General features: G+C 42.3%; 1 protein-coding gene across 1 annotated transcript; it reads left to right on the top strand.

The window, feature by feature from the left end:
- Positions 1-24,995: 24,995 nt before the first annotated feature.
- Positions 24,996-50,468, top strand: LOC307009507 (b(0,+)-type amino acid transporter 1; the record flags this gene model as incomplete). The annotated part of the gene is made up of 3 exons (XM_079633299.1): positions 24,996-25,709; positions 49,896-50,029; positions 50,202-50,468. 3 exons carry the CDS (start codon positions 24,996-24,998, stop codon positions 50,389-50,391), a joined length of 1,038 nt encoding a protein of 345 aa, XP_079489425.1. The 3' UTR covers positions 50,392-50,468.
- Positions 50,469-72,089: the final 21,621 nt, after the last annotated feature.

Below are 72,089 nucleotides of genomic sequence, written 5' to 3'. Positions count from 1 at the left end.
AAATAACGAGGCATTTTAATTGTTTATTAATAAACTATTGTTTTCTAAATCAGTGTCGGCTAAAAAACATATCTCCATCTCCGCTGTTAAGCGGATGCGCCTTTAGAGAGAAATGCACCTTTCATACAGATTACATAATCAGAAGGTATTAGCTTTCGATTCGAATTTGTTCGTTTTAAAGTGGACATTTCAAGCTTTAGCCTACATAGGCTATATTTAGTTTCAGTTCTCGCACTCCAGTTCATGGAGATCATGAAAGCGCGCCTGATTGTTTTATTTTGTTTTACAAAAGCACAACGTTTTCTTGCTATTGTGAATTTACACAAATAAAAGTAGTTGTGAATAATGTATTATTATTTTCTGTATGACCAGAAATGATAGAGTATTCTAAGTTGTTTCCACTGTTGATAGGAAAATGCAAGTGTTCTCGCCCGCGCCTCCGTGTCCGTGCCATGCAGTGCGCGCTCCTCAGTCCCCAGAAACACTTGGATATGCGTCAAAATCGTGTTTATTTGTGATAATCTTAGCCCTGTATTATTATTGTCTAACCCATATTATGAATGACATTCGACAAATTGCTTTTTTCCTTTTTTGGATAAAAGCGTCTTCTAAATATGTCGCCTAATAAATGTTATAATAATGATGATAATAATTATTATTATTTGCGTAGGCTACACGGACAAAAGAAGATTAAAGAAAATAGTCCAACGCCGTGGTACAACGAGCACACCCGGGCCCTTAAGAGAGCAGCCCGAAAAATGGAGCGCAACTGGAAGAAAACAAAACTAGAGGTATTTCGCGTTTCATGGAAGGAGAGCTTGATTGCTTACAGAGAGGCTTTAAAAGCTGCTAGATCTGCTTATTTTTCAACCCTATTAGAAGAAAATAAACATAATCCTAGGTATTTATTTGAAACAGTGGCTAAACTAACGAAAAAGAAAGCTTCAAACCCAGAAGTTTCCAAGCAACACAGCAGTAATGACTTTATGAACTTCTTCACATATAAGATCGATAATATCAGGGACAAAATTATAACTATGCAACCGTCTACTACAGTATCAAATCAGGGAGGGCATTGTAGTCTCCCTGAGGAAAAATTTGATTAATTTATTGCTATAGGAGAGGAAGAATTTTGTAAACTCGTTAATTCATCTAAATCAACATGTATGTTAGACCCTATGTTAGACTAGGCTGCAGAAAGAGATGATTCCAGATGTCATAGATCCTCTTCTTAATATCATGAATTCGTCTTTGTCTCTAGGATACGTACCAAAAACCTTTAAGCTGGCTATGATTAAACCGCTTGTTAAAAAAACGCAACTTGATCATACAAAATTTGTCAGTTACAGGCCGATCTCGAATCTGCCTTTTTTGTCAAAGAAAAAGCAGTATCCTCACAACTGTGTTCCTTTCTAGAAAGAAATTATATCTGTGAGGATTTTCAGTCCGGATTTAGACCGTACCATAGTACTGAGACAGCTCTCATTAGAGTCACAAATGATTTGCTCTTATCATCCGATCGTGGTAGTAGCTCTCTATTAGTGTTTCTCGATCTTAGTGCTGCATTGTCAACACTGCATTGGCTCCCTATTAAACATCGTATAAATTTTAAAATATTGCTGAGTACTTACAAAGCACTAAATAGTTTAGCTCTGCAGTACTTGAACGAGCTTTTAACGCATTATAGTCCTTCAATATAGCGGCCTCTAATTTAATAACTAATGATCCTTGCGATGGAAGTGAATCAATCAAAACTAACTTTAGCTGGAAAATACCTTTATTCAAGAACCGCTATAAAGCCAAAACAATCTCTGTTACCTTAAATTATCCGTTTAATGTAAAGCCGCTTTGAAACAATCTACATTGTTAAAAACGCTATATAAAGGAAGATGACTTGACTTGACTTGACGATGTAAGTAAGATATTTATTGTGCATTGTTAGCAGCTTCATTGATTATGATGGAACTTTGTAAGATCGCGATGAACTGACAAAGCGACAGTGTTTTAGTTTTTGTAAAGGGAGCGGTCTTGGCTTGCTTTCCAGGCTACAGCCTCAAATCCATTGAATCCATTAAATAAATCGGTTGTTTTTCATGCTGTTAAGAGCACTGACGGCCAATTGCACGTTGCAAAGTTTCCGAAGTGACATTTACATACAGTGGGGAGAAACAAGTATTTTGGCGCTTTTCCATTACCAGTACCGACTCGACTCGGCTCGCTTTTTACTCCGTTTTCCATTGCAGATAGTACCTCCACAATAGTACCTGGTCGTCGAAGCAACGCACACCTGCTACCCACACACACAGGACAATGGAGGAAATCGAGTGTATGCTGTTTTACATAATATTAGTAATGGGTATATCACGCAATCTCTGGCCAAACTATTTAAAAATGGTGGGGTTATTCAGGATACTCCGTCTGGCGCGTGCAATGATGACGCAGTGAATAGTGACGATTCTCTCTGACCAATCAGCAGTCTGCCGTGTTTTCACGTCACACTTTAGTATCGCCCCAGCTCGTTAATTAATTTAGAACCTCGCCAGAGGTGATACGAAGGTACAGGTACAACTTTTACACAGTGGAAAACCAAACAAAGGCGAGTCGAGGCGAGCTGGTACTGTGTAGTGGAAAAGCGCCTTTAGATACATTGCCAATTTAGCAGGTTTTCCTAGGTCTGTCATTTTTATCATAGGTACACTTCAACTGTGAGAGATGGAATCTAAAAACAAAAATCCAGAAAATCACATTGTATGATTTTTAAATAATTAATTTGCATTTTATTGCATGACATAAGTATTTGATCACCTACCAACCAGTAAGAATTCCGGCTCTCACAGACCTGTTAGTTTTTCTTTAAGAAGCCCTCCTGTTCTCCACTCATGACCTGTATTAACTGCACATGTTTGAACTCGTTACCTGTATAAAAGACACCTGTCCACACACTCAATCAAACAGACTCCAACCTCTCCACATTGACCAAGACCAGAGAGCTGTGTAAGGACATCAGGGATAAAATTGTAGACCTGCACAAGGCTGGGATGGGCTACAGGACAATAGACATCAGCTTGGTGAGAAGGCAACAACTGTTGGCGCAATTATTAGAAAATGGAAGAAGTTCAAGATGACAGTCAATCTCCCTCGGTCTGGGGCACCATGCAAGATCTCACCTCGTGGGGCATCAATGATCATGAGGAAGGTGAGGGATCAGCCCAGAACTACACGGCAGGACCTGGTCAATGACCTGAAGAGAGCTGGGACCACAGTCTCAAAGAAAACCATTAGTAACACACTACGCCGTCATGGATTAAAATCCTGCAGCGCACGCAAGGTCCCCCTGCTCAAGCCAGCGCATGTCCAGGCCCGTCTGAAGTTTGCCGATGACCATCTGGATGATCCAGAGGAGGAATGGGAGAAGGTCAGGGGCGGACTGGCCATCGGGAGCACCGGGACATTTCCCGGTGGCCTGACGGTCGTTCTGGCCTGCCGGCTGCCCAAAAAAAAAAAAAAAAGGTGCAGACGATTAGCCTGGCATGTGATAGGCTGGTGTGCAACTACGAATTAATTGACGGATCTCTCAATCGACGAATCATAATGGCGGAGTGAAAATGACGATCCCACCCAACGTCACGAAGCACTGCCTAATATCTGACTAAATAGTTCAAAAAATGGAGCGTAAATGCAAAGGAGGAGCAGAGAGGGAGCATTTAAAAAGGAAAAAAGCCCTGGCGACAGACGCAGCAAGCTGCTGCAAAATCTCAGCCATGTTCGCCAGTAAGGGAACAGGTCGGTCAAGATTACATTTACATTATATTTGTAATAATTTGGCAGACGAACGCTTTCATCCAAATAGTGTTAATTTCGTCAGACGAGACGAGACTAAAAATGTTCGTCAACGACCTTTTTTTCCATGACTAAGACGAGACGATGACGAGACTGCACCAATGTCCAAAAACGCTGACTAAGACTAAATTAACATGCATTATTGTTGACGAAAAAAGACGAGAATGTTTTGCATAAAATAAAAACTAAGATAAAATCTCTCTTCATTTTCGTCTCCAATCGTCTCTACTTGCCATCATCAGGAGATAGAATAGTCATCTGTTATGAACAGGTTAATGTTAAAAACTAGTTGCATTAAAAAAATCTATTACATTTTTTTCAGGTAATTATGACATTTAACCAATATTTGAGATGTGTGAAACACTATTTGACTGAAATGGTTATCAGAAATAATCTCAGAAATAATTTATTTAAAAAAAGACTAAAATGTTTTAACTAAAACTTAGAAATATTGAGTTTCTTTTGACTAAAATTAGACGACTAATTAAAATTTGACTAAAATAACGAGACTTTTTTTTAGTTGACTAAAACTTGACTAAGATACCTTGAGTTTCTTTTGACTAAAACTAGACTAAAATGACGAGACTTTTAGTTGACTAAAACTAAGACTAACTAAGACATTTGGCATTCGTTTATTTCACAGGGACGCCCGCAGTGAAATTTCCTTTCATGTATTGTTATAAGCCGAACACGCAAACATGTTTTACACCCCAGGAGGTCAAGCAGGTCACACACGTATCTCGCCCGTCCCACACACACACGCACGGTGGGGGCGAACAGCAGACACACACACGCACAGAATTCTAATAGTGAGAAAAACGTTGTTTTGTGAGAATGCAACATTCTGTTTGAAACGGCGATTAACAAGCATGCAGAATCTGACGTAGAATGCGCGTTTGCCGGATTAAAACAACCAATAGAAACGCATAATACCTAAAAATCATTATAGTTCCCTTTTACATTATCTAAACTCTAGCATATTTGGTATGGTCGCAAATCAGGAAATTAGACGAATTCGAATCTGTTTTGAGAAACAAGTTATTATGCATTATGAAACATTTATTGAAGTGTAGAATAATGTCAGAATAAAACTCCGGGCCTCCCCACGCGCTGAATAGGCGTGACGTTCAGACAAAGGAAATCTTGGCGCCACAAAATTCCCACTCGTGATTGGCTCCCAGACTCAGAATGGGCGTGCTCCGGTTTCATTCATATTTTGGAGACGAGCCAAAGTTAGTTAGTTCTTTCTCTAGTTCCTCGTTTTCTGCACCACTATTCTAGTTTACCACTCTAGTCTCTGATTCTAGTCTAACGGCTAGTCTCTCTAACTCTTAGCTTTAACTCAGCTTCAAGAGAGCCTTGCTCTCCGTTTACTTTCCGTTTCTAAGACTAAGTCTTTATTTTTATACAAGTTTAAAGCTACTTCCTTGATCCAGCGTTTTAACGAACGAAAGCTTAGCGTTTCCACCCTGCGTCAAAACGACCACGCACGCAACCCGGAAGCCCGCGAGATTCCAAAGGAACAGCGCACGCACAAGACGACTTTCCAACGACAACACAGTAGGCTAATTCTGAATCTGATCTTGAAACAAAGCTAGTTAAGGTTGTCTGAGAAATCCTCCGGTCCCTTGATTATTGAAAGTATCCCTTAAACTGTGTACTCTCTCTCTCTCTCTCTCTCTCTCTCTCTCTCTCACTTCCGGTGTGATTGTTGGGGGTGAGCGTGTGGATTGCGTGAGTGCGGCTGGATTCTGTGAGTGGATCTTTTCTTTCTTTCTTTCTGGCTTTTTTCTTTGTTCGTTGTTTTTGTGTGTTTTTGGTTTATTTTGTAGTTGTTTTGGGCCGCGTGCCACCTGTTTCACCGGGAGCATGACGGCCCCACGCTCACGATGTTTGGGTTTATTGACTCGGCGTCATGGGGTGAAAGTTGCGGCCGCATTTAGTGTGGAAAAATGTTGCCTGGCAGTAGGAGAGGTGGTTGGGCATGACAGCATATTGTCTGCCTCACGGATGAATAATGCCACTGTTGTATTTCTCAGTACTATTGAGAAGGCTAATGAACTAGTTGAGAAAGGGATAGTTGTTGATGATGTGTTTAACCCTGTACTTCCGCTTTCTACCCCATCAAAGAAAGTCACGCTATCCAATGTACCACCGTTTCTCAGTGATGAGATATTAGCTAAAGCTTTGTCTCGTTATGGCAAACTGGTCTCGCCCATTAAAAAGATCCCCATTGGTAGTGAATCGCCTTTACTAAAACACGTTGTTTCGTTTCGGCGTTTCGTCTATATGATTATGAATGACGATGCTGATTTGGATGTGTCTTTGCACTTTCGGGCTGATGAGTACGATTATATTATTTACGTGACAACTGACAAGATGAAGTGTTTTAGTTGTGGGCAATCTGGTCATTTAATCCGTGCTTGTCCCGCAAAAAATTTGAACAACCGTGACGTAGCTGCTGTCGTCAGAAATGATGTAGTCAATAACGTTGAAGCTGAAGCGGGGCCGTCCGGTGAGACTCCGGGTGTGTCAGGTGTACGAGCCTCAGAGGACAAAGATGATGGGGATTTACCTGTGATCGCGGCAACTGAAGCCGCAGAATTAGCGCTTGAAAACACAGTTTCTGGTGTGGAAGTGCTAAACGTTCAGGCGGGGGTTATTGAGACGGAAAGGCTTTTAAATGATGCTCTCAATGAAAATCTGCAATCTACTGTGTCTGTGGGGAATATAGGTGATGACAGTCCAATGGAAACAGGGCAGGTAGACTTTAAAGTCCCGTTAAAGAGGAAGAAGGCTGGTAAAACTCGGATTGATAGGCACGCAAAGAAATCAGAGATGACTGACGCAAGTGACAGCGAATCATCTGATTCAAGTGTTTGTCTTTCTCAGTGTGATTTTTCTAGATGTCAGTACGAAGTAGATGATATTAAACTGTTCCTTAGAGCTACTAAAAATAAGAGGGGTGTGCGCGTTAATGAATATTTTCCTGACTTAAAACAGTTTATAGAGAATTCTAAGGGTTTTATGATGGAGGGCTCCTTTACAAATAAAGAGGTCTATAGGCTAAAAAAAATAGTGAGGAAACTCAACTCTGAGCTTAATAATGATGACAGTGAGAAAGCCTAATTCCATGACCTTTGGTAGTTTTTTTTTGTGGACAGTTTTGTTTTTCTTTTTTTTCTTTTCCTCAAGTATGTGTCACGCTAATGTTGCTACTCTGAATCTGAATGGTGCTAGAGATATGCACAAAAGAGCTGCATTATTTGAAGTAATTAATCAGAAAAAAATTGATATCATGTTTTTACAAGAGACACATACTGATGCTAATAATGCTGCAGACTGGGCAGTAGAATGGAATGGGATTGCTGTTTTAAGTCATAATACCTCAATTAGTGGCGGAGTTGCTGTTCTCTTTACTAAGAGTTTCAGCCCACACTCTTATCAGGTTGAAGAGGTTATCAAAGGTAGACTTTTGAAAGTAAGAGCCTCTTTTGAAAATGTTGTTTTTGTTTTTATTTGTGTGTATATACCAACTTCAGCTGTTGAAAGAATGCTGTTTTTAAATACTTTATCCTCTGTCTTACAAGATGTTGCTGATGATGAGTATTTAATTTTGGGTGGCGATTTTAATTGCACAGAGTCCAACTTAGATAGAAATCACATGGAGCCTCATTTACCTTCACGTCAACGTCTTGTGCAGCTAAAAAAAACACATGAATTAATTGATATTTGGAGGCAGCTTAATGGAGAACAAAAACAATACACTTGGTCTCATGTCCGTGATAACATGATTTCATTGGCAAGGCTGGATAAGTTTTATGTTTTCAAACATCATGGTAGTATTGTTGAGAAGTGTTCTATTACTCCATCATGTCTTTCAGATCATAGTATGGTGCAGTGCTGTATCTTTTTAAATTCTATCAAGCCAAAGAGTGCTTATTGGCATTTAAATACCACTCTATTGGATGATAAGTCTTTTAAAGAAAGTTTTAAATATTTTTGGGATATTTTTAAAACAACAAAGACTTCCTTTAGAACATGCAGCAATGGTGGGATTTTGGGAAAGTTCAGATAAAACAGCTATGCCAACAACACTCTCAGAATGTCACTAGAGAAGTAACCCTGAGATTGAACACCTTAGAGACTGAGATTCTGAAACTGCAAGATTTGGCTAACTTGCCTGGGAATCAAAGTGATGTGGAGTCTCTCATAAAAAATAAGAAGACTCAGTTATCTGACCTTTTAGGGGTTAAAACGCAGGGTGCGCTGGTCAGGTCACGTTTTCTAAGTATAAATGAGATGGATGCACCGTCAAGGTATTTTTTTAGTTTAGAAAGGAAAAATGGACAGAACAGAGTCATTCATGCTTTACGTTCTGAATCTGGATCCGTATTGACTGACCCCAAAGACATTCGTAAGAGAGCAGCCACTTTTTATGAGTCTCTATATAAGAATGAACTTGGTCCAGATTATAGGGATGACAGTGCTTTTTTTGATAATCTTCCTCAAGTGGCAGAGGAAGTCAACGTAAAGATTTCAGGTGCCGTGACCATGGGGGAACTGTTTAAAGCCGTCCAAGGCATGGCACTTGGAAAAGCACCAGGGATTGATGGTCTGCCTGTTGACTTTTATAAGTCGTTTTGGTCAGAGATTGGAGAGGATTTGCTAGAGGTACTGAATGACAGTTTAGCCGGAGGGCTACTGCCGTTGAGTTGCCGTAGAGCAGTCCTGACTCTCCTACCCAAGAAGGGTGATCTGACGGACATCAAGTGCTGGCGGCCGGTCTCCCTCCTGTGTAGTGACTACAAGTTGCTCTCTAAGGTTTTAGCTAATCGATTGGCGGAGGTTATGGACCAGGTAGTTCATCCTGACCAGACATACTGTGTCCCCGGGAGGTCAATCTTTGATAATGTTTCTCTGATTAGAGATCTTCTTGATGTCTCTAAGAGGTTAAATTTGGATTGTGGCTTCATATCATTAGATCAAGAGAAAGCGTTTGATCGCGTTGAGCACAGTTATTTATGGAGAGTTTTGGAAGCCTTTGGTTTTTGCCAAAAATTTATAGATCAGGTGAAAGTTCTCTATAGTGACGTTCAGAGCATTCTCAAGGTTAACGGTGGTTTGTGTGCGCCTTTTGAAGCTTGTAGAGGTATTAGACAGGGGTGTTCCCTTTCTGGTATGCTCTATTCTCTGGCCATAGAGCCTTTATTGCAGCAATTACGAATTAAACTTCAAGGTATATCTTTGCCAAATTGCAATGGTAATTTTTTATTATCAGCGTATGCTGATGACATTGTAGTCATGATTAGCAAGCAAAGTGATGTACAGGTTTTATCTGAATTGCTTGAAAATTTTAAAGTTTTGTCTTCTGCTAAGATAAATTGGAATAAAAGCGAAGCTTTGCTGATAGGAAGCTGGAAAAGCGGAAAACCAGGGCTCCCTGCTGGTTTACATTGGGGAAAAGAAGGTTTTAAATATTTGGGGGTGTTTTTGGGAGATGAGACAATAATACAGAAAAACTGGGAAGGTTTAATTGAAAAAGTCATAGGACGTTTAGAAAAATGGAAGTTTTTGTCTCCAAAATTGTCATATAGAGGACGCATTTTAATTGTTAATAATTTGGTGGCATCATCCTTATGGCATAAGTTTGCCTGTGTAGATCCTCCTTTGCAACTGCTTTTAAAAATTCAGGCTGTCATGGTTAATTTTTTTTGGGATAGATTGCATTGGGTTTCCCAAAATGTATTGTTTTTGCCTAAGGAGGAGGGTGGTCAAGGACTAATACATCTGCAAAGCAGAATTGCAACCTTTCGTCTGCAGTTTGTGAAAAGGCTGCTGGATGGACCATCAAACTGTAACTGGCGTGCTGTTTCATGCCTCATTTTACGTAGGTTTGTAGGATTGGGGCTGGACAAAACACTTTTCTTGTTGGATCCCCTGAAACTGGACACCTCCACACTGCCAATTTTTTATAAGAATACTTTTAAAGTTTGGAGTCTCTTTGTTGTTCAACGACCAGAAAACTCACCTTCTCTTTTCTGGTTACTGGAGGAGCCTTTAATCTATGGCTCTCGGTTGGATTCAATGGACAGTTCCTTTTTTCCTGGACTTAATAGGGTGCTGATTGGACACAATGTTATTACACTGAGGCAGCTACTGAACATTGTAGGGCCGGATTTTAAGGACGGAGCAGCCCTAGCTCAACACTTGGGAATCAGGTCCATTCGTCTGGTTACCCAGTTGCTCATGAGATGGAAAGATGCCCTTAAGACAGCTGAAATTGATTTGTTAACAGAATATTGTGAAGGTTCTTGTGTTTTGAATCCTGAAGACTCCTTTCCTTGTTTGTTTTTGTCTATAGATGTTGAAGGGATTACTTCCCCTTTTTTTAAAACTGCTGCATCTCTGTGTAAAGACTTTTTTTTAAGTACTGGCAAATCTTTGTACAGGTCTTGTGTTTTAGTGTTTAGTAAAAAAGTGTTAAATGTAAGAGTTGATACCCCCTGGCGTGATGTTTTTAAACTGAATGAAAGCAAAAAACCTGAGTGGCGATCTTTTTATAAACCACCGTTGACCAAGAGAACAGGTGATTTACAATGGAAAATCATTCATGGTGCTGTCGCGGTTAACGCTTTTGTTTCAGTTTTAAACCCCGAGGTTGATTCTGCATGCCCGTTTTGTTCTAACAGAGAAACCATTTTTCATGCCTTCATGAATTGTTGTAGGTTACAACCTTTATTTGAAGTTGTAGGTGATGTTTTTAGGAGTGGTAATGAGACCTTTTCTCTGGAGACGTTCATTTTGGGGTGCAAATATGTGAGAAAAAAAAGATTTGTTTGTCAACTTCTAAATTTTGTTCTAGGCCAAGCAAAACTGGCCATCTATTTAAGTAGGAAAAAGAAAATAGAACAAAATGTAAATCAGAATATAGTAGCCTTGTTTTCTAACCTGGTGAAATCAAGAGTTATGGTTGATTTTTATTATTATAAGTCTATTGATGATCTTCTGTCATTTGAATGTATATGGTGCTGTAATGAGGCTCTGTGCTCTGTTTTTGAGGGTGAATTGTTGTTTATGCATATTTTGTGAGTTTTTTATTTATTTATTTATTATTATTATTTATTTAACGACTGTGGTGTAAAACTTGAAAAACTAATTTATACTGTGGTGTAAGTGTATGGTGAATAGTTGGTTTTTGTAATAAATGTCTTGTTAAATTCAATTCTCTCTCTCTCTCTCTCTCTCTCTCTCTCTCTCTCTCTCTCTCTCTCTCTCTCTCTCTCTCTCTCTCTCTCTCTCTCTCTCTCTCTCTCTCTCTCTCTCTCTCTCCCTCCATCTCTTTGGTTAATATCGTGTAATTATATAGACACGCTACGTAATCGTTTTATACTCATGTTTTGTTTATGCATATTGTTATACTCTTGATCGTGTAACCTACGTACTTTTAAATTGTCTTTTATTAAACTTCATTGTAATCTTCGTCTGAAGTTGTGTTTTATGAATCCATAATCTGAAATCCCTGAAAATCAGATTCTCTATGCTACCTTTTTAAAAAACGCTCTACCACAATTTAAAACATTGCATAGTTTATATATTCCCGATCTGATCTCTTGAAGAGTAAGTTGTATCCATTATGGCCATATGGATGTAATCTTGCTTGCCAAAGAGCCAGACGGATCGAAGTGTTGAGGTAAATATTATATGTATACGCATTAGTGGTTAAAATCGTAATTCCAAGTACGACTGATTAAAATCATTCCCCTTTCCTGTATGAATTAGTATCACGAGTAAATCGGGTGCATATTCATATCGGTTCAAGGCGGTACAAGCCCATATTTAGAACCATTTTAGAGCGTATGCAAATAATATTCATCAAAACCATGATTATTTAATTTCCCATTTGAGTGCTAATTTCCCCAAGTTATACTCAAAGTCAGTATTGCTACAGTCACGAGACCCCGCTCCGCTATACGTCTCGAAGTTCTACTTACCTGGATACTTACCTGTCTGCCCAGCGAAAAATCCTCCTCGATCACGAGACTCTGTCCCGCTCCGCGTCTTGAAGAGGTATACGTATCTGGATACTCATTTGTCTGTCTAAGGAAGGACTCTCCTCAGTCACGAGACCCCGTTACGCTATACGTCTCGAGGTTCTACTTACCTGGATACTTACCTGTCTGCCCAGCAAAAGATCCTCCTCGATCACGAGACCCTGTCCCGCTCCGCGTCTTGAAGAGGTATACGTATCTGGATACTCATCTGTCTGTCCAAGGGAAGACTCTCCTCAATCACGAGACCCCGCTCCGCTATACGTCTCGAAGTTCTACTTACCTGGATACTTACCTGTCTGCCCAGCGAAAGATCCTCCTCGATCACGAGACCCTGTCCCGTTCCACGTCTTGAAGAGGTGTACGTATCTGGATACTCATCTGTCTGTCCAAAGGAAGACTCTCCTCAGTCACGGGACCCCGCTCCGCTGTACGTCTCGAAGTTTTACTTACCTGGATACTTGCCTGTTTGTCGGGCCGGTGGACGACTTCCTCCTCCCCTAGTCGTTACGTTCTGGCTCGAGCTGCCTCGAAGAATTCCACGCCTTCCCTGGGGTCCGAGGTTTGGTCCCCGCACTGGTTGGGGGACACAGAAGCTTCATTAACACTTTTTAATTAATTTTATTCAATAAAACTTGTTAAACTTTTATCCACTTGTCTGCTTGGTCTTTGGCACGCTCCTCGAGGTGGTCCTGGGTTTTAAGGGTGGGTGCAGTCTGGCTGAACATGAGGATGTTTCTGGCTGAAACATCCTCACCATGTCCTCCAGTAAAATATAAAAAATAAAAATGACAATAGCCAATTCTGGCTCCATAGCTGTTTACTCAATTATATCAAATTGCAGATTTGAAAATCCTGCTTCCCCCATAATTGTTGAATCACGGAAGCTACACCAGTTACGTTTGCCAAGAGATTTATTATTTAAACATGCGTCATGTGTCAGACAGAGAGAAACACAGGCATATGTGTTTATATGTGATAAACACATAAACACATACCTATACCGCTACATGAGAGAAGGTCTTCATTCTTCATTCTAGATTTCTCTATTCCCCATTTCTCTATCTTCTCACCCCATCATGCTAGATGTAAATGGTTTCTGGGTTTCTCTTTCCTTACCCCATCATCTCTGTTTCCTCCTTCCTCTCACCCCCTCATGCCTTAATGTTTCTCTGAGGTGGTAAAGTAAGATTGAGCTTGTATACATCACAGAGAGACTTACAACTTCATTGTAAGGTGGAAAAACATATTGCATATGTTTAAAGATGGAATGTACCTAATGCACATGGTACAATCCACTATCCACATTAAGAAACTATTTCTTCAGTGTATACATTAGTGGTATACAAATGGTACATTTGTATCAGTTGAAACATTAATTTTCCTTGCAAAGAGCATGCCAACTGTACGAATTTGAAGTATCATCATCATTGGAACCTCTCTGCTAAGTGAACATTGCATACCTCTAAGCAAAATATAACTCTACCAGCTCTCTGCTCAGCACACATGTACAAACATAGTCTGATTTCACAAAATACATTATGAAATGATAAAGAAAAATAATAAAGAATAATAAATAAATAAAAATAACATTAAACAGTAAATTTTTCAGTCTTCACAAATGAATTATCAGGATGGCAGCATATACTCTCACACCATTGCTTGGCGCCTGGAGCGGTAATCGGGAACATCTGGTTGCGCAATTAGGAAATCCTACGAAGGCTACATGGTGCGTCCTTCAAAGGACGCATAGGCTGCATCATTTGAAGTCCGCGGCCTTCGAAGGATGCAGCCTTCACATTGGGACACAGCTTATGGTTGTGTTGTGCTTCTCTGTTCCTGCCTCCTTGTTTCCCTGTACCATGTTCTCTTGTCTAGTTGAGTCCTTGTTTGTCTGAGTTTTGTCACCTGTTCCTCTTGTTCTCAGCTCCCTTTATATGTGGTGTCTTGCCCTCATGTTTTGCCAGTTCGTTGTCATTGAGTGTGTGGTGCTATCTGTTACTTATTGCTCATGGTTCCAGTTGTGGATAGTGCCCTGTCTTGTGTTTGTTGCGTTGTTTGTTCCAGCCCTGCAAGCTGGCTGATTCCTCTCTCTACCACGCAGCGAGACCGGTGCAGTGACTGATCGTGCCCTGTGAGTACATCTACGTGTGCTGTATTATCCTGTCTGGTTCTTGCTGCATCCATTGGCCTCGTGCTGCACATCTACCTCAGAACACCAGTATGATTAAGTATGATTATGACAATGAGTGGGTCCTGACATGTGTTGTCTAACTCCAATAGAGTTCAGAATGTCTCTAAATGCCAATCCAAATGCGTTTTTTTCAGTATCTATATGTATATTAAAGTCACCAACAATTAGGCCTTTATCTGCAGCCAGTACTAACTCCGATAAAAAATCAGCAAATTCTTTGATAAAGTCTGTATGGTGCCCTGGTGGCCTGTATACAGTAGTTAGCACAAATGTCAAGCGCGATTTATCATTTACACTAGATAGTGTTACATTAAGCACCAACACTTCAAAAGAATTATATTTGAAACTAGACTCAGTAATTCTGAAGATATTACTATAGATTACAGCAACACTCTGGCAAACAGGAAGGGGGCTAGAGCAAATTATAGTGCCTGACATCATACTTGCGAGTTCAGACACCTCTTTAACGTTAATTTTAGTGATCTCCGACTGACGAAGTCGAACATCATTAGTGTCCACGTGAATAATAATTTACGATTAGCATTAGCCAGCACTTTTTAATTTGCTTTGATGTCACGTACTCTGCCTCCCGGCAAACATGTGACTATGGTGTTCCGTGTAATAGAATTGCCAATAACTAGCACATTCAGAAGGATTCACAGTACAAGGCATATATTGAATCTAGCACTAGACATCAATTTCGACCAATCAGTTGAAAAAATCTGGGACGATATCTCCTCCAGCATTCGTGATGCTGCCACCGTTGCCCATGGCTCGACGAAGCCAGGACGGCGATTTATGGACAAGCAAGGCTGGTGGTGGAGTGAGGACGTCCAAGAGGCAATCAAGGCCAAGAAACTGCCGTTAGTGACCTGGCATCGCACATGGCTGGACGGTGATTTCCAACACTATCGGACACTCAAATCAGCCGCAAAACGGGCAGTGGCCAAGGCGAAAGCCGTGCACTACGACAAACTATACGAGCGGCTAGGCACACCTGAGGGAGAAAAGATGATCTACCGCATTGCCAACTCCCGCCATCAAGCGACCCAAGCCATTGGTCAACGTAGGAGTCCATCAAGGATCAGCCCTTTCGCCCTTGCTTTTCATCACATGCATGGACACAGTGACACGGGACCTCCAGACGCCACATCCTTGGTCCTTACTCTATGCCGATGATGTGTGCCTTGCCGACAGGGAGCGCCAAGACCAAGGGCAGCAGTGGAAAGATCGCCTGGATGAAAATGGCTTGCGACTCAACCTTGCAAAGACGGAGTACCTGGAGTGTGGCCCCCAGACTGATGGTACTATTGCCATCGACGGAACGGATCTAAAGAAAGTTCAACACTTTATGTACCTTGGATCAATACTCTCATCGAACGGTGACACCCTCCCGGAAGTCCGCACACGTGTGAGTGCCACCTGGTCAAAGTGGCGCCAAGTCACGGGAGTGCTATGCGATCGCCGAATGCCCATCCGCCTAAAGTCCAAAATTTATAAGATCATTGTACGCCCTCGCCCTGTCGCCCTGTATGGAGCCGAATGTTGGCCAGCTTCTACATGCCGTGGAAATGCGTATGCTCCGCTGGTCACTCGGGCTGACAAGGCTAGACCACGTAATGAACATCGACATCAGGAAGCGGATGGGAACAGCGCCGATTACGGAGAAGATGCTTGAGGCTCGTCTCCGCTGGTACGGCCATGTAACACGCAGCCATGAGAACTCAGTGGCGAAGACAGCTATGCGCCTTGACCCACCCGGTAACCGCCCAAAGATGAGATGGATGGACCGGATCAAGCAAGATATGAAGGACGTGCAAGTCGCCCCGGATGACACTACGGACTGGAATAAATGGAGAGCGGCCTGACAAAAAGCGGACCCTGCACCTGCGCGGGACAAACGCTAGGACAAAGAAGTAGGCATATACGTGCAGGGCTGAATAAAATAATAATAACAATAGCATAGCAGGCATTGTTAAAAAGGAACACTTCAGTAACACTACACTAGAGAAAAATATATTGATCATCATATGTTACTTCAAATGTTTACAATCGAGATGACATTATGAAATGAGATTGGAGTAAAAACCATGATAATGTTTGGTGCGTTTTGCTTTTCAAACACACGTCACGCGACTGACTCAAACTCACAGTGCGTGCAGGGAACATTTACTGAAGCATCGAGCAAAAGTTCAATGGCAATGTGAAGTTTATGCAACAATAACACTAACTAATATAATTCAAAATTATTTCTTACCTTAAAATCTTTCTTGTCTTCAAATCGCGTTCTTCTTCTTCTGATGTAAATGCAATAAGTTCACAGCTAGCGTGTCTTCCAAACTCGACGAACACCAGAGGACTGATGAAGTTTGGCGGTAATGAGTTTTTGAGGTAATGAGCGTGTTCGCGTGGCGCGTGGACGATTTGCATGTCAATATCTTTTGCGCGTGTGGGTGTGTGGTCACATTAAAACTAATGAGCAAGTGTTAGAGAAACTGGATATCTTGTTACTACACACTTTAAATGTTTATAAAGATATAGAGCTCATAAATGTGTGACAAGTATTCGCTGAGTTTTGTTTATGTTTAGAGACGTGCTCAAGAAAAAAAAGTTCACGAGACAGAGAGGCAGAAAGCACACCCTGTATAATTTCTTTATTTTTTACAAAAGCACAACGTTTTGTTTTGATTGTAAATGGACACATACAAAAGTAGACATCGCGCAGATTCTTTTTTCATATTTATTAAGTCTGTATGACCATAAATGACGGAGTATTTTAAGTCTATTCAGCTGCTATGTGAAAAAAAGCGCGCAAATCACGCCGGTGTATTTGCCGACCCCAGAGGGTTAATATGCAGGTGATTAAGAAAGCTAATCACATTATTTTTAATTTCAGACCTTCCCTTCAGGATCTCTGTAAAGGGTCCCTTTTTCTAAGTCAAATAGATTTTGATAGAATAGAAGACAACAGTGGCAAGGAACCCAAACTCCCATCAGGTGACAGAATGGTGGAAAAAAACCTTGGGAGAAACCAGGCTCAGTCTCAGGGCCAGTTCTAGCCAATAAATAAACCGGGTGTGATTATGATTTAGGCTCCATCACAAGTCAGAATTCAGATCGGCATCGGTAGCATTAAAATATTTATCTTGTTCCTTTTGCTTGAAGATTAGTTCATAACGCAGGTACCTGTCTTAGACCGTCGTGAGACAGGTTAATTTTACCCTACTGATGTCTGTATCATTGCAATAGTAATCCTGCTCAGTACGAGAGGAACCGCAGGTTCAGACATTTGGTGTGTGTGCTTGGCTGAGGAGCCACTGGTGAGAAGCTACCATCTGCGGTATGCGCCTCTAAGTCAGAATCCTTCCTAGAAGGAACGATACTGCAGCGCTGCAGGACTTGGTCCCGGATAGCCGGCCCCCGGGCTGGCGAGAAAGACCGTCCGTGACCGGAAACGCGGGTGGCCGAAAGAGCATCGCCCCTCTCCCCCTTATCGCACCAAGTTTGTGGAGAACCCGGTGCTAAATGACTCATAGATGACCTGATTCCCGGTTCTTGTGGTCTTTGCTGAGGATCAACGAGGTCTTCACAGGTAATTGTCTAGTAGACTGGCATTTTCTCTCTGCTGACATTCAGGGCTGCATTTTGGTCGTGTCTAGGTGCATGTCCACCATCAGATCTGGATTTGGACCGGATCCAGCTGACTACCAGGCCTGGTACTAAGCACCCTCAAACGCAAGCCCTCAGTTGATACTGTAATAATGTATTGCCGAAACAGATTTGGCAAACGCTCCAGTGCATTTTTGTTTATGCTCTGGAGAACGTGAAATGTATCTAATGTGTTCATCAGGCATAGTTGTTGATCTCTTAAACGCAATGGCTAATCACTATTCAATTCATACATTAATCTAAGATCTTGTTAAAGAGACCCGAGAAGGAATATGGTTGAAATGTATAAAGTTTATAAATGACAAAACAGAGAGAACAAAAATATTTTTTAACCCGTAATTGCAAAACGAAAACGGTTGTTGTATTTTTAAAACGCAAAGTTGAACACCAAAATGTTAATTTGAGCTGTAGGCTACACCAAATGTTGCGAAAAAAATAAAAAATATATAGACGAATTTTTGTTTATGACTTTTTGCCCCTTTATTAAACATTTAAAATATTCACAAATTAATATGGATTTTTTTGTTGTTGATTTTACAATTTTTCTAAGACAAAATTAGAACCTGGAAATTATATTTTTCCCGCAGTGCTGAATGAGAAGAGCCATATATGTCTCTGGAACCACAGCCTACAGAAATGTGATTTATAGGTGAGTTATAGGCTAATAATAATAAATGTGTCTGAAAAAATAACGAGGCATTTTAATTGTTTATTAATAAACTATTGTTTTCTAAATCAGTGTCGGCTAAAAAACATATCTCCATCTCCGCTGTTAAGCGGATGCGCCTTTAGAGAGAAATGCACCTTTCATACAGATTACATAATCAGAAGGTATTAGCTTTCGATTCGAATTTGTTCGTTTTAAAGTGGACATTTCAAGCTTTAGCCTACATAGGCTATATTTAGTTTCAGTTCTCGCACTCCAGTTCATGGAGATCATGAAAGCGCGCCTGATTGTTTTATTTTGTTTTACAAAAGCACAACGTTTTCTTGCTATTGTGAATTTACACAAATAAAAGTAGTTGTGAATAATGTATTATTATTTTCTGTATGACCAGAAATGATAGAGTATTCTAAGTTGTTTCCACTGTTGATAGGAAAATGCAAGTGTTCTCGCCCGCGCCTCCGTGTCCGTGCCATGCAGTGCGCGCTCCTCAGTCCCCAGAAACACTTGGATATGCGTCAAAATCGTGTTTATTTGTGATAATCTTAGCCCTGTATTATTATTGTCTAACCCATATTATGAATGACATTCGACAAATTGCTTTTTTCCTTTTTTGGATAAAAGCGTCTTCTAAATATGTCGCCTAATAAATGTTATAATAATGATGATAATAATTATTATTATTTGCGTAGGCTACACGGACAAAAGAAGATTAAAGAAAATAGTCCAACGCCGTGGTACAACGAGCACACCCGGGCCCTTAAGAGAGCAGCCCGAAAAATGGAGCGCAACTGGAAGAAAACAAAACTAGAGGTATTTCGCGTTTCATGGAAGGAGAGCTTGATTGCTTACAGAGAGGCTTTAAAAGCTGCTAGATCTGCTTATTTTTCAACCCTATTAGAAGAAAATAAACATAATCCTAGGTATTTATTTGAAACAGTGGCTAAACTAACGAAAAAGAAAGCTTCAAACCCAGAAGTTTCCAAGCAACACAGCAGTAATGACTTTATGAACTTCTTCACATATAAGATCGATAATATCAGGGACAAAATTATAACTATGCAACCGTCTACTACAGTATCAAATCAGGGAGGGCATTGTAGTCTCCCTGAGGAAAAATTTGATTAATTTATTGCTATAGGAGAGGAAGAATTTTGTAAACTCGTTAATTCATCTAAATCAACATGTATGTTAGACCCTATGTTAGACTAGGCTGCAGAAAGAGATGATTCCAGATGTCATAGATCCTCTTCTTAATATCATGAATTCGTCTTTGTCTCTAGGATACGTACCAAAAACCTTTAAGCTGGCTATGATTAAACCGCTTGTTAAAAAAACGCAACTTGATCATACAAAATTTGTCAGTTACAGGCCGATCTCGAATCTGCCTTTTTTGTCAAAGAAAAAGCAGTATCCTCACAACTGTGTTCCTTTCTAGAAAGAAATTATATCTGTGAGGATTTTCAGTCCGGATTTAGACCGTACCATAGTACTGAGACAGCTCTCATTAGAGTCACAAATGATTTGCTCTTATCATCCGATCGTGGTAGTAGCTCTCTATTAGTGTTTCTCGATCTTAGTGCTGCATTGTCAACACTGCATTGGCTCCCTATTAAACATCGTATAAATTTTAAAATATTGCTGAGTACTTACAAAGCACTAAATAGTTTAGCTCTGCAGTACTTGAACGAGCTTTTAACGCATTATAGTCCTTCAATATAGCGGCCTCTAATTTAATAACTAATGATCCTTGCGATGGAAGTGAATCAATCAAAACTAACTTTAGCTGGAAAATACCTTTATTCAAGAACCGCTATAAAGCCAAAACAATCTCTGTTACCTTAAATTATCCGTTTAATGTAAAGCCGCTTTGAAACAATCTACATTGTTAAAAACGCTATATAAAGGAAGATGACTTGACTTGACTTGACGATGTAAGTAAGATATTTATTGTGCATTGTTAGCAGCTTCATTGATTATGATGGAACTTTGTAAGATCGCGATGAACTGACAAAGCGACAGTGTTTTAGTTTTTGTAAAGGGAGCGGTCTTGGCTTGCTTTCCAGGCTACAGCCTCAAATCCATTGAATCCATTAAATAAATCGGTTGTTTTTCATGCTGTTAAGAGCACTGACGGCCAATTGCACGTTGCAAAGTTTCCGAAGTGACATTTACATACAGTGGGGAGAAACAAGTATTTTGGCGCTTTTCCATTACCAGTACCGACTCGACTCGGCTCGCTTTTTACTCCGTTTTCCATTGCAGATAGTACCTCCACAATAGTACCTGGTCGTCGAAGCAACGCACACCTGCTACCCACACACACAGGACAATGGAGGAAATCGAGTGTATGCTGTTTTACATAATATTAGTAATGGGTATATCACGCAATCTCTGGCCAAACTATTTAAAAATGGTGGGGTTATTCAGGATACTCCGTCTGGCGCGTGCAATGATGACGCAGTGAATAGTGACGATTCTCTCTGACCAATCAGCAGTCTGCCGTGTTTTCACGTCACACTTTAGTATCGCCCCAGCTCGTTAATTAATTTAGAACCTCGCCAGAGGTGATACGAAGGTACAGGTACAACTTTTACACAGTGGAAAACCAAACAAAGGCGAGTCGAGGCGAGCTGGTACTGTGTAGTGGAAAAGCGCCTTTAGATACATTGCCAATTTAGCAGGTTTTCCTAGGTCTGTCATTTTTATCATAGGTACACTTCAACTGTGAGAGATGGAATCTAAAAACAAAAATCCAGAAAATCACATTGTATGATTTTTAAATAATTAATTTGCATTTTATTGCATGACATAAGTATTTGATCACCTACCAACCAGTAAGAATTCCGGCTCTCACAGACCTGTTAGTTTTTCTTTAAGAAGCCCTCCTGTTCTCCACTCATGACCTGTATTAACTGCACATGTTTGAACTCGTTACCTGTATAAAAGACACCTGTCCACACACTCAATCAAACAGACTCCAACCTCTCCACATTGACCAAGACCAGAGAGCTGTGTAAGGACATCAGGGATAAAATTGTAGACCTGCACAAGGCTGGGATGGGCTACAGGACAATAGACATCAGCTTGGTGAGAAGGCAACAACTGTTGGCGCAATTATTAGAAAATGGAAGAAGTTCAAGATGACAGTCAATCTCCCTCGGTCTGGGGCACCATGCAAGATCTCACCTCGTGGGGCATCAATGATCATGAGGAAGGTGAGGGATCAGCCCAGAACTACACGGCAGGACCTGGTCAATGACCTGAAGAGAGCTGGGACCACAGTCTCAAAGAAAACCATTAGTAACACACTACGCCGTCATGGATTAAAATCCTGCAGCGCACGCAAGGTCCCCCTGCTCAAGCCAGCGCATGTCCAGGCCCGTCTGAAGTTTGCCGATGACCATCTGGATGATCCAGAGGAGGAATGGGAGAAGGTCAGGGGCGGACTGGCCATCGGGAGCACCGGGACATTTCCCGGTGGCCTGACGGTCGTTCTGGCCTGCCGGCTGCCCAAAAAAAAAAAAAAAAGGTGCAGACGATTAGCCTGGCATGTGATAGGCTGGTGTGCAACTACGAATTAATTGACGGATCTCTCAATCGACGAATCATAATGGCGGAGTGAAAATGACGATCCCACCCAACGTCACGAAGCACTGCCTAATATCTGACTAAATAGTTCAAAAAATGGAGCGTAAATGCAAAGGAGGAGCAGAGAGGGAGCATTTAAAAAGGAAAAAAGCCCTGGCGACAGACGCAGCAAGCTGCTGCAAAATCTCAGCCATGTTCGCCAGTAAGGGAACAGGTCGGTCAAGATTACATTTACATTATATTTGTAATAATTTGGCAGACGAACGCTTTCATCCAAATAGTGTTAATTTCGTCAGACGAGACGAGACTAAAAATGTTCGTCAACGACCTTTTTTTCCATGACTAAGACGAGACGATGACGAGACTGCACCAATGTCCAAAAACGCTGACTAAGACTAAATTAACATGCATTATTGTTGACGAAAAAAGACGAGAATGTTTTGCATAAAATAAAAACTAAGATAAAATCTCTCTTCATTTTCGTCTCCAATCGTCTCTACTTGCCATCATCAGGAGATAGAATAGTCATCTGTTATGAACAGGTTAATGTTAAAAACTAGTTGCATTAAAAAAATCTATTACATTTTTTTCAGGTAATTATGACATTTAACCAATATTTGAGATGTGTGAAACACTATTTGACTGAAATGGTTATCAGAAATAATCTCAGAAATAATTTATTTAAAAAAAGACTAAAATGTTTTAACTAAAACTTAGAAATATTGAGTTTCTTTTGACTAAAATTAGACGACTAATTAAAATTTGACTAAAATAACGAGACTTTTTTTTAGTTGACTAAAACTTGACTAAGATACCTTGAGTTTCTTTTGACTAAAACTAGACTAAAATGACGAGACTTTTAGTTGACTAAAACTAAGACTAACTAAGACATTTGGCACAAGACTAAGACTAAATTAAAAATAGGTGACAAAATTAACACTACATACAAATCACTTAGATAATCACAATAGATAAAATTAAACCAACAAACTAGCAACAATATGTAAGTGGTGCTGTGTCAAGTCTCTTTTCGTAATAAATAAAAATTTATAAAAAGTAGACAGAATAGTGTTAGTGGGTCAAATTGTTTAAATAATAAATAAATCAAGTAGATGGTAGGGAAAAGAATACAGTGTTAGTTATTTAGATTTTTCATTTCTAGTCTACAATATGTAGCCTACAATGTTTGTTTGTTTATTTATTTATTTTGAAAAGGTAACGAAGGAAGCAACAGTAGCACTAGAGCTGCAAATGCTCCTGCTGTTGAGCTAGAGGTGGTGGACAGTGAGTTTTTAAGGCTTATTTTTTTATTCATTTATATTGCATCTGGTAGTCTACCTGTTACATTAATAGGGTTAGCCTACAAGTTTATCAGTCCAGTAGATTACATGAATAGGGTGGTGGTGACTGCAGCAGCAGAGGTGGCCTGGCAGTGGAGTCAAATTGTCCCAGTCCGCCACTGGAGAAGGTCATGTGGTCTGATGAGACAAAAATAGAGCTTTTTGGTCTAAACTCCACTCGCCGTGTTTGGAGGAAGAAGAAGGATGAGTACAACCCCAAGAACACCATCCCAACCGTGAAGCATGGAGGTGGAAACATCATTCTTTGGGGATGCTTTTCTGCAAAGGGGACAGGACGACTGCACCGTATTGAGGGGAGGATGGATGGGGCCATGTATCACGAGATCTTGGCCAACAACCTCCTTCCCTCAGTAAGAGCATTGAAGATGGGTCGTGGCTGGGTCTTCCAGCATGAGAACGACCTGAAACACACACGCAACTAAGGAGTGGCTCCGTAAGAAGCATCTCAAGGTCCTGGAGTGGCCTAGCAAGTCTCCAGACCTGAACCCAATAGAAAATCTTTGGAGGGAGCTGAAAGTCCGTATTGCCCAGCGACAGCCCCGAAACTTGAAGGATCTGGAGAACGTCTGTATGGAAGAGTGGGCCAAAATCCCTGCTGCAGTGTGTGCAAACCTGGTCAAGAACTACAGGAAACGTATGATCTCTGTAATTGCAAACAAAGGTGTGGCGAGCACGACGAGGTCGAGGGCCGTGGGAGGACGGCGCGAGGCCGGTGGCGTGATTGATAATGAGCGACACGTGCGCGACGCACCGGTCTCGTATCTCTCACGGAGGAGCGGAAGCATAAAAGGATCGAGAGAGGAACAGGCCTGATTTTATGTTGTGTTTTGTTTTTGTTTTGTGTGGCCAGCAGTCGTCAGCGAGGGGCTGCTGGCTTATATTTTCATTTTGTATTTGTTTTATTTTATGATTAAAGTCTTTGAATGTTCGTCGGTTCCCGCCTCCTTCTTCCCATAACAACATACGAGTTACAAAAGGTTTCTCTACCAAATATTAAGTTCTGCTTTTCTGATGTATCAAATACTTATGTCATGCAATAAAATGCAAATTAATTACTTAAAAATCATCCAAATCTGGATTTTTGTTTTACATTCCGTCACTCACAGTTGAAGTGTACCTATGATAAAAATTACAGACTTCTACATACTTTGTAAGAGGGAAAACCTGCAAAATCGGCAGTATCAAATACTTGTTCTCCCCACTGTATAAATAAATGTGACTTGACTTGGCTTGACTTACAAGTTTACCACTTATGGCTATTTATTATTATTATTATTTCTTGATTTATTCCTTCTAATTCTTGAACACAGTATGAATGTTAGAAAATAGTGCCAATACTACTGCAAACTTTCCATTAAAGGTGGTATACTATATGGGAACTTGTATTCTTTGTCACACATTAACCTCAAGAACTTAAAATATTAGTCAGGAAAAGATAAATGAATAGCCAGAGACCAGCATCTTCTAATCCTTATTACTATGAGCTCCAGTACTGGTCAAAGTCCAAATGCAGTCTCATGCTGACCGCAAACCAGTAATGATAACCTCTTTTAAGTTTGTTACTTTGTCCCTCTCATACTGCCCATTTGAAATCAACTCTAAGTCACAGCCTGCATTTCTCCAATATGGCAACTGAAAAGGACAGGTCACCTAACGAGCTGAAACTGAAGACTGAAGTAGGGCTGCTAGGTGGAGTGTCTCTCATTGCAGGGGTCATGGTTGGTTCTGGAATCTTCATGTCTCCTCAGTATGTGCTGCTTTATATTGGGAGTCCAGGTGCTAGTCTGTTAATATGGGCTGCTAGTGGATTGTTGGCCATGCTAGCTTCTTTGAGCTACGCTGAATTAGGAACTGTTATTCGTGAGTCTGGAGGAGAGTATATTTACATCTTGCGCACTTCAGGCAATATCATGGCCTTTATATGTGCTTTCACCAATAACTTTGTGATGAGACCAACTGGCATGATTGCAGTGGCACTCACCTTTGCCCAAAATACCCTTGCACCTTTCTATGATGATTGCCTACCACCAAATGGAGCAGTGAAATGTTTGGCAGCCCTAGGAATTATGGTATTGACAGTTTTGAACTGCTTGAATGTGCGCTCCTCCATCAGAGTCACAGTGTTATTCATGGCTATGAAGGTGCTGGCACTTATAATAATTGTGATTGGGGGAGTTGTGCTACTTATTCAAGGGGAGACCTCCAACAGCCTCCAAAACTCCTTCGATGGGACCAAGCTGAGCATCAGACCCATGGGAATAGCATTTTACCAGTGCCTGTGGTCCTATGATGGCTGGAACACTTTAAACCATGTTACTGAAGAGATCAATCATCCTGAGGTAATTATGTCCTCAATGTTTGCCACACTGACAACAGCAAGTAAGCTGACTTTGATAGTTTTGCACACAAAATGCCAAAAAGGAAATACATCTATATTATTATAAATAGTTAATATTTAAAATGTTTAAAATAAATATACAGTACATTTTACAAATTAAGGGATATGATACAGTATCCTGCTGTGAAACTAGAATTCCATGAAATCATTTACAATGGATCTGTAAGTGCATTTATGTCTAAACATAAGATTTATGTATTGCATAGGCTGTACAATTTCCATCCATTTCGATTACATAGTTTTAACAAATGAATAATCTGAATGTGATTCATATTTTTCAGTCAAATATAAATGAAACAGATAAGGTATGTGTAATTGTATTAATAAACTGAATGTGATTCATATTTGTCAGTCATATGTAACTGAAACGAGTAAGATTTATGTAATAGTACACAGCAAAACGCCCATGTTAAATTAACACTGCTCAGTGTTCATATGTGTGCACACTACAGAGTTAAGGTACCATTGAAGCAGTGTTGAAGTTAATGAGATAATTAAGTGTTGATTGAGCATTAATGATGAACACTTGCTGTTAACAAGCAGAATCACTGAAGAAAAGAGAAGCACAAGAACTACAACTGGCTTCTAGGCACAGCCTTAGAAAAAATCAACTGAAGATAAAAGAAGACAACTCCACAAACAGCATTACCAGCGTCACTTATTACTATGTAATTAATAGATGGACTTTATTTATGTTATTTCCATTTTAATGAAAACAATAGTTTCATTTTAAGTCACCATGATGGTGGTCAGTGTTTGCTTAATTTGGGCTCTTGACCCTTAAATCTTTATTATTAGATTTTCTCTGTCTGCTGTAATTGTGTGTTTATAAAGCACATTTGTTGTGGGGGGGAAAAAAAGCCAAGAGAAAATGTGATCAGGTGATGTTGGCTGTATATTGATAATCGTCATGTTGTGGCCTAAATCCCTAATCCCGCTCATTGTCTAATGCTTTGATTATATAGGTTATGTGTTAATACTTTCATTTTCGTTTTATAGTAGCCATTTGATTCTACAGCATGAGATCTAGCAGTGTTGTGTTTATCAAATAATATGCTAGTTGTTAAAAATATTTAGTGCACAAAAACTTTTCATCTAAGGCATTACTATTACGCACACAGACATCAAGAAACAGCAAAAGAATTATGTCATCCCAGCGACAATCGGAGTTCTGTGAACAAAGCTGGTAGTCGGCTCCCACCGACAGGAGGGTCAACTTTCCATTCCCGTCCCAGGGTGAGTGGATCCTGAGAAATTATGCCCAACTCTGGGATCGTTTCTCCCTGCTTCTTCCTCGAGGTCTCCACCTTCTGCCAAGCTGCCAGTGATCTCGGAGGGTCGTGTCCTAGCCGTAACTACACTGGGGGACCAGGGGTGCCCCGCTTCGACTCCTGAAGCGTCATCCGCACCTGTAAGTCTCCGCAGCAAGCGAGGGAGATGGATCTCGTAGGAGTCCGCTTCAGAGTCCTCAGCGACGGAGTCAACCCTGTCAGAGTCCGTCCTCCCAGCACCAGTTATGGTCCCCGCTGAGTTTCCCCTACCGGTCACAAGCCCGGTTTTGGTCTCTGCTCCAAGGAGAAAGAGGAGGAAGAAGGGAGCTTTCTGTCCTCCATCTCTGTCTCCTCCTGAGTCCGCGATGGCTCTCCCAGTCAACGCTGTTCCAGAGTCAGCTTCAGTCAATGCTGTTCCAGTGCTGGCATGCAGCAGAGAGGGTTGCTCCTGAGTCTGCTGTCCGAAACTTTGTTTCTGAGTCTGCAGTCGTGAAAGCTGAAGAGAGAGCCGCGGCCGATTCTGCTGCTAAAGCAATGTTACAGTCGGTTTCAACTAGTCAGGAGATGCCTGTCGTCATTGCTGCCAAGACCCTGTCTGATTATTTGTCACGTCTCGTCAAGATCCTAGAAGTCCCTGTCAGGCCTGTCTTGTCCCCAGACCCCGTGCCTAGAGCTGCAGAGAGGGCTGTTCCTGAGTCAGCTGCATGGATTGCTGTTCCTGAGTCGGTTGCAGAGAACGCGAATCCTGAATCAGATATGAGAAGCGCATCAGATCAGATCCTCACATCAGAGTTCTATGACCCCGTTCCAGCTCCGCAGCCTGCTGCTGCATTGCCTCTCTCCACTGCCCAGCCATCTACTACACCCCCTGTCTTGAGTCCTGCTTCGTCTCCTAAGGTTTCCCCCATCAAGATTCGTCCATCTAGTCCTTGTCTGTCTTTAGGTCTTGAGGCAGGATCATGACAGACCCATGTTTCATGTGCAAACACATGGCCTTTTGTTGGGCCATGTGCTTGTGTTGTCTCGTCCTCTAGCCCCGCCCTCCTTGTTATCCTCGTTTTGTCATTATTGCTTTACCTGTGTCCCCTGTTATGTTATCATTAGTCTCCCTATTTAATCCCCTTGTGTTTGCTGTCCTGTGTCGGTTCATTGTTAATCCTTGTCAAACCTTTGTCAGAGTCTGTGAGTATCTTGTCAAGAGTTGTTGTCCTGTTGCACTATTGCCTGTATTAGTTATTTGTTTTCTTGTAGTTGTCTGTCTAGTTAGTCTCCATTGTCCTATCTTGTTTTGCCCCCTCGTGGGCTTTTGTTTTCCCCGTTATTTGTATGATAAATCGTGTTGCCTTGACTACTGTCTGCGCTTGGGTTCGTCCTTCCTCGCCCTCATAACACATCATCATTAAACCGCCAACATCACCTAGGGGCTGTTCCATAAAACAAGATTAGAATACAAGCCAAACTTATTTTGGTTAGTCAGACTTATTGTCGGTTGATTCTGTTTCATAAAGCAAACTTAAAATAGTTCAAACTCAGTTACCCTGGCAACTTATGCTGGGAAACTAGCCTGGTCCAGGGCAGGCTAACTGTCAGGCTAAGCCTCAGTTGTTGCACAGGTCCTCTAACACTGACCAATAGGAACACAATTACAGACAATCTCTCATACCATTATTTGACTTTATTAACCACTATAAGTCCAAAAATAAATATACAGTAAAGAAAATCAGCTTAAGGCTACAATGATAAATTAGATAATATAGACCTACAAACATCTATATGTCGGGGTTTATATACAAATATATATATATATGTATCCTACAGGTTTTCTTTTCTTACTGGCTGAATGTTTTGTGATTTAATTAGTTTAAAAAATGTATGCAACAGAACATTTAAAATAAATAATTACAAAAGCACAGTATACATTTAAACTGGTAAGATGAATTTGAGCTTAGTAATTGCTATATTAAAGGTGAACTAAGTAACTTTTTTACCTTAACTGATCAACTTCGGAGTCACTGGAATGGTTATATTACTTATTTTGGGTTGAATGGTGGTGGTTTCGCACCCCCCTGGTGCCCGTGAGCGGAAAAACAGCGTTTGCAACTTTGGGCCGGCGGCCCGCCGGCCTCTTCGTCTGGAAGTATCGTGTGATCCCAAGTCTTGCGAGGTAAAGAATTGCTTTACTGCAAAAATAAATCTGCTATAATGCTGTCATTATTGCGCTCCCTCACGCTGTTGGAACCCGAATGAAGACGACGTTGCAAAGAGTTTCCCATCTGCTTTGATGTCGTTGATCTACTAAGCCTCTAGTGTCTGAGAATAGCCAGCGAGTTTTTAACAGTTGTTGTCAAATATCTATTCCGAAGCTGCGGGGGGAGCTCTAGAGAGAAACCTCTGAGCAAAACGCGAGGATACAACAAAGAAATCCCGATCTTACTGAGTGCTGCTTTAACCTACACTTGATTTACCCCATTACAATAGTCCCTTTACAGTTATTTATATCATAAAAATACACTAAATTGTAGGTTTATTTAAATTCTAAATAAGGCACATCTTATGTCCAACAAACAATATTTTAGCATTTATATTTTATGTACTTTATTATGTCTTTCAATTCAAATACATTTCACAATTATACAAATGGACAGTTCCTTTAAAGACATAATATTTCCCCCCAATAAATCTTATTTTTCCTTCTACTTTTTTCTTTTGTGATAATACCCACCAACACATAAAAACAATTAGAACAACAACCATTACATAGTTAGACACTTTTACATATGAAAAAAAATGGAAAAAATCAAACATTCACATATTTATATCAAACTCTTATAATGACACATAATTCATAATAAGTTATTAAAGTAAAATTATTTAAATATTAAATAATAAATAAAATAACAAATAACTAGAATTAAGGGAGGGAAGGTTATTTAGTTATAGGTGTAACGGAGACACCGTCATCAACACCAGACATCATCACTCCGCCCACTCGTTCTCAATCCCCTGAGTACTAATGACCATCACCTGTCCTCACCACCTGCACTTCATCATCCCGCATCACCAGATCCCTTCATAAACCACACACCTTCACTCTGCCAGTTGTCTGGTCTCGTCGTTGCACTATCGACTACCTGACTCCATCACTGAGATCGCTATACACCTACCTGTTTCCGAACGGACTACTTACCTTCATAATACTTCAACCTGGGTCTTCTTCCGTCTTCTTCTGCCAAGCCACACGGCTTCCTCTGTCCGCCTTCAGCCATCTGGATCCTTCACCAAACTCCAAACCTGCAGCAGATAAGAGACTGGTTCACTTTCATCATCAACACACATCAGAAACTGTTTACTTCCGGTTACTCACCTGCTACCATTACCATTAAGTTTACTGTTCAATAAACTCTATTTACGTTACCTGTTCGTCTCCTTCTGCTTTGTGACAGAAGACCAGACCACAAATGCAAGATCCAACAGGTGACGGCGGAGTGGAAGCTTCAGCGTCTGCTGGAGCCGCGAACATAATTCCACCTGTCATTTCCCCAGCCATCAGTTCTTCTTCTTCAGCTTCTTCATCTGCCTCTGTATGTCCCATGGCCCGACCAGCGACCTACTCTGGCGAGGAGGGGGAGTGCAGCGGGTTTTTGCTTCAATGTGAGTTGTTTATGGAGTTGCAAGCGCCACAGTTCACCTTGGATAGAGCGAAAATCGTGTTCGTTATCTCACTTCTCGCTGGACGTGCACTTCTCTGGGCCCGGGCTCTTTGGGATGCGAAAGGAACAGTCATTCTCCCATTTCATCACACACTTCCGGGAGGTTTTCTCTCAAGCTTCTAATGAACTGTCAATCCACGATCAACTACTCCGTCTACGGCAGGGTAAATCTTCTGTAGCTGATTATGCCCTTCAATTCCGCACACTGGCCGCCAGCAGCGGATGGAATGAAACAGTCTTGATCACAGCCTATCGACAGGGATTGAACCCGGATATCTGCTTACAGCTGGCGATCTACGATGATCATATCGGAGTTGAAGGTCTCATTCAGCGTTCCATTTGAGTGGCTCAATGTTGCTCGGCCTGCTTACTGCCTCCTCCTCCTCCTCGCCCAGCAACCGTGGTTAGTTCAGTCAGTCCTCCAGTACCAAAGCCTATGGAAGTGGATTCTACTCATCTGTCTTCAACTGAACGTCAGCGCCGCATCCTTAATAATTTATGTCTGTATTGTGGAGCGGCGGGTCATCTTCTCATCTCCTGTCCTGTTCGCCCTCCACGACCGGCGGTGAGTTCAGTTCGCCTTCCATCACCCATTTCATCTATGAAGTACACCCCTGTAATACTCACTCATGCCAAACAATCTGTTTCAGCGAAAGCGTTGATCGATTCCGGTGCCGCAGGCAACTTCATCTCTTTAACCACCTTACAGAAATTGCATGCTCGACGCCGGAACAACCCTCAGATTCTTCAAGTTCAAACTATCCTGGGAAAACCGCTAGGTCGCGGACAGACTCGTCACTGCAGTCCGGAAATCTCTGTTCGTATTGGATGCCTGCACGAAGAGAAACTTTCCTTTCTTGTACTGGAGGGCTCGACCACTGACATCATCCTGGGACGCCCGTCGCTCGAGTATCATGAACCCACCATCTGCTGGTCCTCTGGTGAGATCTGCCAGTGGGGGGAGAACTGCTTCTCTCACTGCCTACACTCCGTCAATAAGATTACTCCTTCTTCTGCAGAGTCTTCCAAGATCCCCATTAACTCCACTTCAGTAGAAAGTCCTCCCACTGGTGAACATCTTGAGATTCCCAGCGTCTACCGGGCGTTCCAGGATGTCTTCAGCAAGCAGCTGGCCACCAAACTTCCTCCTCATCGGCCATGGGACTGTGCGATCGACCTGCTGCCTGGGGCTACGGCACCCCGAGGAACGATCTACAGATCTAGCAGAAGGCCATGGAGGAGTACATCAAAGAGGCTCTGCAACAAGGATTCATCCAGCCATCTACCTCCCCTGCCGCTTCCAGTTTCTTCTTTGTGGGGAAAAAGGACGGAGGCTTGCGCCCCTGTATTGACTATCGAACCCTCAATAACTCTACTGTCAAGTTCAGATATCCTCTTCCTCTGGTCCCCGCCGCCCTGGAACAACTGCGTGGAGCCCACATCTTCTCGAAACTGGACCTCCGAAGTGCTTACAATCTGATCCGCATTCGAAAAGGTGACGAGTGGAAGACAGCCTTCATTACCCCTGCTGGCCACTATGAGTACCGGGTCATGCCCTTCGGACTGTCCAACGCTCCCACAGTATTCCAGGGCTTCATGAACGAGATCCTCAGAGACTTCCTACAACGGTTTGTTGTCGTATACATTGATGACATACTCATATATTCTGCCAACCTGTCCGAACACATTCTTCATGTGAAACAAGTCTTACAACGCCTCCGTGATAACCAGCTCTTCCTCAAACTTGAGAAGTGTGAGTTCCATCTGGACACAGTCCATTTCCTGGGATATGTCATCAATCAACAGGGAATTACTATGGACCAGAGGAAGGTGGAGGCCGTATCCAGCTGGCCGTTACCTACCAACATCAAGGAACTTCAACGCTTCCTCGGATTCGCCAACTTTTACCGTAGATTCATCCAGAACTTCAGTAAGATCAGTGCTCCCATTACATCCATGCTCAAGAAAGGGGCCAAGTCTCTGTCCTGGACCGCTGAAGCCACCAATGCCTTCGAGAAGCTTAAAGCGTCCTTCAGTTCCGCTCCTACCCTCCTTCATCCGAACCCAGATCTTCCATTCCTCGTCGAGGTAGACGCCTCTACCACCGGGGTAGGAGCGGTTCTCTCCCAGCGGCAGGGGAAGCCTCTTAAACTCCATCCATGTGCCTTCTATTCCAAGAAACTGTCCCCGGCGGAGCAGAACTACGACGTCGGGAACAGAGAACTGCTGGCGTTGGAAGAGTGGAGACACTGGCTGGAGGGAGCGAAATATCCATTTGAAGTCATCACGGATCACCGTAACTTAGAGTATCTTCGAGACGCTAAGAGACTCAACTCCCGTCAAGCCCGCTGGTCTTTATTCTTCACCCGGTTTAACTTCAAGGTAACCTATCGACCAGGGGACAAGAACGTGAAAGCTGACTCACTCTCTCGTCAGTTCCAACCGGATTCTGTAAACTCCAATCCTGAACCTATCCTCCCTCCAGCCATGCTTGTCAGTCCCATTCAGTGGAAACTGGATGACCTCATCGCCGAAGCCACTCTCACCGAGCCTGCTCCGCCGGGAGGTCCTGAGGGTCGGACTTACGTTCCGTCCCGTTTACGTCCGTCCCTCATGGACTCAGTACACACCTCTCCGGGCTCTGGACACCCAGGCAGCCAGCTGACCCTCTCGCTCCTTCAACAACGCTACTGGTGGCCCAATATGACCCAGGATGTCTCCCGATACGTCAAGGGATGTGTAGTCTGGGCTATGGCTAAGGTCCCTCGTCGCCTCCCTGAGGGTAAACTTGTTCCTCTGCCATTACCCACCAGGCCCTGGTCCCATCTCGGAGTGGACTTCTTAACTGATCTGCCATCTTCTGACTCTCACACCTGCGTTTTGGTGGTAGTAGACCGCTTCTCCAAAGGCTGCAAGTTAATCCCTCTACCTGGTCTACCCACTGCGCTTGCAACAGCCGAAACCCTCTTCAGCCAGGTGTTCAGACACTTTGGCATCCCCGAAGACATCGTTTCTGACCGAGGACCTCAGTTCATCTCCCGTGTTTGGAAGGCCTTCAACCTGCTGGGAGTTTCTGTAAGCCTAACATCTGGATATCATCCTCAATCGAACGGACAATCTGAGAGGAAGATACAGGAGATCGGGAGATACCTGCGGTTATATTGCCACGATCATCAGGACTGCTGGAGTCGTTACCTGCCCTGGGCTGAGTATGCACAGAACTCCCTCCAACAGTCCACCACGGGTTTGACTCCTTTCCAGTGCATACTCGGCTACCAACCTCCTCTGTTTCCCTGGTCAAGCGAACCATCTGACGTTCCAGCAGTTCATCATTGGTTCCAGGAGAGCGAGAGGGTCTGGGACTCAGCTCATATCCATCTCCAAAGGGCAGTTCGTAGACACAAGAGCCAGGCCGATACCAGGAGACGCACTACTCCGGTGTACCAACCAGGACAGAAGGTCTGGCTCTCCACCCGGGACATCTGTCTACGACTGCCCTGCCGCAAGCTGAGTCCCCGGTACATAGGTCCGTTCGCCATACAGAGGCAGATCAACGATGTCACCTACCGTTTGTCACTACCCTCACACTACCGTATCTCACCTTCATTCCACGTATCTCTGTTAAAGCCATACACTAACCCTCTGATCCCTATCTCTGCAGAATCTGGTGTTGATGACGTACCTCCTCCTCCTGTGGACCCTGCAGACGACAATATCTATCAAGTTCAAGGCATTCTCGACTCCCGACGTCGGGGCGGCCACCTGGAGTACCTCGTGGATTGGGAGGGCTGTGGTCCTGAGGAAAGGTGTTGGGTACCTCGTGATGACATCCTAGACCCATCTCTTCTTCAGGACTTCCATGCTGCTCATCCCAACCGTCCAGCACCTCGAGGTCGTGGTCGTCCCCGTCGTCGGTCTTTTCCGCCATCAGGAGCTGGCCGTGGAGGGGGGGGTACTGTAACGGAGACACCGTCATCAACACCAGACATCATCACTCCGCCCACTCGTTCTCAATCCCCTGAGTACTAATCACCATCACCTGTCCTCACCACCTGCACTTCATCATCCCGCATCACCAGATCCCTTCATAAACCAAACACCTTCACTCTACCAGTTGTCTGATCTCGTCGTTGCACTATCGATTACCTGACTCCATCACTGAGATCGCTATACACCTACCTGTTTCCGAACGGACTACTTACCTTCATAATACTTCAACCTGGGTCTTACGTCTTCTTCTGCCAAGCCACCCGGCTTCCTCTGTCCGCCTTCAGCCATCTGGATCCTTCACCAAACTCCAAACCTGCAGCAGATAAGAGACTGGTTCACTTTCATCATCAACACACATCAGAAACTGTTTACTTCCGGTTAATCACCTGCTACCATTACCATTAAGTTTACTGTTCAATAAACTCTATTTACGTTACCTGTTCGTCTCCTTCTGCTTTGTGACAATAGGCTAATGTATTCCTTTATTTTATGGAATATTCTTTGATTTTAAGAGTTGCACATATCTTTTCAAAATGTATACTTTTGCTCTTAATTTCATGTTATCCTCTCCATAATAAACTGTATAAACTAAATCTAACCAAACCTTCTTGCTTTCTCCAAAAAAAAAAAGATTGCTTTAAAAGCTGTAATTCCTAGCATTCTAATTAAATAAGTATAAGTCATCTTTTTTAAGAAGCTTAGGTCCTAAACCCAAAACTATATTTTGTATCTTTATTATATTTGGTTTCTTTAAAAAAAAAAATGATTCCCTGAATTAGGCCTACTTCTGTTCAATTGTTTTATTATAAGTATAAAATGAGTGTAATGAGATATACGTTCACTGCAACTGATCCAACATCCTAAAGATAAATTATTATAATCAGAATATATTTCTGGTGTTATAAAATATCGCATAGCCTATTAATTTTCCAAGCAAAATGTATATTAGTCAGAATTATTGCGCTCCTATTTGGCGCGCATGCGCGCAGCAGCGCTCGTCCAATGTGAAGTTTACAGCAAAATTTAACTATTTGCACGACTTTATAAGATTTTCAGATGGAGAAAATTCCTGTGAAATGTAAGTTTTGCAAACACCATGTCTCAAACGCATAAAACATGTAGCAACATTGACTATTGACATCTGGTCTGCCAATTAATGAATTAAGAACACATACTTCTTTGTCTGAAAAGACAAGACATTTTGGTGGCTCCCCATAGAACCCAGCCCCCAACATTCCTCACAGCAAGTTACGCACACACGTAATATAACACCCAACGTCTCCAGAGAGATAAGCACACACACACACCAAGAGACTTTTTATTTCAACAGAATCATATTTAAGACATTAACAAATGGACTTGATATTTTTCTGTTGCTATTTATGTGTCATGACAGATTTGGGTTTAGTTTACAATTATAGCATGTATTAATTAAACTTTAAAATTTCTATACTAATGCATAATAATCAAATGTTGTATTCCTAAAACGTAACCTGAATGTGTTTGATACCATTTTAAATCTTGAGATCTAACGGAGTTGAATCTCGATAATAGACTGCAATGGTATGATTATTTCGATATGAATTCTTTCCAGTCATAGAAATGACTAGTCCCGGAGCTCTGTCATAAATCTACACAGCCACGCTCTTCTGACCAAACAAAGAAAAACTCCCGCTTCCACATCTCGGCAGATTATTGGCCACGCGCGCAAAAGAAGGCGTGACCCATACATTCTTTAAAGAGCCAAGCCCCTCCTCAGAGCGCTCTCTGTTCTCTGCCCTTCCTGCCTTCTTAGTCTGCTCATCATGTGAAGTCCGCGATCGACTCCTCTCTGGAGTCCGTCTCTTTTTATTTGCTTTATCTCAGTTTTTGTTTCATTTTCAAATTCCACTTTGTTCGCTTCTACCCAAGAGTGAAACGAACGAAGCCTGAATTCCTTCAGCAACTTCACTTTCAACCAGCCTTCAAAGCTCCCGCGAAAACGTGCTCTGGCCACGAGCCCGCGCCCTGCTCCGAAACTTCACGAGAGAACGCGCCTCAGCACGAGAACGCGCGCTCTGCTCCGAGTCGAGAACACGCGCAGGTTGGACACAGCTCGTGCACGCAAACGATCTTTGCAAGTAAAACTCTAACAAGTTTTAATGTTTTAAGGTTTGATGCATTGATGGCTCTCTCTCAAAGGTCTGTGATTTCGTTATTCCTATGATCATTCGTGATTTACTTTCTCTTTCTCCCTCTCTCTACAATCTCAGCGCGTGCACAGCGCGTCCCTCCTCAGAAAACTTTATCTCTCTCACTTCCTCTCTCTCATCTGTTATTCGTCTTGTTTGTCCACATGTAAGATATGTACAAACCTATAATCACTATGTGTAGTCCGTTATATTCTGTAGTTTGCATTTATTAAAACAATATATTCAACTGTTTCTGTGAAAGTGCTTGTAAAAATACAAACGTCAATGAGGTTCACGATCCGAGCTACCGCGCTCAATATTTACTACATTAAGTAGCTTTAATTTTATAAACACAAGGAAATTAATGTTCAAGGCCAGAAGGTTAATATTTCTTGGAGTTTATAAGAAAGGATAGCTTTATTGAGAAATTAATCACTTAATCTGACGGTTGGTCGCTGGACGAACAACGATTTGATAATTACATTAATTTCCCTTAAGGATTATCTCATAATCGAAGTTAAGTAAGATTATTGATATATGAATGAGGAATTATAATTCGTTGTGATTGATTATTCATATATTCATATAATCCACTTTCACTTTCGACAATTTAATGTAACTGTAATATGCAAAATATTAATCATATTCATGATTAGTTATTAAAATTCCCTATGGATCATTTGAGCTAATTCATACGGACCCAGAGTCCGAGGCATAAGGCGTATACACTACAAACAGCACAAAATATATGCAGTTTGATGGTGGATCGATTTGATCTATGATCGACCTCCAGGGCTGCTTAAGAAACGCGTGCATACGCAGTTATCTAGACTAGATAAACCTGGATCAAATTCAACATTATCAAGCTGCAGACTCGGAGCCTGCTGCATCTACAGTCCCGCACCCAGAGTCCCGCATTCTCAGACCCCTCGTTTTTCGAGACAGCGCCTCCTGCTGTTCGGAAGATCGTATAACACCCTTATCCAAATGCCATTGAAAACATTGGAATGCAAGATTACGGTCTCTTTTTATTTTAAGTTATCCAAATAAATATTTGCGTTCCCTGCTTAATGCATGTACCAAAAAAAAAAAAAAATCATTGTGTTCTCAAACTAACTAATTACCCAGTATTTATTTTTTGAGCGTGGGTGTAATTGAAAGGAAATTACTGATGTAACGGATACAAATACAGATTGAACTATCATCTGAAAAATAATATTATTATGTGATATTATATTGCTACAATGTTTTAGTTTGTTTTTGTACAATGTTTCAAATTCCATTTTTTCTTTCAGTTCAACATATAATGGTCTAATTAACATTACACCATGCTGACATTACAAAACCTGTTTTTTGATATTTTGAATGTGAAGCAAAACTCAAATAATAGACAAAACACCAATAATAAACAATTCTGTACTTTATTTTAACGATCACCTTAATCACTGTCATCTTTCTGTAAACAGGACAAAGCAAAGAAAAAAGGAAGAAAGAATTGTGTTAGTGAGTTTATTTTTGTCTTCAATTGCATTTCAAAAAACCTCCTCATTTATAAGTCGCTTTGGATAAAAGAGTCTGCTAAATGAATAAATGTAATATGTAATGTAAATGCATAAGGTAAAATAATTACTTTCTGGTAGGCAAATGTTGCTTCTTTTCTCATTCTTTTTGCAATCACCCGGTCAAATTCCTCAACTTCACTAAAATTAAAGATGAATGCCTTTGAAATTAATCTGGCTTTCTTAAAATTGTGGACTGGCAATAAAAGCAATGGTAATGTTGCTGGGTTCGGCAGGGGCGACCGCATCGACGTATGGTGTACCCTGGAATACAACAGCATACAATTGCACTGTCACACACAGTCTTATGATCTTTCAAAAAGCAAAAAAAAAAGATGTTTGCTAATGTTACCTTCATGTTGCACTGCTCTGTTGAAGTGTCCCTTAACATGTTTCTGAACTTTGGACAACTTTGTCGTTTTGAAATATATCGGGGCACAGAATGGGCAGTGAAAATCACTGCAGCATTTATTACATTTCTGTATTTCTGGAAGTGAATTCCCCGTTTGAATTGTTATATCCATCTTCAAAAAAAAAGAGAGAGTCAAACTCAAATTCAAAATTTAAGACCACCCCACAGAGCCCATACAGTCAAATTTCAGTCAATACAAATTAAAACAAGGAACCCTCAAAAAAGGCCAAATGACACATTCTAGCTCACATGTTAATACCATAGACTGGTTAAAACATAGTGAAGGCATAGCAAATTTGATTATTAGGCAACTGTAGCCTATGAGTTGTAAATGGCTGGCAACAACTTCATATCACAGTAAAATTAATATTGATCAATTTTAATACTTACGTTTTATAAGAACTAATTTAAGTAGTCTACATAAATTATATAAAGTAAAATAATTACTCTGGGTGCGGGACTGTAGATGCAGCAGGTTCCGAGTCTGCAGCTTCATACTACTCATCAAATTAGTGGGATTGCGTGAACTTGAATTACCTTTTATGAAACCGCTTTAGCCCTAACTTATTTGTTAGGTTTATTCAAGTCGGGTTTTGGAGTTTAATCCCCGCTTTTCTTAGCATCTTTTATGGAACAGCCCCCTGATCACATTTTCTCTTGGCTTTTTTTTTTTGGCCACAACAAATGTGCTTTATAAACATACAATTACAACAGCCATACCCGGTGTACCCGTGTAAATACCCGGCTATGTGTAAATGTGGCCTGATTTTATTTATTTATGTAGTTTTTGATAGACAGAAACACAGAGAAGCCGTCTTGCTTCGTACACCTAGTTTATTGAACTGCCCGCTCTACCTCCGTGCTCTCTGTTTCACGTCATGGGAGGAGCGACCGCACTTAAAGGGGACATACACATCACTCTACATCCCCCCTCTTTTAGTAGAAGACAGAAGAAATAGCAAAAGACAAAATAAAGTACAACCAACCATCTAACATTGGATGACAGAACAGGTGCAATGAGAAGAACATTTGACTGCACAAAAATCACACAAAACATGCGTACCACACATAAAGAAATATGAGAATGCATAGCACGTTTCAATCAGGTCATAACATAGTCTTTGTAACATTGGTTAGGACGGCTGACTCTTCCAGAACGAGTCACCACTGAATGCTTGCCCTCCGTGTCAATGTAACAATCCATGTTAGAGGATTGAGGTGCTGCATGGGCCCATCAGCATTGGATGGTGTTGCGAGAGTCTCAGCATTAGTCACCACTGGAAGATCATCCTCAAAGTCAGTTGGAGGGGATTCTGAGACGTGGAGGAGATGCCGTCTGTTCCTGATGTACTTGCCACCTTGTGATGTCACAACGTAGCTATTTGGTTGCTGGGCAGGAGAAGTCACAATTGCTAGCCTGTCAAAACCACGTGCTGTCTGCATCCTGACAGTTTGCCCTGGCTTCAGTGCAGGGAGCTGATGAGCATTTCTGTCATAATAGTCTTTCCCCCTCAGTCTTTGTTTTGTGATGATGTCCTTTACGTTTGTGTGAACAACAGGCTGAAGCATGGCCTTGGTCACTGGGAGGAAGGTCCTTGTTTGACTGGATAGAAGGCGTTGTGCAGGGGAGGGTAAGCCATCTCGTGGAAGATTACGAACATGGAGAAGTGCAGCACGGATGTCAGTATGATCACGGTAGCTCAGCCAGTCCATTGGATTGGGGATAGTGAGGGCTGCTGCGGATATGCTTAAAGTCCCATGTGCGTGCAAAATCTTCAAAATCCTTGCACACAAACTGAGTAGCATTGTCAGTCATTAAAGTGTGAGGGACACCATGGACTGCAAAATGTCTTTTCAGCTTTGCGATAACCGTGATGCTTCTCATGTCAGGAAGGTAATCCAGCTCAAACCAGCCTGACACCGTGTCCTAACTACACGCGACGCGACGCCGCGACACGCGATAAAAGGTATCTTTTCCATGTTAATCAGAGTTTTTGTCCTATTAGACGCGACGGCGCCACGCGAAGTTTCTAATTTAGAAACCGTTCCTATTTCTGCGACGTCGCGGCTGACAGATCCGCCCACACAGAGATCTCATTGAATAAACTGATTGTCATATGAAGAAATTACACTGGTTATGAGTACACATTATTTATTTTTAGTTAAAAATAGGTCACTGTGCCACAAGCGATAATGGATAATTTACCTCAGATTTTGAAAGCATATAATATAGCGTTCAAACTGAATTCTATGCAAACATACAACTGTACTTCATAACAAAATTAGTCAATAAGTATATTTTGTTAATGTTTAGATTTTTAATAATGTTATTTCTTGATTTGATTATGTCCTTACCCATTTCCAATGCGAGTGCGGGCCAGCAGTGCGCTTTCACAGAGAGACTCCGCCCACACGCTGTTCTGAATGGCTGTGATTTTTTGATTGACGTGTGCCGTCTCACAGTCGCGTCGCGTCTAGTGTGGACAGACACACTTGCTGTCGCTGGAATTTTATCGCGTCGCGTGTAGTTAGGACACGGTGTGAGAATGAATCCACAAGGACTAGATGTGTTTTTCCATGCCATTCAAACAGGTCAGCAGCCGTGAAAGACCAAGGAAGATCCGGGATGTCATGAAGCTGCAGTGGTTCTTTTGTCTGATGAGGTTTGAGTGCATTGCAGGGTGCGCAACGAGAGAGTTCAGCGTCAATATCAATGTACATTGATGGCCAATACATAATTTCCTTAGCTCTGCGTTTTGTTGCTGTAATACCAGGATGGCCCTGATGTAGCTTGCCTACATAAAATTTCTGCAGCGCAGGTGGGATAATCAACCTCTCCCCTCGCAGCAGCAAGTCATCCTGAATGGCCAGCTCATCTCTCATTGAAAAGAAGGGACGCAAGGAATATGGAAGTTCTTTTGAGGTGGCTGGCCAGCCGTTTCTAATCATGTCAGAAAGCTGTTGGCATGTGACATCTTTTTGCACAGCAGCCCTGAGTTCATCTACCCGACGGGAAGATAGTACCTGGACAGTCATGACCTCCAGCAGGTCATCAGTGAGTTGTGGGTCAGATGTGGAGAGGTGGGCCCGGGACAAAGCATCAGCCACAAACAGCTCCTTACCACGTTTGAAGATGACATCCAAGTGATAACGATGCAGTTTCATCATCATACCCTGTAGTCGGGGTGAGGCCGTGTGGAGTGGCTTCTTTAATATGGTTATTAAGGGCTGATGATCAGTTTCTACAGTGACAGGGCGGCCATAGATAAAATCATGGAATTTTTTTGTCGCAAACACAAGTGCCAGCATTTCTTTTTCAATTTGAGCGTAACGGGACTCTGTGGGCGTGAGGGCCCTTGACGCAAATGCCACAGGCCGCCCTCGCTGTAAACATACTGCACCCAGGCCATGTTGAGAGGCATCCGCAGAGAGAACTACTGGTACGGACGTGTCAAAATATTGTAACACTGGGGGGTTTGTCAAAGCCTGTTTCAGTCTTGCAAAAGCCTTGTCATGAGTCTCATGCCAGCACCACTCCGAATCATGATGAAGCAACTGTCTTAACGGACCAGTGATGTCGCTGTACTGGGGAATGAATTTGGATAAGTAATTTGTCATGCCCAACAACTGCTGCAGAGCTTGTTTTTCCTGAGGTTTTGGCATGTCACATGCTGCTTTAGTTTTTTCAGGGTCGGGTTTGACACCATCAGCAGTCAGCAGGTGACCCACATACTGGACCGAATTTACTCTGAATCTGCATTTATCCGGGTTAAGTTTCATGTTAATGGCACGAATTTTGTTCAGTACCTGTCGCAAACGATCATCGTGTTCCTCATGCGTCCGGCCCCAGATGAGGATGTCGTCAACTACAATTTCACAAGGCTCTCCAGCAAACAATTGCTCCGTTGATCTCTGAAAGACCTCACTGCCTGTGGAGATTCCATATGGCATCCTCAAGAACCTGAAACGGCCAAACGGGGACATAAATGTGGTTAATTTGGATGAAGCTTCATCAAGGGGGACCAAAACCCACATTTAGCATCCAGGATGGTAAACACTTTAGCACCAGGCATATCTGCAATGATCTGTTCAATTGTTTTTAGGGGGTGCCGTGGTCTGAGGAGGGCTTTGTTAAGATGAACTGGGTCTATGCAAATCCTCACAGACCCATCTTTTTTTTTGGCTGCAACCATGGCGGATACCCACTCCATTGCCTCAGTTACAGGTGTTATCACACCCAGCTCAGTCATGTGATTCAGTTCAGCTTTTACTTTTTCTTTCATGGCTATTGGTATTTTCCGGGGAGCACAGACTACAGGGGTCACTGTGTTATCCAGTCTCATATGATATACAACTGGCAAACTGCCAATGACAGCACAATCAAAAAGATCTCTGTATTCACGTACCTCCGGCGCCTCATGATGCAGCATGTGTACATCAGGTCCCAGTTGGATGAGTCCCATAGCGATGCTATCCTGTAGACCGAGAAGGGGTTTTACATCACGATCCACTACATGAAATTTAAATTCCCCACGGACACACTGCAACACTGTTGTTCCCTCAGTGTCGATTGTCTCTCCTCCATAAGCCACCAAATTGACTTTCTCTGCTATGTTGGTAGGGAAGGTGTGATTCAAACCTTTCAGCATTCGTTTTGATATTACATTACACTTGGCGCCTGTATCAACCTTTACTTTCAGTTGGCCATTTCCATTTTTCAATTTCAGAGTTGTGAAAATCTCACCCTTCTGACTGGTGAGCTCAACAGGGTCACAGAAAAAAGTGTCCTGCATATTGTCATCAGGTTGTGCATCCAGCTCATGTATTCTATCCCTTTGCTGGGTCCTAGGCTGATAGAACGCTTTGGCATCCATTTGCTGTTTTGGTGCTGCCCTGCAGCATCTCGCAAAGTGGTTTAGTTTTTACCACAGTTGTTGCAGCGTTTGTTGTATGCATAGCATTTGTTTTTTTCTGAAGGATGTTGGCCATTACAGTTTGAGCAACGTGTTTTTTGCAGAGCACATACCTCTGTGTCTTTTCTCAGCTCTCTCAGACTGTTCATGCAGCAAACATATGTTAACAGCCAAGTCCAGGGTGAGGTTTTTTTCACAGAGTAACTGTTTACGAACCGTGTCATTTTCTATACCGCAAACTATGCGGTCTCTAATGAGTTCATCTTGCAGTGATCCGAATTCACATTTCTTTGCGAGAATTTTCAAAGTGGAGACGTATGCTTGCACAGATTCGCTTGTTTTTTGAACAGCGGTATTAAACGCGTGTCTATCCATGATGACGTTTTTTGCTGGTAAGCACAATTCAGAGAATTTAGTTAGAAGTACCGCTGGATCCTCATGATCATCATACACAAATGTTTCAGACTTGTCAACCGCTTCGGGACCGGCAAGGTTTAACAATGTGTAGGCTTGTACCTTCTTCGATTTATCCGACAGGCCTGCACCGCAATAGATGCGCCATTCCTTTTCAAACTTTCTCCAGTTATCGGCAATGTTGTCATCAAAGACCAACGGGTCGATACGGCGAAGCCCCTGGGCCATTTTTATCCCACTTCTCACACCATGTAGTTTTTGATAGACAGAAACACAGAGAAGCCGTCTTGCTTCGTACACCTAGTTTATTGAACTGCCGGCTCTACCTCCGTGCTCTCTGTTTCACGTCATGGGAGGAGCGGCCGCACTTAAAGGGGACATACACATCACTCTACAATTTACAAAATGCTATTTCAAAATGTATTCAAATACTTACAGAATATTCATATTTACTTTTGAGATGAAAATATATATTTTTTGGTAACACATCATATTGATGAATCCCTTGCTCCAGATAGACATTATATACTGTGATGATGAAGGTAATTGTCCCACGTTTAATTTACATGTGTAAGAAAAACTGATGAGGAAGTTGAAGATCTTAATGATAAAGTTTATTGAAGCATAGCAGTGAAAAAGTACATGAAGCACATAGGGTTCATCAACGTCAGAATGAACCCCAAATCATTTCTGCTCTAACATTTTACATTTGTCTTCCCGCTCGACATGTAAATTAGGCTTTGTCTTAAATGTAAATTGAGGATAACAATGAAAGTGACAGCTTTCCATTCCCACATCTTTGATATTATTTCAGATGGGAACACCCAAAGGTTAAGGTGATAAGATTGTTTGAAGTCCCTGGTTCTTGATGGCGCACTGCCACTCCCATGCTATAAGTGAGATAGTATCACTCCGGTGGTACTATTTACATATTACTGAGATTGGGAGGAATCGTCTCTATGATATTTAAGCTCTTTTTTTTTTAAATAACATGATGTTAATCGAGAAGTTTTTGTTTATGGAACAAAATAAGCATGTCCCGCTAAACAATTCAGTGGTAGAAATAAATGTACTGATATCTTACTGTTACAGAGGAGGCTCCCATACCACCGGAGAGATCTGTCTCCGGAATATTAATCATCCCTACCTTACTTGAGTCACCAGTCGTCAGGTGACGCAACATTTGTGTCATCAACTCTATAAGTAACACCTGCAGCGATAGCGTCAACAGTTTCTTGTCTTCAGAATATGCATGTCTCTACCACTCTATCAAACTGTCGGTTTCTATGTCTTAGATTAGGAGTTTGGACTAAAAATGAAATAAGAAGTATAGGAGGTATTTCGCCATGCTCCGTTCTATTCTTGGGGATAACGGACATAAATTCTACGTGTGGGAGTTGAGTACCCTCAGTCAGACCTCGAGGGGACTGACTTTGTTCACTTTGAGGCTCTGCTCCCATTTGGTTCTCTTCTTGAGTCGGACATCTGCGCCCGATGGTTTGGGTTCCGTGTTTACTGAGGCAGCGCGGCAGGATCATGGGAATTACAGCTTGAGTTAGAGCTGGAGATTACCCTTTCTCCTGCTCTTTCTCCAAACTTGGATCTGAAAGCTTATTCTGCGAATTCTTCTATCCAAATAGAGACCTATTAATAAAATAAATGTAATATGTGCTGCCATTCCTCACTGTATCTTATGAAGGATGATGCTCACAGTGTGTGTGACAAGCAGAACAGATCAGGAGCGATCTGTGAATGAAATTTCTCAACGTAGTATGTGCACAACCTGGAGTTTCAGTTTTAAGCTCCACTACCTGTTTGACTTTCTTTCATAGGAAGAGTTTATATGTGAAATATTGTAATGTTTCCATACATAGTGATTGAATACCCACCGTAAGATCAGACTGACACGTTATTGCGCACCGTGGTTGTTTAGCAAGCATACCATGTTGATCTTCTGAAAGATGAGAATTAACCCATTTCATTCAGATAGTTGTGTGTCCTAATGCTCTAAGGAGATTGTTTTGCCAACATAGCCGTCTCCAGCAGGCGTTTTCACCTATTTCCACTGAGCGATGCTGCCAGAGGGCCATCTGCCCCTTCTGAGGGTATTGGGACATTGTAGGTTGTTAGGTTAGTCTGCCACTCTAGACAGTGTTGGGCACTCCCCGCGCAACTTGTACGCCCAGTCAATATGTTCAGTTGTTACCTGCCAGCAAGATGTTTTAGGGCAATGAACGGACGATTTCCTCCTGTGGAGCCCAGTCTCGCTCATGCACAGCTCTCATTCAATTCAGTTGCCTCTTGCCAGTGAGCTGTTTCAGGGCACCAAATTGGCCCTAAATTGTACATTTGATTTCTAGAGTAACCTTATATATTGTTTAAGTAGTTAATGTTCCTTTGCTTATGGGTGACTTAAAAAAAACAGACATGCAAGTGTTCACTTGTGGCACTGCTCTTGCAGAAAACAACACCCATGCTGTTTAAAAGGGGATATTAGAAAAATGTGCAGAGTTGGGTTGCCCTCCACTAAGTCAAAGCCTAAGCGGGGAAAGGGAAGATACAAGCAACATCAGTCCAGCACAGAGAAACATAGATCAGCTCATCCCATCAGTGACACAGCGGAAACCACTGCCAGTGACAGGCAGTCTTCACTATGTATAGTGTAATAGAAACTCAAATTCCAAAAGTTTCTCCAATTACAATGTTTTTAAAAGTGAATGACAGAGAGATAGATGTTCAACTGAGGATGTGGACGATTTTACCAGAGGTGGGCAGCATCATGAGGTTTCTTGAGGCAAATTACTAAAATGGCAATTATTTTAGGAAGGTGACGATATTCTAAATAATTCTATGACTATGAGTCAAGCTACAATTTAGGGTAGGCCTACATTTCATGTCCTTTGATGATAATAAAAAAAATGTCTTACACTTTTCTTCAGCAATATCATTATAAAGTCTGTCCATCAGGCTGATTCCAGTGAGCACCAACAGATATCTCTCCCACCTGAATACTAACTCTCTTACACATCTGTGGCTTGTTAACTCATCAGCCTAGGCTGCATTCACGTCCTGTCGCAAATACCGTAGGCTCTATGACAGCAAGTAATGTTCTATTCAGAGCTGTTTCTCGGAATAGGAATTATGCATTTCAATGTCAACACAAACAATCAATGCCTAAATGAATCTGCAGCGGTCAGGTGGTACAGACGTCACGTGGTAGGAGCTCTTAGAAAAGTCCCATCTTTGGTGTAATTGCTGTAAGCTGTCATTACGAGCTCTACAAGGACGTAAATGCTTTTTACAAGTTGAAACCTTGAAATTATTGTAATTTCAAAATGCTGTGAATGCACCTTTAATTTAGCACTGAGCAAGCTGACTCTTGCCTGTTCTTGATCATAAATTATTCTTGGACTGCTTATTAGTATTCGATATTAGTATTGTGTGTGTGTGTGTGTGTGTGTGTGTGTGTGTGTGTGTGTGTGTGTGTGTGTGTGTGTGTGTGTGTGTGTGAGAGATCAAGATTAATCCAGTGGTTCCACTGCACATTTTAGATGTCTCCCTAATAATCAAACACACTTGATACTATGGAAGCTTGTTACCGCCATGGATGACGCCAATATGAAACTTTGGCTGCGTCCGAAATCGCATACTCTCTTGAGTAGGTACTTATTTTGAATTTGAGTAATTACTTCAGGGCTGCTAAAAAAGTTTGTTCTATAGTATTATGCACACCAGAATCTCGCTGGAACTAGAAGGTCATCCAGGTACTTTTTGCCTACTCTTTTATCAGTACTGTGAATTTGGACATACTGCTTTTGTCACATACTCTTTTTCGTCTACTATATAGTAGGGAAGTATGCGATTTCGGACGCAGCTATAGTGATCTTCACATGTAAATAACTTAGCTGTCATTGTAATAAAAAAATCTATCACATTCTAGTCAAGCTCATCAGGAAAACACCCTTGTGATATCACAATTGACAATTAGATATGTTACACTGATGAAATATGTAAAAATGATTAAACATGTAAACTGAAAACAATAGTAATTTTATTGAGAAAATATAATGCTTTTGGACTTGTCTGTTAATATGAAACGTGCCCCATTTATAGAATAAACCATAGATTTGCTACCTAATCTATGTGCCGAATATTATTCACTTGTTTTAATCAGTGCCAAGATATATTGTTTAAATATTTGAAATAGACAAATGCCATTCTTGAACACATTATTCATATATCAGAAGAAGACATTATTGTAAATTGTGAAAATAATAATTTATAAAATAATAAATAAATAAAATACTGATTAAATAAATCTATCCTTATGCAGATCACTCCTGAAACACCTACGTATTTCATTGTGATGCAATCTTGCAGAAATGATTAGACAGATCTGTTGCTTGATGATTTATTTCACGGCAGTTGACCTGTCCTACAAATGTTAAATGTGTAGTCTTGTTGTCTAGTCTAGAGTTGTCTAAGCGTACAACCTGCTGAATTATCACGTACAATTCTATAAACTGTGGACACAACAGATTGCAGAGGTTACACAATGTTATTTTTCAGGTAGCATAGCTATATATATTTAGATATCTGCAAGAAGATAACAGTCTATTTGTAAATCAAATGTATTGTGAAGCCATGACCTTTTGCTGCCAGTGTAGTTAATATTAAACAAGAACTTTGATCTTGTTGAAGCATTTCTATTTCTTCATTTCATCACCTTCAGAATCAGAGGTCTGAGGCACGACAGTTTTCTTTTAGGTTTCAGCACAATGAAATCTGTAGAAAACGAAAAGCTGACTCTAAGACGGGAGTTGGGGCTCACCAGTGCTGTATCTTTGGTTGCAGGCGTCATGATAGGTTCAGGAATTTTTATGTCTCCACAGTTTGTATTGGTGTACGTTGGGAGTTCAGGGGCAAGCTTGATCGTCTGGGCAGTGTGTGGTATAGTTTGTATGTGTTCTGCTTTGTCATATGCTGAGATGGGCACCATTATCAGAGAATCAGGAGGTGACTATATCTATATCCTGCGAATATATGGACCTTGTCCTGCTTTTTTTCTGGCCTTTACAACCATGTTTCTGATGAAGCCATTTGGGATTATAGCTGGTTCTCTGAGCTTCGCTAAGTATGCTGTGGCACCATTTTACCCAGGCTGTACACCACCCATACTGGTGGTAAAGTGTATTGCTGCAGCATGTGTCTTGGTGGTTGCAACTATCAACATGCTAAATGTACGTTTTACTATGGCTACTCAGGTGGTATTTATGGTGGCCAAATTTGTAGGTCTAATGATAATAGTAATTGGAGGAATGGCATCACTTGTACAGGGAAACTATGGAAGCCTCTGCAATCTAGAAAGTGCCTTTGCAGACACAAAGCTTGGCATTTGTACCGTTGGAATGGCACTATATCAGTGCCTGTGGTCATATTCTGGGTGGTGCAACATAAACAATGTTATTGAGGAGGTGAAAAGACCAGAGGTGAGATTAAGTTAATGTCTTCTGCAATGTCATGATTTTGACAGTATTGACATACCAGATGAAATGAAGTAATAAAGTCAAGTAAGATAATTTCATTACACGATTAAGGTGATAAATGCAGATATGTCACATAAAACTGCAAAATTGTATGATTTATCACTATAATAATCTAATTTATGAAGTGATTTTGTCTTTCAGGTGAACCTGCCAAGGGCACTGATGATTGCTGTTCCCATGGTAACGATTCTATACCTACTAGTCAATGTCAGTTATCTGGTTGTTATGACAACCACGGAGATGATATCATCCAGCGCAGTAGCTGTCACATGGGGGTAAGGTTCTGTGTGCTATACAATATATCTGTTTAGATATTATAATTGAGTGATTTAGTGTGATATACTTAATCCTATAAAATGCTATATTGTTTTATATGATCTTGATATTCTTGTTGGGAAAGTATTTTTGTTTTATGATGTGTATGCACTTATTTGTTTCTTGTGAAAGGAATAAAGTATTAGGAGGGTGGGGCTGGGTGATGTCCGTTGCTGCAGCACTCTCAGCCTTTGGTTCTCTGAATGGATCTTTTTTCAGTGGTGGACGAGTGTGTTACGTAGCAGCAAGAGAGGGACACCTGGTAAGAAAAATTGCCTTGGAAATAACTGAAAACAGTATGGGAGTCAAATCAGTAGTTTGAGTGTAATGCAGAATTTGTAAATCACACTTTATATTATATTTCAATAACCACAAAAATTAGGGTGGTTTCAGGAAAAGTGGGACAAATAAGCTTTGATTATTGATAAATTGCCTTTTATTCAAGTCGACCTTCATTTATATACAATTTTAACAATATAGATTGTTTCGAATCTGCTTTTACAGTGATAATAGGAAATTAACCCTCTGGGGTCAGGTGTTTTCTGGGTCCTGGAGGCAGGGCCGGCCCTGGCCAATTTGCTGCCCTAGGCAAGATTTCACCTGGTGCCCCTGGAATTTTGTTCATAAACTTACACAGAAACAAACTGCACAGCTTTGTCTTGTTTTTCTTTATTTTGAAAATATTTTGGAAACACACACACAACGTAGGCCTATTATAGATACAATATAAATATGTTTAATATTATATTATGTTAGTGCAGAAAAAACTATATTACAGAAACATTGCTGAAGTGGAGGGAAGAGATTGATGCTGAATCACTGGGCGGTGCTGAGATGGAGATGTCTTTATTTAAATTGAATTTTAATGTTGCTATTTTTAATAAATCCATATAATACATATATATAACAACATTTTATGTAGGACTCATTTTAAATAAAGATTTACGTTTATATAGCAACATACATTTTATGCAGAACTCATTTTAAATAAAGATTTATATGTCACTACTTTCTACTCAAGGACCTTGACAGAATTGTAGTGGAGTAAAAAGTACGATATTTGTCTTTCAAATGTAGTGAAGTTAAAGTAAAATATCTCCTGAAAAAATAATACATATAACATAAACATTACTAATTTAGCCAATTCAAATAAAAACACCATAAAATACTGCACAAGTTCAACTAAGCTAATTCAAATTAGCGAACGTTACAGGCATCATTGAACTAACTTAATGCAACATAACAGTTAGATAAACTGATCATCATTACCTACCTCTGTCCTTTTCGCGTTTTTCTTCCTCTTCTCTTCTTTTTTTTCTTCCCTGGGCACCAGATGGCTTCGGTCTTTTTGACATAATGACAACTTATCAGTGTCAGTGAATTCGGCCATCTGTGTCACTCACAATCACACCATAGAGTCATAGACAGTATAGAATCACACACAACGGATGTTTTTTTTGTTTTTCAGCAGGGCGGGGGCGGGGGAGATTGATGCGTCACTCAGTCGGACCGGGGTGGATCGGGATTCGGGAAAGCAATGTTGTAGTTTTGTCTTTATCGGACGATCGCTTTTTTTAATCCATTATATTTAAGTAGTATTGGTAATAAAAAAATTAAAATATATTCATAAAAATAATAATTTGGCCGCCCGGGCGCCCCAAGGAGTGGGCGGCGCCCTTAGCATTTGCCTATTCCGCCTATGCCCAGGGCCGGCCCTGCCTGGAGGTGTTCTGACGTGTAATAAGGTCATGAAAGTAAATGGGAATAGGAGCTGGCTTCAATCAAATGATTGGACTTAAACTTTAAGAGTGCTGGCCTGAATGATTAGAATATATAAAACAGGAGAGGCCGCACTATGCATAAATTGTTTTATTTGCACAAACGCGTTTCGGCGCGTGCCTTCTTCAGTGTGCAACAAGATCACAGTGTAAACAATCTTATATGCCCACACCCATTGACACACCCATATTAACATCAACCAATACATTTTAAATAATACACAGTCCAATGGTTTCACCAATGTTTCAATTAGTCCATTAATGAAAAACAACGACTGTTATACATATACAGAATGAACAAAAAATACACATGCTAGTGTTACATTTACAAGAAACAACTTAGTGACAGATCTTCATTCATCCCATTAGGAATACATGATGTTAATATGCTCAAATTTATGGGCTTGGAGTTTGTCAATCGGTCCCCAAGAGGGGGAGACCGTGAGAACCGCCTCCTTCAGCGAGAGGCGTGGTACATTTTTAGCTTAAACACATGTGGGATAAATGAAGATCTGTCACTAAGTTGTTTCTTCTAAATGTAACACTAGCATGTGTATTTTTTGTTCATTCTGTATATGTATAACAGTCGTTGTTTTTCATTAATGGACTAATTGAAACATTGGTGACACCATTGGACTGTGTATTATTTTAAATTTATTGGTTGATGTTAATATGGGTGTGTCAATGGGTGTGGGCATATAAGATTGTTTACACTGTGATCTTGTTGCACACTGAAGAAGGCACGCGCCGAAGCGCGTTTGTGCAAATAAAACAATTTATGCATAGTGCGGCCTCTCTCCTGTTTTATAAGGTCATGAAACCCATACTGATTATTTCTTCACAAGACTTTTGAAAATTGTATCACGTAGCCTAGAATATTTGCTTCAAAACCATCCTGCGTACTCATTCATAAAAACAATATATTGAATAAAAATTTGTAAGACATGTTCCCTTTAGAGAGGTCTCTCGTATTGGCTAACTTACGGTATGGGAAAACTCCTTTTCTTGAGAATACTGAAGCAATTTGTTCAAAACGAAGTGTAGCTGCACAGCAGACACAGATGAGCGCGAGCGCGGTCATTGGCTGTGCTGCGGCAACTGCACAAACCTATGGCGAGGTGGCTCAGACGCAGGAACCACTCAGGGCACTCTAACACGTCAGAGCCCGCCAAAATGGGCGTGGTCTATGACTATAAAGGGACCAAACCTCCTTTGGGACCCCGAGGGGTCTTCTCCGCCCTGGCCGCCCGAGGGGTCGTCTCCGCCCTGGCCGCCCGAGGGGCCGTCTCCATCCTGGCCGCCCGAGGGGTCGTCTCCGCCCTGGCCGCCCGAGGGATTGTCTGCTCTGTCCTGGGCGCCCGAAGAGTCGTCTCCGCCCTGGCCGCCCGATGGACTGTCTGCTCCGCCCTGGGCGCCTGAAGGGTCGTCTCCGCCCTGGCCGCCCGATGGACTGTCTGCTCCGCCCTGGGCACCTGAAGGGTCGTCTCCGCCCTGGCCGCCTGAAGGGTCGTCTCCGCCCTGGCCGCCCGATGGACGGTCTGCTCCGCCCTGGCCGCCCGATGGACTGTCGGTTTCGCCCTGGCCGCCGGCTAAGTCGTCACCCTTTGTTCCTGTTCCCCTCTATGGACCTGGCCCCCCGTCCCGCCCCCTGATCCTCCACCATTTCACCTCCCGCCTGGACTCTTGTTTTGTCTGTTAGTCTTGGAGCATCTGGTAACCGTTCCGTAGGAGGAGGGTTATGTCACAGTGTCTGGTTTGTGTTTCCCCGGGTATCCACTAGAGGTCCTCGTCCCCCACGGTGTCTGTCACATTATAAACTGCATTCCCCACAATCCTTGTCTGCACTTATCACTGTTCATTGCACTCAGCTGTTGCCCGTCATTGTTCCCAGCTGTTCCCTGTTAATCATTGTTAGTTCTGTGTATATATACCCTGGTTGTTTCTATGTTTGTCACGGAGTCCTTGTTATGTATCACGCCACTTCCGAGTCCTGTTTTCTGGTTTGTTCTTGTTTTTTTTCTTGTTTGGATTGCTATTTGGATATTGACCCTTGCCTGGACTGTTTACGAGTTACGGATACCCTTAAATAAATTACTTACTGCTATTGGATCTTCCCTTGTCTCCTTGAGTGTGGATCGTGACAAAGACCCTACAATAATGGCCCTATTAGGAGCTCTCAGGTCCTATCATTATGAGGAACCTTGCACAAAGAATGAGGAGATTTAAAAAAGAATGGCTTTTTGATTGTTTGGATTTATTTACAACATAAAATAATCCAAAGATACACAACAAATGACAAAATAAGTACATTATTTAACACACTGAACTAAAGACAAGAGACTTAACCAGTCACACACCTTTCACCATTCTTGAAACATAGTACATACCTGTCATTTCCAAGGTGTTTGATTTTTTACTTTACCATGTTCATTCTCATGTTGAAGTCATCAGGACTCATCAGTGGGGCATATGGTCCCACTGATGGTATTATTTATTGTGTAAATAATAATAACACAATTAAAACCTGTGAACATGCTGATATCAAGAGAAACTAGCGCTGCACGATTTTGGGAATACATTATAGATTTGTTCTGGTTAAAATGGCTTTTTAAAATTTACAAAATACACACATATATATAATGAACACCAGGTTTGTTGTGCCTTGTAGGCATATATGTGCGGGGCTGCATAAAATAATAACAATAGTATAGCAGGCATCGTTAAAAAGGAACACTTAAGTAACACTACACTAGAGAAAACTATATTGATTATCATATGTTACTTCAAATGTTTACAATCGAGATGACGTTATGAAATGAGAGTAAAAACATGGTGCATTTTGCTTTTCACACGCACTTCGCACGACTGACTCAAACTCACAGTGCGTGCAGAGAACATTTACTGTAGCATCGAGCAACAGTTCAATGGCAATGTGAAGTTTATGCAACAATAACACTAACTAATATAATTCAGAATTATTTCTTACCTTAAAATCTTTCTTGTCTTCAAATCGCGTTCTTCTTCTTCTGATGTAAATCCAATAAGCTCACAGCGTGTCTTCCAAACTCAACAAACAGCAGAGGACTGATGAAGTTTGTTGTTTTGTTTTTGAGGTAATGAGCACGTTCGCGTTACGCCTGGGCGATTTGCATGTCAATATCTTTTGCGTGTGTGGTCACATTAAAACTAATGAGCAAGCATTATAGAAACTGGATATCTTGTTGGTTTTATACAAATACTTAAACAGAGAATATTTGTTTTAGTTTTGAATCAGATAATTTAAAACTACACACTTAAATGTTTATAAAGATATATATCTCATAAATGTGTGACAAGTATTCGCTGAGTTTTGTTTATGTTTAGAGACGTGCTCAAGAAAAAAAAGTTCACGAGACGGAGACAGAAAGCACAGCCTGTTTAATTTCTTTATTTTACAAAAGCACAACGTTTTGTTTTGATTGTAAGTGGACACGTACAAAATCTCACAGTTTCTTTATTCATATTTATTACGTCTGTATGACCATAAATGACGGAGTATTTTAAGTCTAATTAGCTGCTATGTGGAAAAAAAATCGCGCAAATCACGCCGGTGTGATTGCCGACCCGAGAGGGTTAATGTGCCATCTCGGGCTCCCTACAAGGGATAGTGAATACAATCCTCTCTAGCTCAAACTGGAAGTATTTTAATGCAGGTTGAGTCCACTGTAATGTACGCTTCCCTGCAAAAATACACTGTTTCAACAGTGACTCTAATGAAGAAGAGCGCTTTCTAACAGTTTCCCCCTCTAGCTCACGCTGGAGGCGTTCTAAATGTAGGCTGTGTGCCCACTATAAGTACGCACTCCTGCACTCAAGCACTGTGCTAATAGCACACGAGCATGAAAACAGCTGGGCGGCCAGGTCCCTATCATAAAGCGGTCCAGCCCCAGATTTCATTCAGCCCACGCTGGAATATAGGTGGTGTGCCTACTACAAAACACTTGCTGTTTCTCAATATCAAGGATACTTCCTTGGCAGGACTGGTCCTTCCAAGTTATTTCCTTCAGAGGCTAGGCGAGGCTCTTCTTTAGCATTCGGAAAACACGTAAATGGAACAGGCTAGCAAGTGCACGTCATTGCGTCATTACGTCAGTGAAAAGGTCCGCTTTCGGCGCAGAAATGGAAGTGCTACTGATTTGGTTGCTGTACAGCAATTGAACTCAAATGGACATCTGAAAATCTCGGTGAAAAAAAAAATCAAATCTTGTTTTTCATGCCCTAAGAGCAATAAAAACACATAGGAAAAAAATCCTGACTGAGGTTATCATAATTCATGCATGAAAGGGTTAAAATGTGCATAAACAATTATTTCCATACTTTTCTCCCACCTTGTACTTGGTTTTTAAATTGTCCCACTTTTTAACAAGATAGCAAAGCTGCGCGCATAGGATTGTGGGTGATTTGGGAGCGCGAAGGATACACAAATGCATCCTTTCCTGTATATGAGAAATTTTCCGAACGAAGGACTCAGTCCTTGGTTGAAATTCCAAGGATCCTCGACATTGGTACAGTCCTTCGACGGATGTCGATGACGTAGCATCCTCGAAATTCCGGCTTCCGAGGATCCTTCCTTCACACTGAGAAACAGCTACTGTCACCACAGTATCAGTTCTCTCCCCAGCTCGTGCGGGAGATGTAATAAATGTAGTCTGTGTGCCCACTATGAAGTGCACACCACTACACACAGAAGCTGTTCCCAGAGTATCAAGCTTTCCTCTAGCTCACGCTGAAAGTGTAATAAATGCAGATTGTGTGCCCACTATGAAGTATGCACTACACCACAGAAGCTGTTCCCAGAGTATCAGTTCTCCCCCTCGCTCTGAAGGGAGACGTGATAAAGGCTGTGCCCGCTGTAAAGCGTGCGCCCCTACACATGAGTGCTGTTCACACAGCGTCAACACACGGTCGGACGGTCGGGTCCCATCTCAGAGCGGCCCACCTGCAGCCTTTATTCAACCCCTAAGCTATGCGGGCCAAGGCCTGAGATGCTATCCCCGGTATATCAGAATGGTGTTGAACATAATAAAACGAGGCTACTCGCTAGTTCGCTCGCAGACCACCTTTTAGTCGCGGTCGAGACGACAGTAAAAAGGGGCATGGCTCACTCGGGGAGTGCGAGTGTTAAATTACCTCGACGATTGGTTGATTATAGCCCAATCGAAGGTAAAGTTAATAACTCACAGATCTTGGATCCTCAGCCATCTAGAATGCACACTGTCTCCCAGTCAGAATATCTCTAGAGTCTATTTGGAGCGTTCTGCCTCATTCAGACAGTCGAAACAGCTCTTTGTATGCTTTGGTGGCTGCACTTAAGGGCTTGCTGTCACAAAGCAGAGACTATCCTGCTGGATGGTGGACGCTATCATGCTGGCTTATGAGTAGGGATGGGAACCGAGAACCGATTCTTCTTCAGAACCGGTGCCCAGTAAATCAATTCCTTGGAACCGTTAGCATGCCTGCGTATCGATTCCGCTCGTTGCAAATGTGTCATGACGTCACACACGCGCTGCGTTGTTTTGATTCAGAACGCGGCAAACATGGCAGAGGCAGAAGTTCGACGCAGAAGTATAATGAGGCCTTTAACGGGACGCCACGTTGCTTTCCGACCAGCCATCGCGTGCTGTCTCACACACATACGCACTCACTCACTCTCATGCGCGTGCGCACACACACACTCTCGCGCGCGCGCACACACACACACACACTCTCTCGCGCTCACTCACTCACACAAACGCACACATGCTCACTCACATACACGCGCGCGCACATACACACTCACTCACTAGCGCTCACGCACACACTCTCGCTCACTCACTAGCGCACACACACTCTCTCGCGCTCACTCACTCACACACAAACGCACACATGCTCATTCACACACACACTCACTTTGAGAAGTAGCTCACCTATCCTTTTAGAATTGTTCTGAGGTTGCTACACATAATTTGTGTATGTGCTCTGTCCTGTGTCTTCTGATCAGATATTAAAGCGAGTTAATACAAACAAACAAACAAATTTGTACTTATTCCCTCACCCAATGAGAATCGATAAGAGAATCGATAAGGAATCGGATCGATAAGCAATATCGATAATGGAATCGGAATTGTTAAATCCTTATCAATTCCCATCCCTACTTATGAGTCTAAGGGCCTTCATTGCCCCTTAGGTGTCAGAGCCCATTCCACAAGAAGTATGGCTTCGTCTTGGGCTTGGTCAAGTGGAATACCTATTCAAGATATTTGTGAGTCGGCCGGCTGGGCCTCGCCGTCCACATTTCTAAAGTTTTATAACTTGGAAGTGCTTTGCAAGCAAGGGTTCTTTCAGTATAACTGTGAAACACATTCCCCTAGCCATAGGGCTCGACACACGTCTGATTATGGCCACTTGAACTAAGGTTTCTTTATATATATATATATATATATATTTATATATACATACCCTATATGAAGCCCGTTACGACCGGCTTATATTAGGACTCATACTTTACTCTTCTTGAGTCTCAGGCATCTTCCTTGGGCTATAGTAGGAGCAAAGTTAGCTCGCACGGCATTTTGAAGGGGGTTCCCATAGCGTAAGCTAGACTACTCGGTTACTAACGTTTTGTGAAAGAAAGCTTTATGTGAGGAGGGTGTGAATCATCATGAATATTGATGTGTTTCACACCTGAGAAAGACAAAGACATAAAACATCATTATCATAATGATCAAGTCATAAAGACATTACGACATCCCATAATGGCCTTATCAGGTGCTATCAGGCCCTATCATTATGAGGATGGCTTTTTGATTGTTTGGATTTATTTACAACACAAAATGATCCAAAGATACAACAAGGGACAAAAAAAAGCACATTATTCTGAACTTGTCTGAGTTCTGAACTTGTTTCTTTTTCTGAACAGATTTTTTGCTTTCATTTTAGCTTTTCAATATATATATTTAAATATATATATTTTATATAAAATATATTTTTAAATTCGTACATTTTAATAAACTCAAACTTATATAACTTTTTTTCTTTTTTAGCTCACTTCAACGTTAATAAAAACCTTTTCTACTTTACCTCTCTGGATCCTTGGGGAATCTATGAAATGCTAGTTTGTATTGATTGTACACAGGTAGTTGTTGCAGTTGATGGCAGAAAACTGTTTTCTTTGTTTCCAATTATTATAATGTTAATGCTGTATAGTTGTGCTAACGGTAAAGCCGTTCAGTCCAAAATGGCGACAGCCTGACAGCAGCGCCATCTAGCGATTGTTGTCAAAACTGCAATGGAGTTTCTCCTCTTGGTACTTCTATACTCTTTGCTGTTACTACACAGCGAGATCCAGTAAAGAAAGCATTTGAATTCGCCATTGAAGTAATAACATCTCTGCGAGATCGAGTGAGAAACATTCACATTTCTCAGTTATTAATGGATCAAACAGCTCTGACGTGGAAACCAGGAAGAAACATTGTGCCATGAATGAACTATTCAGTGTCCACAGATCAGCAACATTCACCATGGATTTACTGTAGTAATACTAACTGTAACCATGGAAGTTTGGCAGAAATAGTACGCTATAATGCTTTCAAGTAACATTACATCGGTTTTATTTTGACATTATGAATACAATTGCTACCCTCAAATCTTAATCTGAACTAAAATAAACCTTTGTTTATAACTACTACAATATTACATTTAATTTTGTCCAAGGAGCGGTTTTGTTTTGTATGCTCCTAAGAAAAGTCAAGTATAGCTCCATCATTGCTCAAAGTAAAAAAAAGATCATACTTTATGATTTTAGTTTTAATAAAAATATAATTTAAAAAAATTAATTCAAGGACATTTCCCTGGCATTTCTTTCTTTTTGCTGTATTGAAAACGTACCAAACCAAACCATGACACAAGTGTATCGTATCGAACCGAACCGTGAATTTTGTGAACCGTTACACCCCTACTATATATATATATATATATATATATACACACAGTGGGAACAAGTATTTGATACACTGCCGATTTTGCAGGTTTTCCTACTTACAAAGCATGTAGAGGTCTCTAATTTTTATCATAGGTACACTTCAACTGTGAGAGACAGAATCTAAAACAAAAATCCAGAAAACCACATTGTATGCATTTTATTGCATGACAATTTGCATTTTATTGCATGACATAAGTATTTGATCACCTACCAACCAGTAAGAATTCTGGCTCTCACAGACCTGTTAGTTTTTCTTTAAGAAGCCCTCCTGTTCTCCACTCATGACCTGTATTAACTGCACCTGTTTGAACTCGTTACCTGTATAAAAGACACCTGTCCACACACTCAATCAAACAGACTCCAACCTCTCCACAATGACCAAGACCAGAGAGCTGTGTAAGGACATCAGGGATAAAATTGTAGACCTGCACAAGGCTGGGATGGGCTACAGGACAATAGGCAAGCAGCTTGGTGAGACGGCAACATCTGTTGGCGCAATTATTAGAAAATGGAAGAAGTTCAAGATGATGGTCAATCTCCCTCGGTCTGGGGCACCATGCAAGATCTCACCTCGTGGGGCATCAATAATCATGAGGAAGGTGCGGGATCAGCCCAGAACTACATAGCAGGACCTGGTCAATGACCTGAAGAGAGCTGGGACCACAGTCTCAAAGAAAACCATTAGTAACACACTACGCCGTCATGGATTAAAATCCTGCAGCGCACGCAAGGTCCACCTGCTCAAGCCAGCGCATGTCCAGGCCCGTCTGAAGTTTGCCAATGACCATCTAGACCATCAGGCAGCCAAGGCGGGGCATGCTTGGCAGGGAACCAGGCCAGAGCATAACAGACAGGAGAACAGGGCGGAGCACACTGAACACGGGAACGGGGTAGAACACACTTAACTGGGCTAGCCGGCACCAGTAATACAGGAAGCTCAGACGGAGGCAGTAGAGCAAAGGTCCATGTAGCCCCCATGGCCCTCTCAGGGTACCTCTCAACCATTGATTGATGAACCATGATTCATTCGCTTGGCTTGACTAATTCGCTTGGCTTGACTCACTCACTTGGCTAGATTCACTCCTGGACGTACTTGACTCACTTGACTCGGCACTTGACTCACTTGACTCGGCACTAGACTCACTTGACTCGGGACTTGACTCACTTGACTCGGGACTTGACTCTGCACTTGACTCTGCACTTGACTCACTTGACTCGGCACTTGACTCACTAGACTCTTGGAGCGCGGTCTCGGCTGGGCTGACGTGAAGCGCGGGTTTGGCTGGGCAGACGTGAAGCGCGGGTTCGGCTGGGCAGTCGTGAAGCGCGGGTTCGGCAGGGCAGTCGTGAAGCGCGGGTTTGGCTGGGCAGACGCGATGAGCGGGCTCGGCTGTGCAGACGCGCTGAATGGACTCGGCTGTGCAGACGCGCTGAATGGACTCGGCTGTGCAGACGTGCTGAATGGATCGGCTGTGCGGATGTGACGGGCGGGCTTCTTCAATGCTCGGTTAGAAGCCCTCTTCTGTGATCTGGACTTGGGATTACTTGGTGCGGCCTTGGCGGAATGCACTAGTTTGAGACCACAGCTGATTTCTTCGGTGATGCCCACAGTGAGAGACGAACCGCACACCCACAATGCTCGGTCCAGGAACTGCACAAAAGGGAATTGCTCCGCATCTAACAGAAGCATTGCGCCGAGTGTATCATCCATCCCACTCCAGAAATAATATTTGAGTGTCTCCTCACTCAAGTTCGACTCGTGATAAAGCTCCAGGTAAGCCTCCACGTACTCCTCAAGCGACCGTCCATTCTGGTAGAATCTTTCCTCCATCTTAATACCTTGCTTCTTGGTCGATTGTTCCGGGTCCTTCTCAGCCGCTGGATCAGGAGTGGCTAAGTGTCATGAAACTGCAAGTGGACACAGACAGAGGAGATCCAAATGCAGGCTTTAATAAAGGATGATCCAGGTAACACAACAAATAAACAGGCAGAGGGTCAGAGTCCAGGTCAGCAGTCCAATATAGCAGAAGTACAATACAGGGGCAAGCCAAACGGGTAAACTAGATACAGGAAAGGTGTCCAGGAAACAGGGAAACTCAGACTAAAACAGGATACAATGAAATAGCTCAGACTTGCAGCGTGACAGTCTAACAACACTTAGCAAAGAGACAAAGGAAAACCAAGGCTTAAATCAGAGAAGCTAACAAGCATATTCAAAAACAGGTGAAAGACATAAAGCATAATCAGTCCAAGTAAAACCATAAGAAGGAATGAAAAATAGAGAAGGAGTGCCCCCCAGTGGCTCACGCGGGAACTCCAGCCGCTGATTGTCACACATAGATTCTAATCTAGAACATTGTGTGTGATAATTTACTGTCTTGTGTAGTGTTTTTAATACTATTGTTTTTGATACTGTGTATTTTATGAACCAACGGTCAATGTAACCCCAACTGGACCGGGTCTCCTATCTAATTAATCCTCATTTAATGACTCACACTTTAGTGTACATCACCTTCTCATAGAATGCAGTGTATGTTTGTTATCTGAGTATAAATGGACACAATCCGCAATGGCTATGTCTAATCACACTTGAGACCGAGCCATAAATCCTCCCAACAGAGGAAATTCTCCCCTGGACATTCCCCTTTTCTTATTGGTCGAGCCAACCCTGAGAGATGGGACTTCTCAGGCTTCAAATAGCATCTACACAAGCCGTTCCCTCGCTTGGCCTTTTCGTTATGTTTAGGGTGCCGTGCTGTCCTGTTGGCAGTGACTCACAACCAGCTCATTCAGGAGAGAGAGGACTCTCTCAACCACAACAGAATCCAGGTCAATCTCAGGAGTTTGGCACAACGTCTTCATTTCAATGCAGAAGTCCATCGCAACTCCCACCTTTGCTCTCTTGTTTCTGGACTCTACTGCTGCGAACACTGCTAGGCCTTCACTCTCCCAACAGAGTCAGACTGTATTTTCTTCAATCCAACTCAGAGGAAAACTGCAACTTTTCCATTACTTAATGGGCAGCCATCTACTCTTCCGACTTCCTCATTCCTTGGATGCCAGCCTCTCTGGCAAATCTGCATGTGCTCAGCCATGTGCTCATGGAGAGAGAGAACTTTCAACCAGAACAGAGTCGAACCAACCAGGCAAGTTCATCATATCTTCTTCCCCCAAACGGAAAAGAAAACGATTACAACTTCCATGTTTGACACTCTCGGAATCATCAACAACTTCAATTTTCAGCAACTTCAAGAATTGTATCCACTGCACAACCCATGCAAGTATCAATGTAATGAGGTGCTCTAAAAATGATATGCTGATGGTTCTTTTCATGGATCCATTAATGGATCTTTTCCATAGTTCCATTTCCTGCTTCTGGTTCCATTCGGTCACTCACCCTTTTTTCCTGTGTGTGTGTGTGTGTTTGTTGTGTGTTGTGTGTTGTGTGTGTGTGTGTGTGTGTGTGTTTATATTAGTTATGTTTGTGATTTAGTTAATAAAACTTGTACACAATACATGTTTGGTTCTAATTCTCTGCTTGCAACTGTGACAATTATCGTCTGGAGTGCCCGCGTGAGCCACTGGGGGGCACTTCTTCTCTAGTTTTCATTCCTCTTTATGTTTTACCCTGGACTGATTATGGTTGATTTTATGCACCTGTGTTTTATTATCTTGTTTAGCGCACCTGTCTTAAGCCTGAGTGGCACTTTGTACCAGTGCTCAGTATTGTATGTGTCTGACTGCATTACCTAGCGTTTTCCCAGTTCCTTAGTGTTTCCTAGTTTCACAGTTCCTGGACTCCCTGCCTGTATCTGGTTTTCCCGTTTGCCTTCTCCCTGCATTGTATGTTTGCCGATCTGGACTGCTTAGGGACCGTTCGGTATTTATGGAATGGGCCACCGGAAGAAAATAGGGGAGGGTCATGCCTTTTTATTCTTTGTTGAGGGGAGGGTCATCCAACTTTTTTTAGTCTAGGGGGAGGGTCACCCAGGGGCGGAGTGGGACCAAAAAAATCTACCGGGAAATTTCGTAGACCACCGGCCCTACAGGGGGAGTTACAGTGGTGTAGTCTAGTTTTTTGTAGTGAGTATACTGTGACCCCCACCCCCCGAACCCGTCTCATCACCCCATAAGCACCACCACACTTACTAATGCATACAGTATGCAACAACATGTAATTGAGAGCATTATGAAACTAAGTTTTATCAACATGTCAATTTATTATAAGCAACACAAGACTTTAACAGCCAATGACATTTACAGCTGAGGAGACTGGACTGATTTTCTACATTTAGCCTTAGATGTTATTTAGATGTTATATGAATATGGTCCCTGAAGCACAGGTTTTATCAGCTGACAATAAAAAAATAAAAATAAAACATTATAGGCACAAATACAAATTTACTTTTAGAAATGGTGCTTTTGAAAGAAAATTGTGTTATTGTTTTTGCAAGTTTACTGTTTAAATTAAAACATGTATGAAAACTTGTGTGATATTCCTTTTTAAAATAAGTTTTAATAGATTTCATCATTATTATTATTTTACAGTACAGTGCAATTTCTTTCATAATTTTTTTGAGTTTATACCGAACTTTTATTTTGACAGGTTGTCGTAAAGACATTACAGTTTCTGTGTGTGTATGATACGAATTAATGGCGATAGTTTTATCAAATGAAATGGTGAAATTCTCATGAAGTGACTCTCATAGCAGCTCTGTGATGAAGTTCATGTGTCATGTGTAGCTACATCATGTCCTCATACATAGCTACAGTGAAGCGCTGACACAAGCACGCGCTTGCTTTCAGTGTGTGTGTGTAGTAGAGCACACATTGAGCGCTCATTCCCAGAGACGCGTTGAACAACTGCTGTCTCTTTGAGTTTTTAATATTCACGCGATTTGATCTGTGTCCATTGCAAACACAGACGCGGTGAATTTATGAATGAAAGTGTGAAAGTTCTGTCACAAAACGAAGTTGTTACGTATCCTCATGCTTTTTTTAGTGGGTATACGGAAATACTTGGCATTTCCTAGTGGGTAGCCTATACGGCGTATACCTGCGTATTACGTAGACTACACCATGTGGAGTTATGAATCTATAAAATAGATTTAGATTAAGAAAGCCACCGCTACTGGTCACATATGGTTAGATTAATTTGTTTATTGAATTGCTACCTTTTGAGTCTGCCCTTCTAAACGCCACCTTTCCCTTTTCTTTTTTGCCTTTTCATCATTTAGACCAGGGGTCTCCAAAACGTCGCTTGCGAGCTACCAGTACGCTACCAAGGGGCCGTTCACATATTGCGTCTTTTGCGCGCTCGAGTTCGTTATTTCAAATGTAGGCGCGCGGCAAGTGCGCTCATAATTGAAGCGACGCGCTCATTTTTTCCAGGTGCAGCGAGATGAAAAAAGAGAGAGGCTGCACAGTTTGACCAGCGGGCAGCGGCCGCACATCAGGCCGCCGGATGGTGTTGCTAACTTGCAATGTATAATTATTATCAGACCGGCCCTCGCGGCCTCAAAACAATACCGGCCCACCGGGAAAAGTCCCGACTCTCCCGATTGCCACTCCGCCCCTGGGGTCACCCAACTTTTGTATTCATGAAAACAACAAACTTTCAAAGTGGCTTGTTTTGTGCATATTTTTCCATGTAGCTCTCTCAGTCTCGGTCCCCCCATAGCTAGCAGATGGGTCTGACCCAACAAAAATCAGACGCGAAAGATGGAAAGATCAAGTCCAGTTTGGCGCTGTTTGACAGTGCGCACGCGCTCAGAAAAAGTGCATCATGTCAGAACAGAACGCCAATGAAATGTTTACCACGAGCAAATAATAAACTTTTGTGATTGCGAATCACAAGCAGTTTCCTGTGAGTGTAACTCTACCGCTGCATGTGATATGTAGCCTACGTCGAGTTTGGGACTGAGGCGCCAGAACTGCAGTTGATAGAATGTGCGCTGTAGCACGATAGGCTACCATATTTCTTTTACAGCAGATCGTGGAGATATTACATCATCCACGATCAAAAATTGTGATATCGCATAAGCACAAGTATAAAACGACTGTTAGGCTATCATGTCTGAAAACAAACACAAATGACGCGTGGTACATTGGGGCTGTTTACACCTGGCCACTTCATGCGTTTTCTCAGATCGGATAGCTATCTGATTTATCAAAACGATTCAATTTACACCTGGTGTGGTCGCATAAATGCGTTTTTGCAAAACGGATTTTAAATCCTATCTTAAATTCTTCAAATAGTTTGCACGTTGGCTCATCTGCAGTGATGCGTGTTGCAGTAGCGTGCTATAACATGACATATAGCCTATAACACGCTCTCAGGTTTATTTTTATTTTATTGCATTTTTTGGGAGGAGTACAATTTACATATGTGGTTTCCACAACCAGATGCATTTACACATGTCCAGTTTTGTCGGGAATGTGGCCCAGACCTCCCCTGAAGTGGTTTGAGCGATCGGATTCAAATCCGTCTCGAATGCGTTTCGGAGGGCATTTATACCTGGTCTTTTCACGATCGGATAGCTATCCCATCACAGAACACGCATAAAGTGGCCAGGTGTAAACAGCCCCTTATTCATCGCAAGACAGAGGCGAACCAACACTGAGTGGGGGCCCCAGGCAAAATTAACCAATGAGGACCTTTTTTTATTTTATATAGCCTAGGCTATGTTTTATATATAATATATAAGATTTTTTTTGTTAAATTAGATATATTATTATACACAATTCAAAAAGTAGTAAACACAGAACATCTAACAGAACATTTTAACAACCTTATGTGCTCATTTTTTTAATTAACGAAATGTCAATCTTTATAACAGAAGATACAACACAATACAACAATCTTCAAGATACAGTAAATCTTCAAATGTGAAGATGTGAAAACAGATTGTCACCTTAAAAACAGTCATTTGCGTGGTGGAACAAGTCATGCTAAATAGAATTATATTTAGCATCTTAACTTGTTCTATTATTTTATTAGTTCATTAACTAGCCTAATTGTTAACTCAAAAAATGTAATGTAAAGGGCTGGATACTTACTAATTAAATAATGTCAAATATAGTAAATGTATATTTGCCATATACTAAATATTTGACTAGTCGCACGTTAATTTCTGCTTAAATACTGCATGGGATATAGCCCATTCTGCGCTCAAGCGCATGTATAATCTTGACGCAAAAGCAGGCTAATGATAATAAATATATATTTAAAAATAACGATGCATTTTAATTGTTTATTAATAAACTCTTTTTTTCTAAATCAGTGTCCGCTGCAAACATGTCTCCATACATCTCCGCTGTAAAGTGAGCTTTTAAGAGAAATGCATCTTATACGGATTACATAGGCTAATCAAATGATATTTGCTTTCGATTTGATTTTTTCCTAGGAGCTATGTTGTCCGGGGCTATATGCCCCTGGTAGGGTCTCCCAAGGCAAACAGGTCCTAGGTGACGGGTCAGACTAAGAGCGGTTCACACACCCCCTTATGATGAGCAACAAAGCAAGGACCGTGACGTCGCCCGGTATGGAGCAGCCGGGGCCCCACCCTGGAGCCAGGCCCGGGGTTGGGGCTCGTATGCGAGCGCCTGGTGGCCGGGCCTCCCCCCACGGGGTCCGGCCGGGCTCAGCCCGAAGGAACGACGTGGGGCCGCCTTCCCGTGGGCTCACCACCTGCAGGAGGGGCCATAAGGGACCGGTGCTGAGAGGATCGGGCGGCAGTCGAAGGCGGGGGCCTCGACGACCCGATCCCTGGACACGGAAACTAGCTCTAGGGACGTAGAACGTCACCTCGCTGGCGGGGAAGGAGCCTGAGATTGTGTGTGAGGTTGAGAGGTTCCAACTAGAGATAGTTGGTATCACCTCTACGCACGGCTTAGGCTCTGGAACCACACTCCTTGAGAGAGGATGGACTCTTCACCACTCTGGAGTTGCCCATGGTGAGAGGCGGCGGGCTGGTGTGGGTTTGCTTATAGCCCCCCAGCTCAGTCCCCATGTGTTGGAGTTTACCCCGGTGAACGAGAGGGTCGTTTCCCTGCGCCTACGGGTCGGGGATAGGTCTCTCACTGTTGTGTGTGCCTACGGGCCAAACGGCAGTGCAGAGTACCCGGCCTTCTTGGAGTCTCTGGGAGGGGTGCTAGAAAGTGATCTGACTGGAGACTCCGTCGTTCTACTGGGGGACTTCAATGCTCACGTGGGCAACGACAGTGTAACCTGGAGGGGCGTGATTGGGAGGAACGGCCCCCCTGATCTGAACCCGAGCGGTGTTCAGTTATTGGACTTCTGTGCTAGTTACAGTTTGTCCATAACGAACACCATGTTCAACCATAAGGGTGTCCATCAGTACACGTGGCACCAGGACACCCTAGGCCGTAGGTCGATGATCGACGATTCAGGAGGAACAGTGCGGTTATCGTCCCGGCCGTGGAACACTGGACCAGCTCTATACCCTCTCTAGGGTGCTGGAGGGTTCATGGGAGTTTGCCCAACCAATCCACATGTGCTTTGTGGATTTGGAGAAGGCATTCGACTGTGTCCCTCGAGGCGGCCTGTGGAGGGTGCTCCGGGAGTATGGGGTCCGGGGTCCTTTGCTAAGGGCTGTCCGGTCCCTATACGACCGGAGCAGGAGCTTGGTTCGCATTGCCGGCAGTAAGTCAGACTTGTTCCCGGTGCATGTTGGACTTCGGCAGGGCTGCCCTTTATCGCCGGTTCTGTTCATAATATTTATGGACAGAATTTCTAGGCGCAGCCAGGGGCCGGAGGGTGTCAGGTTCGGGGACCACACGATTTCGTCTCTGCTCTTTGCGGATGATGTTGTCGTGTTGGCCCCTTCAGACCAGGACCTTCCGCATGCACTGGGACGGTTTGCAGCCGAGTGTGAACCGGCTGGGATGAGAATCAGCACCTCCAAATCCGAGGCCATGGTCCTCAGTCGGAAAAGGGTGGCTTGCTCACTTCAGGTTGGTGGAGAGTTCCTGCCTCAAGTGGAGGAGTTCAAGTATCTTGGGGTCTTGTTCACGAGTGAGGGAAGGATGGAACGGGAGATTGACAGACGGATCGGTGCAGCTGCTGCAGTAATGCGGTCGTTGTACCGGTCTGTCGTGGTGAAGAAAGAGCTGAGCCGCAAGGCGAAGCTCTCGATTTACCGGTCAATCTACGTTCCTACTCTCACCTATGGTCATGAGCTTTGGGTCATGACCGAAAGAACAAGATCCCGGATACAGGCGGCCGAAATTAGCTTTCTCCGCAGAGTGGCTGGGCGATCCCTTAGAGATAGGGTGAGGAGCTCGGTCACTCGGGAGGAGCTCAGAGTAGAGTCGCTGCTCCTCCTCACCGAGAGGGGTCAGCTGAGGTGGCTCGGGCATCTGTTCCGGATGCCTCCTGAACGCCTTCCTGGGAAGGTGTTCCGGGCACGTCCCACCGGGAGGAGACCCCGAGGAAGACCACACGCTGGAGAGACTATGTCTCCCGGCTGGCCTGGGAACGCCTCGGTGTCCCCCCGGAAGAGCTGGAGGAAGTGTCTAGGGAGAGGGAAGTCTGGGTGTCTCTGCTGCCCCCGCGACCCGGCCCCGGATAAGCGGAAGAAGATGGATGGATGGATGGATTTTATTTTTTTAGTTTAAAAGTGGACATATCAAGCTTTATATAGATATTTTTTCATATATTTGAGGCTAGTATGCTATATAGCCTACGATATGTTTCTGTTTTTTTTGTGTGTTTTTTTGACGCGCTACAGTTCACGGAGACCATGAAAGCGCGCCCTGGTTGTTTTATTTTATTTTACGAAAGCAAAACGTTTTCTTGTTATTGTGAGTTTACACAAATAAAAGTATTGCGACTGATGCATTATTCTTTTCTGTATAGTCAGAAATAGAGTATTTTAAGTTGTTTCCACTGTTGATAGGAAAATGCAAATCGCATCGGCGCCTCCATGTCATGCAGTGCGCGCTACACACTCCGCACACACACTTGGTTATGCGCCTAAGAACAGCAAACAATTATCTAGGTTAACGTTAGAGTGAGCGGCGATGCCAGTCGGATACTCCTCATGTTTAACAAATCAAATCATGCAGTTTCTAGCTACCTATCGCGAGTCAGCGCTGCGCCAGTTTGAAAAAGGCGGGTGTGCAGGAGTCTTTTAAATGAACGTTTGGTGTAGGTCTAGGCATAGAGATATCTGAACATCTTTGCCAAGCGCAAACCAGTACAGAAGTAATCAATAAATGATCGGGGATGGTCATGCCTTTTTTCACAATCATTTTGGAGGGTCATAGAAAAATTTATTGCTGGCGAAGGGAGGGTCAAGTCTTTTTTGACTATAGATCTCAAAACTCCTCCGGTGGCCCCTTAAATAAATAACGAACAGTCCCTTACCTGGTTTTGACTTCTGCCTGTTATCTCGTACCTGTTTCTGGATCTTCCTCTCAATAAAGCCTGCATTTGGATCACCACTGTCTGTTCCATGTGCAGTTTCATGACAGCAACAAGGTTTACTTTACGATTTAGATTTTGACTACAGGCTCTTAGTACTGTACAGAAAGAAAAAAATGTCCCTTCCCGGAAATGAATATTTCTTAGAATTAATAAACAATTAACACTGAGGGCCCTATCTTGCACCCAGCGCAATTGACTTTGAACACCGACGCATGTATCATTCCTATTTTGCACCCGCGCACAGCGGACTTTTCCCTCCACAGACGCACGTCGGTAAATTAGGGAATGAACTTGCGCTCGCGGGGGCGGTTCAGCGCAAAGAGGAGGCGTGTTCCGGCGCAAAACTTCCATGGTGCTATTTTCCAGTTTTAGAAAGCAATAGCGCCACTGACCAGGAAAAAAACAGTCTAAAGACAGTGGCGCGTTGCGCGTTAGTGATGTGGTATTTTAAGGGCGCGTGCTTGGCCATAATGCAGTGTGTTAACGCGCATCCACTTTGATTCTCTAATAATTATAAACAGACGCAGCAGTTTTCATTTTTGCAAATCATACATTATTACAAGGAAAAATATTAACACACGAGGGAGGTTGTGTCCGTGAAGATGTTAAAAAGATCTATCTAGATAAAAAAAAAAAAACTAGATTAGGCTACACATTTACCCGAATTATACGCCTGTTTAACCGAAGCTAATTTGGGTGGGTTTCTCCCATCATCCCCAGTGTCACTTCTCTGTGTTTTACGGCCCTGACGAGAACGTCGGTCTCTTTGGCTGTGAACTGCTCCTGGCGTGCGCTGGCAAATCTGCCGTTATAATAGCGATCCGCCGTGGAACAAGCGCGTCTGCTCTTAAAGGGAATGTGAGAGGACGCTCTGATTGGTTTATGTCACGTTACGCCCAAACCACACCTATGAATAATGAAGCTACTTCAGACCAACCCCTTTTAGATTTGCGCTGGGCGCAAGAGTCGTTTATCCGCCGGGAAAATAGCAACAGCGCCGGGATCCGCCGTTACTTGCGCTTTGCGCTTTGACACTTGCGTTTCAGATCGTTAAAATAGGGCCCTGAGTGTTCACAGGACGAACAGGTGGGTTGATTGTAATATTAACTTTACTACATTAAGTTAATTATATTAACTGATCCAAATATTTATAATCAATTATAACAAGTTATTATTGATTATTAATATTTCATAGAGCTAATTTGCTATAGTACAAAAACTTTGTTTGCAATTACAAAGATTATACTGTCTTGTCCTGTTATTGTCACCTGCACTTCATGTCACATGTTTACCATAGCCTTCTCTGTCGGCAATATAGGATTTATATGTAATAAATGCAAGGAGACAGTCAGGCTGACGGAGAAGATTTCAGAACTAGAGACACGCATCCAAACTTTAATCGAGAATAGTAAGAAGAGTGCTAGAGTGCTTTATATACTTTTTTGGATGCGCCTAGCCTAGTGAACTCTTTACATGAGTCGGTTCCCGCTGAAGTAGAGCCCGTGCAGCAGGGCAGATGGGTGACAGTGAGAGATCGCTCTAGTCGCGGATCAAAAAAACACTTTTCCGTTCCGATAACAAATCGATTTGCCCCGCTCAGTGAAACACCCACTGAGAATTATTCTGATTGTGCCCTGGTAATTGGTGATTCGATCACACGGAACGTGAAAATAGAGACACCAGCCACCATAGTCACATGTTTGCCAGGAGCCAGAGCGCCTGACATCAAAGCAAATTAAAAAGGGCTGGCTAATGCTAAACGTAAATTCTCTAAGATTATTATTCACGTCGGC

The sequence above is a fragment of the Phoxinus phoxinus genome (genome assembly GCF_949152265.1).
Source record: "Phoxinus phoxinus genome assembly, chromosome: 13".
Taxonomy (NCBI): Eukaryota; Metazoa; Chordata; class Actinopteri; order Cypriniformes; family Leuciscidae; genus Phoxinus; species Phoxinus phoxinus.
Note: the sequence above shows the minus strand (reverse complement) of the source record. Positions and strands in the feature narration are given on the sequence as shown.